General features: G+C 48.7%; 3 protein-coding genes across 14 annotated transcripts in view; 1 reads left to right on the top strand and 2 right to left on the bottom strand.

The window, feature by feature from the left end:
• The window catches only part of NOVA2 (NOVA alternative splicing regulator 2), a 28,180-nt gene extending 5,508 nt beyond the window's left edge, over window positions 1-22,672 (bottom strand). The window contains exons 1-3 of the mRNA XM_072774167.1: window positions 22,417-22,672; window positions 13,461-13,604; window positions 8,130-8,296 (exon numbers count right to left, since the gene is read on the bottom strand). Of these exons, the coding sequence (XP_072630268.1) occupies window positions 8,130-8,296; window positions 13,461-13,604; window positions 22,417-22,501 (396 nt within the window). The 5' untranslated portion in view covers window positions 22,502-22,672. The remainder of the gene's footprint in view (window positions 1-8,129; window positions 8,297-13,460; window positions 13,605-22,416) is intronic.
• Window positions 22,673-37,669: 14,997 nt separating this feature from the next.
• Window positions 37,670-69,747, top strand: CCDC61 (coiled-coil domain containing 61). Of its 12 annotated transcripts, none has more exons than XR_012006575.1 (15): window positions 38,123-38,292; window positions 44,751-44,909; window positions 45,162-45,244; window positions 48,867-49,024; window positions 50,417-50,578; window positions 58,729-58,939; window positions 59,031-59,113; window positions 59,995-60,164; window positions 60,289-60,364; window positions 60,685-60,827; window positions 60,910-60,988; window positions 61,165-61,219; window positions 61,723-61,798; window positions 61,889-62,113; window positions 64,247-69,747. XR_012006575.1 is itself a non-coding variant. In XM_072774108.1 (14 exons), the coding sequence occupies exons 2-14, from the start codon at window positions 44,762-44,764 to the stop codon at window positions 61,984-61,986; spliced, it is 1,542 nt and encodes a 513-aa protein (XP_072630209.1). In that variant the 5' UTR covers window positions 37,670-37,827; window positions 44,751-44,761; the 3' UTR covers window positions 61,987-62,208. The 12 variants fall into 12 exon arrangements, 8 of the variants coding, with proteins under 8 accessions (XP_072630209.1, XP_072630213.1, XP_072630229.1 ...); XR_012006576.1 differs by having other exon boundaries at window positions 64,241-69,747; XR_012006571.1 differs by having other exon boundaries at window positions 62,483-69,747.
• Window positions 62,730-66,591, bottom strand: PGLYRP1 (peptidoglycan recognition protein 1). Its single transcript, XM_072774151.1, has 3 exons — window positions 66,244-66,591; window positions 63,569-63,690; window positions 62,730-62,984 (listed from the first exon to the last, which is right to left on the bottom strand). The coding sequence occupies exons 1-3, from the start codon at window positions 66,531-66,533 to the stop codon at window positions 62,806-62,808; spliced, it is 591 nt and encodes a 196-aa protein (XP_072630252.1). The 5' UTR covers window positions 66,534-66,591; the 3' UTR covers window positions 62,730-62,805.
• Window positions 69,748-69,960: the final 213 nt, after the last annotated feature.

Here is a 69,960-nt window from a genome sequence, read left to right as displayed (position 1 = left end):
TTATTTATTTATTCATGAGAGAGAGAGAGAGAGGCAGAGACACAGGCAGAGGGAGAAGCAGGCCCCTCCCCCACTGTGGGGAGCCCCATGTGAACTCTTAATCCCAGGACTCTGGGATCATGCTCTGAGCCAAAGGCAGATGCTCAACCGCTGAGCCAACTAGGTGTTCCCAGAGGCTGAAGTCCTAACCCCTCAGTACCTCTGGATATGTCTGTATTTGGAGAGAGGGTCTTTAGAGAGGCAATTAAAGTTAAGTGAGGTTATTGGGGTGGGCCCCGATCCAATATGACTGGTGTTCTCATAAGAAGAAAAGATTAGGACATAGGCACACACAGAGGAAAGACGGTGTGAGAACAGAGAGGACGACCATCTCCAAGCCCAGGAGAGAAGTCTCGGAAGAAACCAACACTGTCCCAGATCTCAGACTTCTAGCCTCAGGAACTGTGAGAAAATGAATTTCTGTTACTTAAGCCACCCCGTCTGCGTTACTTTGTTATGGCTGCCCTAGCAATCTAAATACAGTTGTCCTATCTGTAAAATGAAGATAAAGAAACCTTATATCTAGGGCAGCAGGGAGACAATTGGGCACTTAAATACAGTGGTCCCCTTCTTGCGCGGGACAGAAAGGCCCATCCTTTGCTGCTGCAAATCCCATCAATCTTAATTCTGGGTGCGGGGGATGGGGGGTGGTTAGATTTCAAAACCAAAAGTCTTCTTTCACATATCTAAGAGCACTTATACACATAAATTCCTCCTTCTATGTCCTCTCAGACCTGTGGGTTCCACCCCCTGAGGCTCTCACCACTGCCTCTCCTTTTTGCCTCTGAGCCAGGCCCCAGGGGTGTTTGGGAAATCTGAGGGAGCAGTTTGGGTTGTCAAGATGATGACTAGTGGCAGATATGGGCATGCGGTGGGCAGGGCCTTAGATGTTGGGCAGGGCCTTAGATGTTTGCACCTCACAAGGTGGGAGTCAGTTCTTCACAACCATGAAGCAACAAACCATCCAGGTACCGTTTGACTTTTAAATGACTCCCTGAACATTTATGTTGGTGAAAAGTCTATTTATAAATCTCAGAGCCCAGGAAGGGGCACCTGGGTGGCTCAGTGGTTGAGTGTCTGCCTTCGCTCAGGGCATGATCCCCAGGTCCTGTGATTGAGTCCCGCATTGGGTTCCCCGCAGGGAGCCTGGTTCTCCTCTGCCTGTGTCTCTGCCTCTCTCTCTCTTTGTGTCTCTCATGAATAAATAAATATTTTTTAATAGTATAAATTATTATTTTTAAGATTTTATCCATTTTAATGTTCATTATTTAAAAAACCATGACAACAGTAGTAATGCCACGTGTCTTATTTACGTCTCTGATATGACACCCTGGATCACTGTGTTTGTCACTGTCTCTCCTACTCAGGCTATGCTAGGTGTAATGAAATAGCAGCTGACTATTTCACTACTTCTACTGTACAATTGGCTGAACATTTACATATTAAAATTCATCTTGTCTTATAACAAATCACCTTTCTTTCATTTCTCCTTTATGTAAAAAAGTCTTATGGGATAAAGAAAATGTACATGCGTACAAGCGGAATATTCCTTGGCAATCAATTTAAATGAACAAAGTACTGATCCAGGCTACAACATAGATGAACCTAGAAAACACGCTGTGTGAATGAAGCCAGACACAAAAGACCACATATTGTATGATTCCATTTATATGGATGTTCAGAACAGGGAAATCTATAGAGACAGAAATTAGATTAGTGGTGGCTTAGGGCTGGGGGTGGTGCTGAGCTGTGGGGATTGAGGAGTGATAGCTAAGGGGATCAAGATTTCTTTCTGAGGAAATGAAACGTTCTAAAATTGATTGTGGGGATGGATGCACAATTCTGAATATTATAGAAACTTTGAACTGCATGCTTTCAATGGGTGAATTGTATGTATGTGAATTAATATCTCAATAAAACTGTTAAAAATCTTATAGATTTAGATAGGTTAGATATCTACATTAAATGCATTTTCTATGAACTGAAATAAGTATGCATGTGTGTGTATAATTTCAGAGTTGAGCAGACAGGGAAAAGATTTGTAGGGGAAAGAGGACATCAAGTTTGACAAGGCTGAGAACCACTGATCTGCTTGCTCTGTTTTTTCTTGATCTGACTTCAGTTCTTTCCTCTCCCCCTCCTTCTTGCTGACTCTGTGGCAGGCATAGTAGACTCCCTGCTGTTCCTCCAAGTTGCAAGCTTGATCCAGACTCAGGGCCTTTGCACCTGCTATTCCCTTGTTTAGAATCCTCCGTCCCAGAAAAGGAGGCTCACCTCTCTCATCATTCAGGTCTTTGCACAAATGCACCTCCTCAGAGGCCTTACCACCTCAATGATCAAAGCTTGTGTATTTGCTTATTTTATATCCCCAGCGCAGACACCTCCACACTTGCATCCAAGCTCTAACCTCACATCTCTAAAATGATGTAGAATGGACACTTCAAACTTAAAATCCAAAGTGGAACTCATCTGCTCAAATGTGTTTCTACCACGGTCTTCCTCATTTCAGTATGTGGAATATGCATCTTTTCACTTCTCAGGCTCAAGACTTAGGAGTCCTCTCTTTCCCTTCCACTAAACATCCAATCAGAAATTCTGTTGCCTCTACCTTCAAAATATATAGTTGGGATCCCTGGGTGGCTCAGCCGTTTAGTGCCTGCCTTCGGCCCAGGGCGTGATCCTGGAGTCCCAGGATCCAGTCTCGCATCAGGCTCCCTGCATGGAGCCTGCTTCTCCCTCTGCCTGTGTCTCTGCTTCTGTGTGTGTGTGTGTGTGTCTCTAAGGAATAAATAAATAAAATCTTTTTAAAAATTTATATATATAGTAGATGGGGTGCCTGGCTGGCTCAATCAGCAGGGTGTGTGATTTGATCTCAGGGTTGTAAGTACAAGCCCCATATTGGGTGTAGAGATTACTTTAAGAAAATAAAATCTTGGGGTGCCTGGGTGGCTCAGTGGTCGAGCACCTGCCTTTGGCTCAGCTAGTGATCCCGGAGTCCTGGGATCGAATCCCATATCAGGCTCCTGGTGGGGAGCCTGCCTCTCCCTCTGCCTATGTCTCTGCCTCTCTCTCAGTGTCTCTCTCATGAATAAAGAAATAAAATCTTAAAAAGAGAAAATAAAATCTTAAAAAATATACATAGTAGACTATTCTAGATTAAAAGAGACTAATGAGGTATAACAACCCAATGCAATGCATGAATATTGACTGAATCTTGGATAAAGAAATACTTTCTAGATATAAGAGATACTTTGGGACAATGTGAATATGAACTTTTTATTAACTAATAGCATGGAACTGGTGTTAATTTTTGTAGGTGTGATAACAGTAGCATAACAACATAGGACACGTCCTTAGTCTTGGGAGATGCATGCTGCAGAACTTAGGGTGAAAAGTCATGAGATTTATACTTATTTTCAAATGGATCAGCAAAAACAAAGAAACAGACAACCCAACAAACAAACAAACGAATAAAGCCAACCAGCGCATGAGTGTAAAGATACAGCAAATGTTAATGATTGGTGAATCTAAGTGTGGTGTATAAGGAGTTCATTGTATTATTCTTAAACATTTTCAAAATAAAAAGTTAGGAGAAAAAAATGTCCCAGGACTCTTTTTCTGTCTTTTCCTGCTTTATTTTTCTTCATAGCACTTTTCACTCTCTGACATTTACTTATTCACTTGCTTGTTTTCGGTCTCCCCAGGAAAGAATGTAAGATCCACAGGACAGAGATTTTTGTCTGTATTGTTTACAACTAGGTTCTTGGTGCCTAGGGGAATGCCTGGTATGCATTCAGCAAAGAGTATGTGAATGAATGGATGGATGAAAGAAGGAAGAGTGGGATATGCCTACAGGACCAAGCAGGAATGAGACTGGATGGAGATGACCAGGTGTTTCTCACCTGGTTTTGTTGGTGGTGGTGTGTATATGTATGTGTAGGCAGGGAGGTAGGGTGCTGTGCATTTGGGTACACAAACAGCCTAATCTGAGTTTTGTAGATTAATTGGACTTTCTGACTTGTAAAATGGGAAGCACCCTAGTTTTTAAATATTGGCTACCTTTTCAAAAGGTCTATGAACTACTGTGTAGTAGCCAGACCAATGGTTTGCACATATTTTGTGCACACATGTGCAGTTTGTGCACATATATCCCCGAAAAACCGCCTTGGACTCTGGAAGCACTTGTTCAGGTTTGAAATCCTGGCTCCACCACTAATGCTGGACAAGGGACCTAACCTTTTTGAGCGTCTGTCTTTTATCATCTATAAAATGGGGACATTTATTTGTCCTCCACAGAATTATTATGAAGCCTAACTGAGATCATTCACGAAATGATGAGCTTGATTCAAGGGCTACTGACCCTTAGTTATATTTCTGCTTAGCCCTTATGGGCATATCATCATCCATTTATTCAAACAAGCAACATTTGCTGAGTACCTACTATGTGCTAAGCATAGGGTGCCATGTGAGTGTGCAGGTAATATGTGCTCATAGTAGATAGTAGATACTTAAGAAATGGTTGTTGTCATTGTTACCCTTGTGGGAACACCTGGATTTAAATCTCACATCTGTGGTATGGTCGCTTTGCAAAATAGTCTGATAGTTCTTCAAGAAGTTAGACGTATTATCTGACCCAATTCCATCCATAGGTATATACTCCAAAGAACTCAAAACCATACACACACATGTTTATAGCAGCATTCTTCATAATAGCTAAAAAGTAGAAACAATCCAAATGACTATCAGCTGAGAGACAAAATGTGATATATCCATACAGTGGAATATTATTTGGCCATAAAAAGGAATGACGTTTTGACATCTGTTACAATAATTAATCTTGAAAACAATATGCTAAGGGAAAGAAGCCAGACACAAAAGGCCATGTATCATGTCATTTGATTTATATAAAACATCCAGAATAGGCAAATCCATAAACACCAAAAGTAGGTTAGTGGTTGGAAGGGACAGGGAGGGGAAGCTGGGAGAATTGACAGTGACTGCCAAAGGGTATGCGGCTTCTTTTTGGAGTGGTGAAAACGTTTTGGAATTACAGTAGGTGATCAACGCACAACTTTGTGAATATACTAAACACCCTAAATGGCATACTTTAAAATGGTGAACTGTAAAGTACATTAATTATATCTCGATTTATATTTTCAAAAAAATCACCAGAGAAAAGTCTGACAAGTCAAGAGGATAGAACAGAATGCACAAAACCAGACCTAAGAGTCCAGAGGTATTTAGTATGATACAGCATTTCAGAGGGAAAAAGGATGAAGTAACCATTCACCAAGGAATGGTAAGAGCAAATGCCTTCACCTTTCTGTGCCTCGTTTCCTCTCCTCCAACACGATGTAACCACAGCTACTCCATACAGCTATTGGGAATACTCAATGTGCCTGGCACAGGGGAAGCCCTCAGAAAATGGTTAACTGTCTTCGTGACAGGCCCAGGTGGTAGAACCACAGTATCTTAGAGAGATCGCAGGTGGAGTTTCATTGAATCCTGGAGTGCCAGGATATCAGAACAGTACAGTGTTAGAATAATGTACATTGAGAATCTTGAAATCACAGAGCCATAGAACTGTATGAGTTTTAGGGCCAGAAAGGCCTCAGAGAACATCTGTCCCCATGATAAGGAAGTCTGAAGAGACATTCAAATAGTGCTAGTATAATAATAATTATACAGCTAACAGTGCTTCCATTTGCCAGACACTTTTGTAAATGCTTTCAAATAGTCACTTACTTAATCTCTACAAGAACCCTACAAGAATAGCCAGGCGCTATTATTATCACATTTTATGGCTTGGAAAACAAAGGCAAGAGAGGTTGAGTAACTTGCTCAAGGTCATACAGATATTAAGTAATAAAGCCAGGATCTGATCGCAGTCCAGAATCTGTGTTCAGATTCCCAAGATTTCACCCCAGAAATTCTGATTCAGTGGCTCTGGGCTGGGATTCAGGAATCTGCATTCTAAGCTACCTAGATGATTCAGATACCATTCAGGGCTGAGAACCACTGGTTTAGCCCAGAAGTGGCAAACTGGTGGTCCTCAGGCCACAGGCAGCCCACAGTCAGCCCATAGGCAGCCCACAGCCACATAGTGTTTTTAAGACTGAGCCAACCTTTAAAAAAAATCAGCTGATTTCAAATATTTCTGGCTTCTTCTGAAAAATTTGTAAGATGTGGCAACACTTTGTCCACATTCCCAAAGGGCAAGAATTGAGTCGAGTTGAGTAGCAGCTGCCCCCTTTAGGGATGGCATTATATCTCTCTGATGAGGCCAGAGTCCTCAATTCTTTATGTTCCCTTGCTGAATCTCGGAGGCATTTCAACTTATAATCCCTGATTTGGCCCAGCTTCCACACTGTAAAGAAAGGAAACTGAGGCTTACAGGAGAGAAAGGAACCCAGAGTAACACAGCAAGTCCAATGTAGAAGAAGACACCTGTCCCCTGACTTAAAAATCCCAGAATAATATCAGCCGCTAACATTTTTTTTGAGAACTTTCTATGTACTAGGCATACATGCTAAGTGCTTTTCAAACATCAGTGAACGTTGATCACTGCCCTTCGCTAGGTACCATAATGAATCTCATTCTGTAGATGAGAATAATGAGGCATGGAGAAATCAAGTCACTTGTCCAAGGTCGCACAGGTAAGAAGTTATCAGAATAAAATTCAACTCAACATCTGACTCCAGAGCCTGAGCCTTCAGCCATTATCTCTTTCATTCTTTAGAGCCCCCTAGGTAATAAATAAGGAGAGATAAAATCCTGGTTCTAAAATGTTTCAATTCCACTATCTCAGAGTTCCTGTGGATTAGGGGGTGGGGTGGAAGTATGAGGCGCAGATGGTGCTGACCCCATTTTCCCTGCAACATGTGCAAACTCTTCATGAACTCTGAGCCCTTTGTAGCCGCGACCAAGGCGGAGGGAAGAGGCAATATCCTGGCCACCCTGTGAAGTGTGTAAACTGTGGCCTGCTGGTGGGAAGGGATTCGGGAGAGACCTGGCACAGCCGCTTCAGCACCAAGGACAGCAGCCGTGCTCCAAGCTCCAAGCCCGAAGTCTTTTTGGGAATGATGGATCCGCTTGGCAGCATTCTTCCAGGGCTTTCCGCCCACCTTTCCCCAGGAACCTGGAGGAACTCTGGCCCGTGGTTTCTCCCATCTCAGGGTAGTAAGAATCCCCAAGAATTCCAGATTCCTTTTACCAAGGGTCTCTCTCTCTCTCTAGTCTTTGCTCCCAGACAGACGTTAAGGAAGCCTCACTGGTGGCCTGTCCTCCTGCCAGGGGCTCTGGTCCCTCTTATCGTGTGTGCAAGTACATGGGAGTGGGGTAGGGGAGAGAAAACAGGGAGTGTGCGCAGTTCCTCTGCCCTCCACCTCCTACCCATTCCGGCCACGCTGCCAGGGGCTTTGCAGCAAGCCCACCTGCCCGGTGAGCACCGTGGTCATGGCAACCAGAGAGGCCGGGGTTCTGATTGGTCCGCTCCCTGCCACGCCCCTACGCCACCGCTTCCCTGTAACTGAGGCAACCAAGAGGCGCTGCCTTCCCCTCCTCCTTCCATCCCTCCTAGAGAGGGCTGTGTAGGAGAGGGACCAGCCCCCTCTCTCGCTAGCAAAACATCATTTCTCCAAAATAGCGGCTACTCCCTATAATAATTAATGGAGAGAGGGAGTCTGAGGCCATTTCTCAACTCTTCTGGAATTGGATGGGCTGTCACTGAAGTCACTTCCGGTGAGAACAGGAAGTGGGAGGCAGGTTGTTCTGGGAGACAATGGGATGAGGTGGAAGGAAGGAGAGGGTCTAGAGAACCCCAGGAAGGAGGAACTGGGGGTGGGGGAGGTCAGGTCCGGGACAAAATCTCCCAGACTTTCACTCTCTCTCTGAATCAAGCCCACTCCAAGAGGTTTGGGTCCCTAGGGTGACTCCCTAATAATTCGGCTGACTACTACCATGTATTTGATTGACAAACGTCCTATCAGCGTTATCTTATTCAACTCCCACAGTAATCTAGTGATATGGGAGAAGTGTCTTCTCCTGAACCTCACCGGTTTTACAGAAACCCAGTCTTTGCCCCAGCTGACCTGCTTGGCTCTGTCAGGGTTCATCGTGGTTTGGGGTTGAAGGATGTTGACCACCTCAGGCTTGGTCATTGCTTGTGGGATTTCTCGGACCTTCTCAGCAATAAAGCTGTGCACAGCATTCAAGGCCTCTGCTGTGCCCTGTACCAGGCATACTCGTTCTGTGGTTCCTGTTGAGCAAGGGAGAGAGAGGGCACCCTCATCAAACAGGAATGGGAAGATTCCTGGGAGACAGACCCCATTTAATGAAAAGAGAAAACCTAGTTCCAGACCAGAAAGTGGACCTGACTGGCCCAGGTCACATGGTAAGCCCAGGGAAACTGGCATGGGCTTCCAGGCCATGATGGGTAGCTGGGAAAGTGAGTGGAATGCCTGTTTTATAATCTGCACTTCATGTCCCTCCCTCAAAACAACCCCAGGGGATGGAAGAATGATGCTTAAGTGCTTTGCGATGCCCACAGCAGCTCTGGGCAGGGGAGACAGGGCTCAGCTGCCTCTTCCCAGTCCATGCCGGCTCCCGGTTGCTCTGGCAACCATTCACTCACTCCCCCCCAACCCTAGAAGCCGAGAGCTCAGGCCTGCAACCGTTGCCACAGTAACTGGAACCCCCTTATCGGTCTGGCTGGCCGGGTCCTCAGCCCACCCCCAGGGGGACGAGGGACGAAGCCTCGTTGCCGTGGCAACCCCTGAAAGCCTGCAGCGAAGGCCTCTGGGCTTTTGGAGAGGATGGGGAAGGGCTGGGGGATGGGGGAGACAGAAGAGAGGCCAGAGTGCCCGCCTGGACCCACCAGATGGAGGGGGGAAGGGGAGGGGAGGGGAGGGCAAGGGTGTGGACAGGAGAGAGCAGAGGCAACTCTACTGTGGGTAGGAAGGGTAGGGACTCAGGGATGGGGAAAGGAGGGTGGGGTGGATGCCTTTGCTGGAGATTGTCTAGATTTTGGCTGCGGTTCTAACCTAGGCATCCTTACTGTGTGTGTGTGTTTGTGTGTGTGTGTGTATACTTGAGGTAGGGAGGCAGAAGAGAAGCCAACTCTGGATGGTGTTGGGATATATGTGTGTGGGACAGGGACTCTGGGCAACACTCTGACCAGTACGAATGTATCTGTGAGACTGTTTGGGTGAGTGGTGTGTGTGTGTGTGTGTGCGCGCGCGCATGCATGTGCGTACATGCATGTGTATACCTGGGCAGGACTAGCTAAATTATTCTTATTTGTGTATGTGTATAAGAGAAAGAGTGGGAGAGCTTAAGATATCAACAGTGTGACATAGTGAATCCAGCGCACTCTTGCGTATGGGAAAGACTTTGGGTGTCACTGTGATGTCCAAGGTTATGGATACTATTTGCCAGACTGAGCTGCTTGTACAGGAGAGTTTAAGAGAAAGAAACAAAGAATCTCATGAAGCAGCACTGAGGCTGTATGATGAATGTATATCACTTTGAGACTGGATGTCAGTGTGAGTGTTGGCAGGAAAGAGACAACCAGACAACCAGACACCTTTAGGTGTTCAAAAGACTCTTTGGAATGACTGGTGTGTGGTACATGTGTATATGTGCATGAACCTGTGTATAGGAGACAGATGGACAAGACTGTATGACTGGTATGTGTCAATGTGAGAAAGACAGAGAGATCAACAGGCAGACTCAAGTGTCAGCATGTAAGACCGGATGACTGGTGTGTGTATGTATGTGTGTGCCTGTGTGTGTGTGTCTGGGTGTGTGCATTTTAGCTGTACAAAGACGGCTCTATTGTGACCAGCAGGTGTGACAGTGTGCATTCCTGGGTGAGCTGGGCATGTTTGGTGTGTGGAGTGAGTGTCTGTCTCTCTCTGGGTGGGACTCTGCCTACAGGACCACTTAGCTCCCTGGCTCTTGAGTGTGTGCCAGGCTCCATGTGCCTGAGTGTCTGGGACATTTGGGGGTGAAGGTCCAGTCTCCTGTGGGTGTTCTAGTACAGCATGATGTTGCTACAAGTCTAACCTCTCACTTGCCATCTCTCAGCCTGGCATGCCAGTCTCACCATGTGCCTGGGTGTCACTGTCTTGGGTCACTGGTGTAAGTTGACATTCCCCATCTCCTCTGGGCTGCTGTTCCTCACTTATTCCCCCCAACCCCAGAACAATGGACTGGTCTGAGCCAAGGGTGAGTCAGCGTGCAGGCTGCCTCCGTCTGGGTGTAAATAGGAAAGGGTGTGGGTCAGGGTGGGAACTCGGGGTGGGGGGGGCAGGGAGGCCCTAGGGAGAGCCTGGCTGAAGTGGCTCTGCACTCCCATTTCTGCGAGGCTCCCTTCCAGCTCAGGGAGTCTGTGACTTCCCACCCTTTGTAGTTCCTAAGTGGGCTCCCCAAGGGCTTTCAGGGGCTCAGTTAACCCTCAAAAGAATGTCCAATAATGATAGCTGGTGCTTACAAAATACCAAGTGTTAGGCAATATTCTAAGCACTTTGTATATATTTGTGCACTTAATGTATGAGGTAGGCAATATTACTATTCTTGATTTACTGCTAAAGACACTGAGGCACAGAGAAGGTTTGGGATTTGCCCAAGTTCACTCAGCCAATAGTGAAAGTTCAGGGTTTCGAACGCAGGTGTCTGGCTTCAGAGTTTGGACTTTTAAACACAGAGCTCACCCTGGGCTAAATTTGGGGTGGCTGGAGTGTGTGTGTGTTTGTGTGTATGTTGGGAGGAAGGCATAAGACAACTCCATTTTTTGCTACTGTATTTTTGATAGTAAAAAAGAATATACATGGATTTATTAAGTAATCACTTAAGGTTTTGTACTTTACGGCAATATCGTTATAAATCAATACATTGAAAAAAAAAGTATGTGTACCTGTGTTTTTCTTCTGGGGACAGCTTCAGGCAAATGCTCAAAATCAGAAGGCGTTTTAGAATCACTAAGGTGTCTGGGTGGATGTACGGAAGTCTGTGTGACTTTGGGCAGATACCTGCTTCTTTCTGGGTCTCAGTTTCTCCATGTATGATCTGGAAGGATAGAGTCTGGGGCTTGGAGTTTCCTGTACCAAGAAGGGGAAACCCTTTGTGCTTTGCCCCTCCTTTGGGGTTAAGGGTCAGGTAGGTTTTTGTTTCATGTAGTAGACACAAATGCAGTGTGTGTGGGTGCGTGTGTGTCCATCTGTCTGTGTGTTTCGCCATTGTCATTTCTCATCTGTTCTGTATGTTTCAGTCACAATGAACAAACTACCCCACCAGCCTTTGAACACGCTACTTCATCTTCCTAGAGTACGCTTCCCTGCTTTTATCTAGTTCACTCTTACTTATTGTTCTGGGCCCCTCCTCCAGGAAGCCCTCCCTGACCTTTCTAGGCTGGGTCAGGTGCCCCATCTGGGCTGCCACCATCCTCTGGGCTTCCCGTCCTAGCCCTGACCACACTAGGTTATTGCTGGTGTTCAGTCTGTCTTCCCTACTGGGCTGTGAGATCTGGGAAGGAAAAGGGGGGGATAGTTCAGTCACTGCTATGTCCTCATCTCTGTCCATAGAAGAGGTGCTCAGAGAATGTAGCTTGAATAAATGAATGAAAGGGTGTTAGCCAGGAGCAGAGGGAAATACACTCTTTGTTTCAAGCATTTCTTGAAACATTTCTTCATTTCTTATGTTCCTGTGGGTCCTAGGAAGTCCTAGGGGGCAGGACTAGGACACAGGGGGCTGTGTCCTGCATCTTTGAGTCAGGAGCCGGCACAAGCCATATGATCTGGAAATTCCATGTCAGCAGTTGGGGGTGGAGGTGGATGCATGTCCTGGTGTTGGGGAGAGATGCTGGATCACGTTGCTTGTTTGAATAGTATTTGGCCCAAGAAAGCCAATGACTGTCCCATTCTCTGGGGTTCTCAGCTGCCTGGCCTTTGGGGTGTGTCACTGAGTTGGGAGGAGATGATGTGTCTCATGTCACAGAATGTGATCCAGGGATAAGGAACCAAGTATCTTCAGATAAATGCCCCCAAGCAGAGGTCTTATCCATATCTGTGGCTGAAGGGGGCATGTGGGTGAAACTGGGCCAGGGTGGAAGAGAAAAGGGGGGTAGGGTGGGGTGCCTGGTTCCCTGGACAGTTCTCTAAACCTCTTGCCAAAGCTGCTTAGTGAGATGGGAGGCAGGGCGGGTGAAGGGAGGAGGGAGAGAGAGAGAGAGAGAGAGAATATGAATGTGTTCTGACCCTGGACTCTAGCTCTGGTATTTGACCTAAAAAATCCTAGGGGATTAAGGATGAACTAGAATCAGCTCTGGACCAAAGATGCAATTCTGGGGGCCCTCCCTGGAGGACATCTCTAGATGTTGAAGCTCAGGCATTGGTCTTGGGAGGGAGTAGTGGAGGGGTGACAGATATGCAAGGGGCAATAGAGGGAATGGAGGGGCCTTGGAGATGTTATGGTTGTGGGGAGAGAAAGTGAGAGCTGGAGGGGAGGCAGAAGAGGGGCTGGGTTTGGAGAAAGGAAAGAAAAGGCTCGTGGGGCCTGAGACTGGGAAGGAAGCATGAAGGGAGGGATGGGTGAGTCAAGGCAGGAAGAAATAAGGGGTGATCCAGCAGATGGTTGAGGGGGTGTCACTCAATATTGGTTGACTGACCAGAGAAAGAAAAGCATGGGATTATGAGAGGTGAGGAGTAAGGAAAATATGGGGCGAGGCGTGGGAAGACAAGAAGCAGGGGGCGGGGAGGAGAGGGAGGGAGAGAGGTGGAAAAGTAGAGATGGACAAGACAGATCTATGGGAGCGAGAGGTGGGGGGTATATCCAAACAGAATCAGAGAGACAGAAGCAAAAAGAACAGGAGGAGCCAGAGAGAGGCGGATGGGAATGGAGACTCAGGGAGCAAGAGCTGGGAAAGTCAGAAACAGAATGAGAGAGACATAGGAAGAACAACATAGAGAAAACCAGGGAGCCTCAAACTGGGCAAGATGGGGTAACAGAAATCCAAAGGGAAAGAGCTAGGGGGGAAGAAGTGCGTGTGTGTGTGGGGGGAGTGTGCAGCCAGTCCAAGTCTGGCTGTCCCCCCAACCCCAAGGGAAGCCCTGACACCTGCCTCCCTGCCCACCCCCCTCCAGCAACTCCAACTGACCCAAAGGGGCAGGTGTGTGGGAAGGGGCACATCTGCCAGCACATCATGCAAATGAGCTCATGAATATGCAGCAGGCCTATTGTCTGGCCCTGCCCCCACCCCCATCTGCTCAAGCCCGGCCTCTGGGGCTGAGGGCAGCTCTGTCCCCTTAGGAGGAGGGGAGGCCCCCCCATCACCACGACTGCCCAAAGGGCAGCCCTTCCCCCTTATCCACGGCCCAGGTGGGAGGGACAGGAGGCCAAGGGCAGAGTCCTGGGCCAGGGCTCACCCGGATAGAAGTCTTTGGACTTAGAGAGCTTGATGGTGGCTCCTGTCTCCTTCTGCAGCTGCACGATGGTCTGCCCGCCCTTGCCAATGATGGAGCCTGCCGCGTAGCTGGGGATCAGCACCTTCAGGAAGTATTCGCCTTCCTCTGCAGGGGCACAGGGGGAGGGGGGAGGGCAGTCAGGGGGCGGGTCTCCACCTTCAGCCTGGTGTGGGCCTAGGAAACCAGTGGCGTCACAGGAACATATAGGAGCAATGACCATGAGAATAGCAGTAGGGAAGATAATACAACTAATGATCTTCATTCATTCACTCGTTCATTCATTCATTCATTAATTCATTCCACGAATAGTTGCTGAGCACCTGCTGCCACACGCTTGGCACTGTTTTAGTGAAACAGCCATGAGGAAAACAGACAAACTCCCTGATTTTGCAGGCAAATGAGGCAAATAAGGCCAAGATAGTTTCAGTGATTCAGCCAAGAGCTCACACAGCTACATTCTTCTAGAGGGGGGAGACAGACAGTATGTTTTATGTTGGATGGTGGTTAAGCTCCACAAAAACAAAAAGGGACAGGAGAAGGGACGGGGGCTTGTAGAGGCGGCAGTGTCAGATCCGGTGGCCAGGAAAGCCCTCCCCAAGAATGTGGTATTCTTTGTTTAACAAACACTTCTACAGAACCTAGTATACACTAGACTCTGTTTCAAGTACTATACAAATATCAGTTCTTTTACTTTTCACACTGATGCTATGAAAGAAGTACTTTGTAACCTGGCTTTAGATTCCTGGCTCTGGACCCTCATGACTGATTGTTGTCCAGGCTGTGGAGGGGGGAATGGAACCATGAGGCTCTGTGGAAGAGCAAGTGCAAAGGCCCTGGGGTGGGACTGGGCCAGAGTTGTCCGAGAAAAAGTGAGGTAGCCAGTGTAGCTAGGGCTGAAGATGACAGGTGGAGAGTGGAAGGGGATGAGGGCTGAGAGAGGTGGTGGCAGTGGTTGAGTGTTGAGGTTTGTGGGCCATGGTGAGGTCTTGGGTTTTACTCTGAGTGAAATGGGAACCATGGGAGGGCCCTGAGCAGTGGAGAGATGGGATCTGACTTAGGTTTCCAGAAGATCCCACTGATGCCCACAAGGTAGGAGGTGGTGGCAGTCTAACTGGTGGAGCCATCGAGGGGTGGGTGGGGGAGGAGGGATCAGGAGGAGAATATCCAGAGATGTTCTCAACACTCAGTATGGACCCTGTACTGTGCTGAGTGCTTTGCAAGCTTGACCTCAACCATTCCCTACCCACCAATGAGGTGGGTATAACAAGGCCCATTTTTACGTGGGAGGAAACTGAGGCACAGAGCCCGTGAAGGCACCAGCCCAAGGTCAGTTGCTCAAGGGCACCAAGAAAGTCCCTGGCATGAGATCCCAATCCAGTTCTGCTTCATTCTTGGCCCTCACTTGCTTAGCACCTTCCGATGTTGGTGGCTGAAGACCAATGTAGTCAAGGACAGTCCCCAAGACCCGGGGGTGGTGAGGTGGTGCCAGTGGTCACTTTTGGGACTGTGGCCATTCTCTGTTAGGGACTAATTTTCTTGGTCATGTGTAAAATGCTTTGTCAATGTACTCAAGGCACATGCCTAACCTTCTAACCCAACTGTTGTCCCTAACTGCTCAGAGGGTAGAAATTGTGGAATCTTCTCCGTATAAGAGCCTCTATGATTTGGCCCTGCAGTTCTTTCCAGCTTCAGGTCCTCATCTTCTTCTATAAGCATCAGGCATACTTCCTCTTTGTTAAGTGTTCCCTCCTCCCATCCACCTCAGGGCCTTTGCACATTCTTTTTACTTAGAACTGTCCTCCCCCAGTGAATTCCTCTTGTCCTTCAGGTCCCCACTCGAATGTTGCTTCTTCTTGGAAGCTTTCCTTGAACTCTGAGGAGGAGATGGATCCCCTCCCGTTCATTTCATGCCTTCAGAGCAACGTATCACAAACGTCCCCTGGAGCTCATTTTTGTGTCCCAGGGACTCATGCCATGTCCCAGCACATAGTGGGCATGCAATAAAAACACTGGGGAAAAGAAGGGAGGAGCCAGGCCATTCTGCTACCAAAGCTTAAGGTCTTAAACCATCCCCCAGTGGTTTTAAATTTTTTTTTTCTTTTAAGCAAAGGAAACCTATTTTCAATGTCTCACATGAAACTCCACCACATAGAGCAGATAAAAGAGAAACTGTTCTGGTGAAAGTGGGGGCAGGGCGGGGGGGGGGGCAGGAGCCCTGCCCATCTCTTCCTGATCCCTTACGATTGAAGGTTCTGGACTCCCTGGTGTGTTAAGGTGGGGGTATGGGGGCGAGGGGCTGGACGGGGCTTCGCTGGCATGGGGAGGGGGGTCCAGAATGAAGGCGATGCCCTGAGCTCAAGGCAATCCTCTTAAACTTGCCTCATCAGACCATTAAACCTATTAGGTAATTAGCCCCCCAGAGTGCCTTCCCATCAATCATTCTGAGCCCCCTGAATTCACTTTCTTCCCTGGGCTCACAGAGGCAGCCTCTTGCCTGCTCCCACCCCTAAACCTGTCACAGAGATGGAGGACCAGTCCTCTATCCCTGAAAGGCTCAGAAAGAGGAGGAGGGTGTTCTCACAAGGACTCCATCCTCTTTTTCCTTCTTTGACTTCATTCCCTATCTTCTCTCCAGCCAAGGTCTCTTCCCCAACTTCCTCCTTGAATGTAGAAGGTATTCACCTACTCTGAAGAAAACTGGGTATGCCCCTCTACCCCATTTCCTGTGCTCTCCGTCTTAGCCTTCCCCAGGAATCCCCATATGAAACAGCAGAAACACCCATAGACTGAGTGTGAATTTTGCCAGGATGGGCCGCCTGGTCTTGGGCAAACCACCTCACCTCGTTGGGTCTCAGTATTCTCATCTGTAAAACGGAGACGTGCTCCGTAATTAATTAAATGATAAACCGTAAAGTACTCAGGATGGTCTCAGGCACATGGAGGCACTTGAGGAACACTAGATGTCATTACCTCCACCATCAGCGTGATTATCACTGATGTCAGGAACACAAGCAAAGTTCTTGTCACAGCGTCTGGCCCAGGGTATGTGCTCTACAAGTGGGGAGACGAGCCTCTAAGGTCTGAGGTTTTTGTTGGGCGATGAGAGAAGAAAGGGAGACCCCCACTTCCTTCATCACATGCCCCCTAGGGATGTCCCAGGCCTTTCTCTGCTTCTTGGAAGAGGAATGAGCTCTCACTGATGGAAGCGAGACCCTGCTCCCCCTTCTCTGGACGCCCAGCATCTCTCCGACTCCCTTCCTTCTCATGCCACCTCTTGCCTTTACCCTTGATGTATGCCCTCGGTACAGTTTCCTTCCTTCTCTCCCCCTTCCCTCCCATCCTCCAGCAAACCCTTCCTGAGCACCCACTCTCTGCCAGGCTTTGTTTTAGGTGCTGATGACAGCAGGGAGCGAGACAGTCCATTCCTTCAAGTCCACTCGCTTTTAAAATTTAAATGCATCCAAAAAATAAAATAAAATAGAATTTAAACGAATCTATTTAGAGAGGACACTTAAAAACCACTGCTAATAATCAGAGTTTGAAGGCTCGTTATGTTTTCCCCTCCAGGACATATGATATAAACATACCATGGTTTAAAAAAAAAAGTTTGTCCAGGGACTGCTTAAGCCACCTATGGGTGCTCGAAGATCCCTGTATCAGACTAGTGTAAATCAGGAGCCTCTACCTGAGGCCAGCCTTCCACAGAGAATGACTAGGTGGGACCTCCCACCTGCACAAGCTCAGAACTCAGGGCACAAGTCCCCCCCAACTGTGGCCAACAAACTGCTCTGACCCTCTTTAGAATCCTCTTCACGTCTTTCCCATTTGGGAAGCACTCCCCTCTGCCTGCTTTTAACCCTCACTCACCCATCCCTGTGTGAGTCCCACCTCCCCCAGGAAAAAGCCAGGCCTCTCTTTTCCCAGCCTGCGTGGCAGCAAGGGGAGACACATACCCTGAGCTGAACCCAGAGCCCCCCCAGACCTCACACACTCCCAGCCAGTTTGAGCAACCAAGGCTCTGCCTGTGAAAAAGTTCTTCCTTCTACTGAAGTAGAATCTAAATGCCAGAACTCTGCACCCACCTACCTCCACCCCCCGCCTAGCTTTTCCCTCTGGGTTTAGGAAGCTCCCTTTACCCACGACCATGACAGAGAACTAGAGATGCCCACTTCTGCTTTCCAGATGGTTTTCATCCTGCTACAATGTCAAACACTCCTTCTTCTAGTCTTATCCTCCCTTTTGTGCCTACCTTCTTCAGCAATGCTTCTGGAGTTTCCAAAAAGCATCCAATACCCCTGTCCCCTGAAATAATGTGGACTTACCCAAGAGATTTGGGGTGCCGTGGTAAGAGTGGCACTTTTGATCAGAGTTGACACTAAAAGGCGGCTTTAAGTGGGGGTGGCATCTGGGTAGCTCAGTGGTTGTGCATCTGCCTTTGACTCAGCTCATGATCCCGGGGTCCTGGGATGGAGTCCCCCATCAAGTTCCCCGCAGGGAGCCTGCTTCTCCCTCTGCCTATGTCTTTGCCTCTCTGTGTGTCTCTCATGAATGAATAAATAAAAAAACATTAAAAAAATAAAGGTGGGGGGAGGTCATTCATGACAAAGGTAGAGCAGAAGGGGTGTGGTATGTGTTGTAGAGGTGACTTCGGTGTCAGGAGGTCTAGGGGAACCAAAGTTGGGGTGTCATGTTCGTGGGACCCGCTCTGATTTGCAGGTTGGGACCAGAAGTGTCGGTGCGTTCCACAGAGGTGTGAGGCAGCTGGGGTGTGATGTTGACATTGTCGCGGGAGTGTATGGGGATGTTGTCGGTGGAAGACAAGACCTGGTGGAGTGTGGTGGGAGCAGTACCGCTCAAGAGGGTGGGGACAGCAGGTGTGCAAAGCGGTCTGGTGTGAGAAATGCAGTACAACGTGCTTCCAGGGGACGGCATGTCGAAGGTGTGACACCGTCTTTGAGCTGTGACACTGTCTCTGAGTGAGAGAAAGGTGGCTGGGTAGGATTTCCTCGGGGGGAAGAGCTGCTGGATGGTGTGACAGGCCCCTGGTGGCATTCTCCATGGGATGGATAACAATGTAATGACAACTCTTGTGTACTGATACGCACATGTGTGACAGTGTGACAGCCTCACATATAAAGTCTCATTTAACCCTACACAGCAGTCTGGCGTTGTAAGTAGCAGATCTCACGGCTCCCATTTTGCAGATGAGGAGACTGAGGCTTGGAGCAGTGAAATAAGGTGCCCCAGGGTCCCACACCATGAGCACGGCAGGGAGGAGATAAACCCTAGAAGATCTCACTCTCAGACTCTTAACCCCTGCGACACTGTCTTTATGTTAAGCAGCGAGGATGGTGGGAGCGAGGATTGGCAGCTGGTAGCTAGTTAGGGTATGACTGGTGTGTGCGTGGGGAGGGAAGTTGTGGTTTCTGTACACATGGGGGTGACAGAGGTGGGAATACAGTCAAGAGTATGCCATACTAGTGGCACCTTAAGAGTTTCACTTGTATTCAAGGGAGGTGGGGGGACATCCTTTGTTACTGTCCTACAGCCAGACTAGTTGTCTCTCTGATAAGTTCCTAACCTGAGTTTCCATTCAACCTCTTTTACCCAAATCCTCCTGTGCTTTGGTGCCTTGTCTCCCTCCCAATGGTGTCTGTTGGCCACAGTGCCTGGACATCAGTTGGAATGACCCCTATCTCCTCTATCAGCCCCTCAAGAATGGCCAGGAGTGGCAGGCTGGTGCTGCAGGCAAGAGCTCAATCTGCCCTGTCTGCCACGACCTGCTGTGACACCCTAGAAGACTCCCTCCACCCCCAGAGCCTCAGCTTTCTCACCCCAAAATGGGGTTCACCACAGCGTCTACCCACATCACGAGCCAGCCTCCCGGGGTTCAAATTCCAGCTCTGCCTCTTATTTGCTGACCCACCTGGGGCAAGTTACTTAACCTCTCTGTGCGTCAGTCTGTCATCTGTTAAGAAGGGTAACATAAAAGAATTGTACAGATTCAATGATTGGTCTGTGCCAAGCATTTTCCATAATACTTCCTGGCGCGCCACAGGCCAGAGATATTAGCCAGCATTATAATTTATTATTGTTGATTATTACATCATAGAGTGTTGGGAGAATTACATGAAATACTGCTTATAAAGCAGTGAGCAATGATATCGGTAGTGGTTATTACTACTATCGTTGTGGTTATTGAGATTTCCCCACCTGACAGATGGTGACTCTTGAGGCTCAGGAAGGGGGTGAGGTTGACCCAGCATCCCCCAGTCACTACAGTGTTATTGCAAAGAGCCCTCAATTTTGAGATGAGAGTCCTGGATCCTTGCCCAACGCTGCCTCTTGAGCGTTTCTGTAAATGGAGGACCATCCCTTTGCCTCTGCAGGCCTCAGTTTCTCCACAGGTCACCCAGAGGAGAGGTGGAAGAGCTTTCAGGAGAGGGTCCCTGGGGGCTCATCTTACTTTCCCCGCTGCCGAGGGAGGCAGGAAGCACAGTGGATAAGCACACGAGCTCTGGAACCAGGGTTGAACAGATCCCCGTTCCACCAACTTATGAGCTGTGTGACTTTGGGCAAGTGGCTTTATTTCCCTGAGCCTGGTTTCCTCTTGTGAAAAAGCAGCTCAAATCATCTCCCCCAGAGGACCGTATTAGGAAATAACCCATATCTCAGAGCCTCACTTGGAGTAGGTGCCGAGGACTCGGGCCTGACCGTCCTTGGCAGCATCGCTATTGTTAGGTTGTGCTGCTCAGAGCAGTCAGATTTGGGGCACCTCAGCCCCTTAAAAAGAAGGATGAGACACCTCCCTCCCCCCAAGCAGGGGCAGGGCTGGGCTGTCAGGTCAGGCTCAAAGGCCGCCTGGGTCCCCGACTCTCTCCAGGACTGGGAATGGCAGTGGGGCAGGAAGAAGGAAGGAAGTGGCTGGGACATATTCATGTGTGTGCTGGGGGTTGGGGGTTGGGGGGGGCAGGAAGAAGGACAGGAAACTCCCTCCCACCCCTCCCCCAACTTCCTTTTCCTTCAATTTCTGCTGGACACCCCCTCTCAGGCAGCCAGGGGGTCCCCGATTCCGGTCCCACCTGGACAGGAGTGTGGGGGGCTGCTGGCGTGGAGGAAAGAGACTTGGCTTGTGTTCCATCGAGGGGAGGAGGTGAGAGGTCCCCACCCCACCCACTACAGGGCCTGGTGGAGACCGGAGCGTGCACTCTGGCCCAGGCCATCCTTCTCCCATCCGGAGGAAAAGGCCAGAGGAAGCAGATTTTGGCCAAGGTGACCGCAGGGAGGGGCTTGTCTGCTATGGGGTCTCCCTCCATCCAGGGAGTTAATAGGCTGGGTTTTGAGTCTCCGAGAATCCCTACCTCCTTCCTGAGTCCCTGGCCCAAGAGACACCCACTAGAGTTCCCAGCTCGTCTTTTATTCTTGGGTACACATACCTCCTCGGGTCACACACACAGTGAGGGGCCCTCCTGTCTCCTACGCGCACACCTTCTGTGTTGTCAAACACTCAGACCTCACACACATGCACACACACACAGAATCAGTCCCTTGTCTCTCTCACACACACAGAATCACTCCCACATCTCTAGTGTTACATACTCAACCATTTCACTCACACACCCTCCCCTTGTTATAGATATATATACACACATGCACACACACCCCTTCCCTTTTCATACCCCTTGGGTGTCATATACACACATTCTCTCTTCCCTGTCACACGGGCACCATCCTTCCTTCTCCTTGTTACACACCCTCGTGCAGTTCACCCACGGAGCCCTAACCTCTCCCCGTCATACACTCACCTTCCCTTGTCGTACACACCCCCTCTGATGTCACTGTTGCACACCTCCATGTGTCACACCCAGCCACAGCCTCTTTGGAGTCACACCCACACCCTTTCCTTGTCACATACCCTCACCAGCTTCTTCTGGTTCCACCCCACCCCAAACACGCCTGTGTCACACACACTGAACTGCCTTCCTTGATCCACACAGCCTCTCATGGCTCACACCCAGAGCCGGCCCATTCAGCTTCCCCCACACACCCCCTTGCATGTCACACACACCCTCTCACTCATGTGTCACACCACCACAGCCCCCTCTAGGGTGACATGCACACACTTTCCCTTGCCACACATACCCCTTTGAGGGTCTCAAACACAGAGCCCAGCCTCTCATCTCACCCTGTCTCTTACACACACACACACACACACACGCACACGCACACACACACACACACACACACCTTCTTTCCTGTCATATCCGTGATCCCTAATGTCACACATCCAGGCCTTACAGGGCCCACGCGCGCAAATACACACAAACACACACACACACCTGTCCCAGCCACACATTCTTCCACCTGGCTTTACACACCCACCCATTCCTCCATCTCACCCAACACACCCACCCAGCTTGTCCCCACGCACAATTCTCGCCCATGGCCCACTCGTGCCACCCTCTGGGACAACCCTTGCTCAGGACATCCCCAGGGAGGGAGGCTGGGAAGCTCCGGGTCCACAGGCCTCCTCTACTCCTTCCCCTCCCCCCCGCCAGGACACGCCAGCTCGGGAACACCCCTGCCCCGAAAGGGTCACATCACACACCCCTCAAGGACACAGAGACGCCCGCCCAGAGGGACCCACGCCCCCCATCCTTTTGCGCCCCCCAAGGACACTTAACCACCCCCTCCCCCCCACCCCCTCTCATCGCAGACAAAGCTCCCAGCCCCGGGCAGCGGCGAGAGGGGGAGGGGGTCCGGCCCCCTCCCCAACGCCCCTCTCAGCTCCCCGGTCTAGGGAGGGGCGCCCTTCCCCGCCCCAGAGCCCTTGCACCTGCCACGGCGGGGGGAGGAGGATGGAGAAAGGCGAGGCCCCCTGCCCGCTCCCCTACACCGAGCCGCAACCCTTTCTCACCTCCCGTGTTGCTGCGCTTGGTGCAGACCACCTCGGGGGGCGTTTCGAGGGGCCTCTTGCGGGAATCCGGGGCCTCGGGCTCCATGGGGGGGGCCTGGGGCGGCGGCTGCTGCTGCTGCGGCGGCTGCGGCGGCGGCGGCGGCGGCTGCTGTGGCGGCGGCGACGGCTGCTGGGGAGGCTGGGGTTGCGGCGGCGGCGGCGGCGGGGGCGGCGGCGGCTGCGGGGCCGCGGAGGCCGTGAAGAGGCCGTGCACCGCGCCGGCGGCCATCATCCTCATGGTCGGGGGGGGGCGGGGGACGGGGGTGGGGGAGGGGGAGGGAAGGGGATGTGGGAGGGGGAGGGGGCGGCGGCGGCGGGATGGGGGAGGGGGAACCCCGGCGAGGGAAGGAGGGAGGGAGCTGGTTCTGGGGGGCTGACAGAGCCTGGAGAACGGATGTGAGCAGGACGGGAGGGCAAAGGGGGTCCCCGATAGGGCCCGGAGAGAACTGAGGGGTGGGGTCTCTCTCAAGATCACCGAGGCCAGGGACTGGCCGCGCCACTGGGGGGGTCGGGACCCCCTTCTTTGCTCCCCCGGTGGAGGGCCGAGCCCCCCAGACCCTGCTCGGGGCGGGGGGCCGGAGGAGCGGGACCGGAGGTGGGAGGCGGAGGCAGCCGCTAGTGGGGACCCGGGGGGCGGCGAGTGCGGGCGGCAGCGGCGGCAGGGCTGGCGGTGGCTGCTGGCCCGAGCATCTTCTTCCCGGAGGCTCCCACAGCGGCCTGGCCCCTCCCACCCGATCAAAGCCACGCCCATGCCGGTCAGGGCCGCGCCCTTCGGCGCCCCCATTGGTCTGTCCTTGAAGCCTGGACCACGCCCTCTGAGTTGACCACGCCCTTTCCCGCAGCTGGGAGATGGACCAGGCTCTCCCAGGCTCCAAGAAGGACCCAGAGCTCATTCACACCTTTCTCCCCTCCTCACCTGTAACGTACGTTTATTGAGCACTTACTGTGTGCCAGGTCCAGGTCTAAATGAGCGCCTCACTAACCTTATTACGTTTAACTCCCAAAGCAACCGACTGCGTCAGGTACTCTTACTCTCCTTTCCCATTTTATGGAGAAAGAAACTAAACCTCAGAGACTTGTTGTCACTTGGTCGAGATAAGAAATCTCACTTCACATGTCTCCCACCTCTGACAGCTGAGACGTTCCCCCCACAAATCTTTCATCCTTCCCTTGAAGAATCAACACAGGATTACTGCAAGGGCTCTGGGGATTGAGTTCAATGAATACCTCTATTAAGCGTGTAGAGCAGAGTTTAACAATCCAAATCCAGTTGGTGCTCGGGTCAATCAAGAGCACTTACAAATCACCTACTAAGTGTCAGGCACTACCCCAAACGCTGGGATACAACAGGGAACAAAACAGTCTCAGCCCTTGAAGACTAAGAATTACTACTCCTGTCATTAAGAAAACCTGATTTTCAGACAACAAAGCGGACACCCAGGAACCTGGAGTGTGGTTCGTCCAAGGGCACACAGGGAGACAGACAGAAGGGAGACTGGGATTTGAACACAGGACAAGCTTAATTCCAGAACCTGAAGTAGGGGCCCCTTCCTTGGAGTGGATCATTGCTAATATTCAGTGCTCTCGGATACATGAATTTTCTGCTCCCTGAATTCCTTGTCTTCAAGGGTTTTCCCTAGGTCAGTCAGACGCAAGATTAGGCTCAGAGGGGCCTGGGTGGGGGTAACTGTGGCAGCTGGGGGGCCCCTCCCTCTCCTCCATCCCACTCCTACCCCTCCCTTGCCATGCTCTCAGGTCCCCGGGATGGGGAGGGTAGCAGATGGCCTGGGGAGGATGAAGTGGCCTCCCATCTGTCCCCTCCCCCCCCATTGTCCCCGGAGCCAAGGGGGATTCGAGGGGGTTGTGGTCCACTGCAGTCTGGATCCTCCCCCTCCATCTTCCTGGAGGGAGCTGAGGAGCTAGTTGCTATGGAGACAAGGAAGAGGCAAGAGAGATGCAGGGAGGCACTGGGGTCAGATCCACACCTTAGACTCTTTGATTCACATATACTCACACCACACAGGTACATATCCCAACATCCATGGAGTCTGGCATGAAGCTCCACATCCCCAGCACACACGTAGTCATGCCAGCCCTCCTGCAGACACACAGGTGTATACTCAACAGTTTCACATGGGCACATTCTGATATATGAAGAATTCTCATGGGGATAGGTACACACACACACACACACACACACACACACACACACACACACTTACCCATAATGCATAATGCACATTCAGTCATGTGGACCATATATGTCACAGGCTCTCATGCAAAAATAGATAGACACACATCTGATATCCGAGTATGTCCCAGGTGCACATATCCAAAGCCAAAATAACTCCACACTTGGTCACACACATCCTGAGAAGTTACATGATCAAAGCCGTAAGACATAAACAGCCTATGTTACATAAGGCATACATGTTAGTGACATGTGATATATATACTGACAAACAGACCCAATCCTGCCTTCCACACAAATGGGATAATCACACACATTTAGATACATGGTTCTCATAGTCTAATGCACAAAATGCACAGGACCTCACAGGCCACTCAGAGACATGCAGGACATACACGGAATCCCAAGTATTGGTCAGCCCTCACCCCCAAGTCATGCCTGCAGCCCCAGCTCACCCCCCCCCACAAACCCTCCCATTTGGACACACACGGCAGCACGGTTGGTCACGCACTCACACTCACACACAAACACAAACCTCCTCCTAGATATTTTTAAACCCAGGCTAGTTCTGCTGCTATGGCAACCGCCCCAAACCCATTGCCATAGCAACCTAACGTCAGCTTTCCAAGCACCAAATCCTGGGGGATTGCAGGGCCCCAATCAGAGGCCAGAGGAGGGGGTTGCTGCACCCTCTGCCATCATCCGTGCCACCCCACTACCTCCACCCCAGGGCCTTCAAGAAAGCAGCCACCTTAGGGTGGGTAGAGGCTGGAGCCAAGGATACAAGACCCTCCAGACCAAGCTGAAGCAAGAACACCCCTCAACTTGCTTTTTCTTCCTGCTCCATCAGAGCTTTATGGAGGGGCTCATGGGGCAAAGGTCAGCCTGCTCCTGGACACACACAAGACTTTGAGGGTTTGAATCTTGGCTCTGACATGCACATGCTGTGTGACTTGGGCCTGTCCTTACCCTCTCTGAGTCTCATGTTTCTTAATTTGGAAAATGTTCCTGCTGTTGCTGTCAATACTAATACCCCAAGGGCTACTGTGACTCAGTGGCTAAAAGGCCAGCCCGATCTGCATCCAAATTCTCACTCTCCCATTTTCTAGCTGGATGAACTCAGGCAAGGGCCTCTGCAACAATGTTGGGGCACACATAGTAATTTAATTACATAGGGCTGTTGGGATGATTCTCAACAAATGGGTGTGGTTGCTGATCTAAGAACTCTGCATGTATTCCAACTTATTTCAGTCTTAAGCATGGCCTTATGGGTAAGTACTATTATTATTCCCATTTTGCAGAAGAGGAAACTGAGGCCCAGAGATGCTGTCTGAGATCACACAGTTTTGAAGCATGAGATTTGAACCCAGGCCATCAAAGATGTGGCCTTAGCCATTTCTCTCTCTCCTACTACTTAAAGGCATTTGGAGAAGGGTGATAGAATGGTGGATCTCTGGAAATGCTTGCTAGCTTCTGTTTTCCAGCCTGCAAAATGGGAATTCAAATGGTACAACCGGCTGAGGTGTCAGAGGATCTGTGAGGCCCCTTGCACCTGGGGGGCTGAGGATGGGCTGGCAAACTTGAGCGCTCTGTGTAGATGGGGAGCAGATTGAGAGGGGCAGGGCAAGCCAGCAAGTGGGTAGTCTGGGGAGGCAGGTTGGCTCTTCTTCCCAGCCCTGTGACCTCAGTCATGGGCTTTCTCCAATCTGAGCCTCATCTCATCATCTGTCAACTGGGAATCATAACAGTGCTTAAGGGAGTGTGGCAAGGAGTCCAAGAACCAAAGCAGGTGAAACCACTTGGCCTGGGTCCCAGCCAGCGAGGGGAGAAATCTGAGCTGATATTAATACTATCCATCCAGTCTGTGGATGAGATTTAGGAGACAGGACTATGGACGTGCAGGATTTTGTGAACTGTTTTGACCCACCGTAAGAGATATTATATCATGATCTAATGCATACAACACTAAAACAAGTTTCATGAAATCATACTTCACCTATATCTTTGTCTATACTATGTCTACATTACATGCACAGACTCCGATCTGTTCTTTCCTACTGAAAAATGTTGGTTGGTTTCACAGTCTCCTAACCAGTTGTGACCAACAGTATGAAAAAACCCCAGTGTGGGGGCGCCTGGGTGGTTCAGTGGTCTAGCGTCTGTCGTTGGCTCAGGTCATGATCCTGGGGTCTTGGGAGCGGTCCTGCATCGGGCTCCCCACAGGGAGCCTGCTTCTCTCTCTCTGCCTCTCTCTGGGTCTCTCGTGAATAAATAAATAAAAATCTTAAAAAGAAAAAAAAAAGAAAAGAAAAGAAAGAAAAACATGGCTCTTACAAGGTACATGGAGTCGTTGTAGAGTTTTACACAGGGGAGTGACATAGGTATCAAACAGGTGATGGAGGGGAAGGGGCCAGTCTAGGGGCTGGGACGGAGCCAGATCAGACTCCAGGGAGGAGGGGCTCTTTGCCCAGACCCTAGCAGGGGCAGGAGAGATAGAGAGATGTGATCAGAAGCCAACACATGAAGAGTCAACACAGTGTTTTGAACACAATGTATGGTGGTTACAAACAACAGCCTTGAAGACAGATCCTTACCCATCCATTCGACAAAAATATTTATCAAGCAAGTGCTGTATGTTGGGCATTGTTCTAGGCACTAGAGATATAGCAGTGGACAAAATAGAAGCAAATTCCTGACCTCATGAGCTCACATTCTAGGGAAATAGACAATAAACATGCCAAAGAAGTAAAACATATATATAGTATATTAGATGATAAGCACTGTGGAGAAAAATACTTCAGGGAAGGCGGATGAGATATCAGAGTCCAAAGGGGTGAGAATAAGGCTTTGGGTTTAAATATAATGGACAGGGGAGGCCTCATAGAGGAGGTGGCATTTGAGCAGAGACCTGAAGGAGGAGGAGGTGAGGGAGTGGGCCATATGGGTCTCTGGGGGAAGAACAGTCCAGGCAGAGAGAAGAGCAGGTGCAAAGGCCCTGAGGCAGGAATGCACCTGGCATGTTGGAGGAAGAAAAAGAAGCCCATGGAAGCTAGAGCAGAGTGGGGGAGGGGAGAGCATGAGGAATGAGGCCAGTTAGGCAGGGAGCAGACCGCGTGGGGCCTCGAGGGCCACTGTAAAAGGCTTAGCTTTGACTCAGAGTGAAATGACAACTGTGGGAGAGTTTTGAGCAGAGGAACGACCTGAGTTGACATAGGCTTTATCGCAGATCCTCTGTCATGTATGAAAAACATGGTGTGGGGGGTTGGGGGTAGAAGTAAGAAGCCCAGGGAGAAGGTGATTGTGACCATCCAGGTGAGGAGAGCTGATGGCTGGTTAGACCAGGGTGATAGGTAGCAGTGCAGGTGGGGAAACATCACTGGAGTCCTGGTGCTCCTATGTGGCTTTGGGCAAATCATCCCACCTCTTCAGAGCCTCAGTTTCCCTATTTACAAGTGGGGCTGATAATAAAGTACCCACCTCTCAGGGCTTCTGTCTGGTCTCAGTGTGATAGAGCATGGACGGCCCTTGGCACAGAATGTGTGCTCCACAAACATTGCCTGTCATTGTCACTGATACTATGCCCCTCCTTCCTGGGCCAGAGAAATTCTGTGTCCTGTACAATGAGGCTTCGAGGAGGAGGATTAAAAAGAAGAGGTTCGTCCTTGAATAATGATTGTGTATTTATCTGATTCTGAGACTATTTGAGTCAGAGTAGCTTGGACCAAAAATACTTGCCCTGAGGGGGCCTTTTGGGGTCTTTTATTCCTACCAGGCTCTTTGTAGGATGGAGAAATGGAGGTCCAGAGAACAGTTTTATCCTGCCCAGGAGCCCACAGTGAGTTGGGGGCTGAGCCAGGGCTAGAATCCATCCTCGTGGCCTGTCTCCCAGGCCTGTGTTCCCGGTCCTGGCTGCCTCCTTGGTGATTATGGCATCTGACCCAGTCCCCTCCCCCCTCCCAGCCTCAACATCTTCCTATGACTTCCGACTGCCTCCGGGATAAATTCCAAACTCTCCCTGTGGCTTAGGCCAAAAACCTTGCATTCGCCCTTGACACCCCCTCTTTCTCTCACACCTACATCCAATCCATCAGCAAACCTTTTCCGCTGCACCCTTAGATTCTATAGTCTGACCCCCTCTCCCCTGCCACATCTGTCCACGCCACCCCCGGTGGCTCCCCACTGGACTCTCTTCTCTCCCAGGAGCCTCCCCTTGGGCTCCCTGCTTCCACTCTTGCCCCTTTTCCACAGCAGCCAGAGCCAGCCTTTTAAAAGGCAAGTCAGATCATACGCTGTGCTGCATCCAAGAGAAAGAAAAATGGGATTTCCGTAAGAATATCGAGGAGCAATATAGATTTCTTGCTTTAGGTTTGTGGGGGAAGAAGGGGCTTTTTATGTATCTCTCTCGAGGGTGTGGCTTTACAAATATTAGGGAGGGTGGATGCCTGGCTGCCTCAGTAGCTAGAACATGTGACTCTTAATCTGGGGGTCGTGAGTTCAAACCCCAAGTTGGGCATAAAAAAAAAGAGAAAGTACAGGAAACAAGGCACAGGGAAGTCAAGTCTTTTGGGGTTAAGTTGAGATTTGAACCCTGGCAGCCTGGTTGCAGGATTACCCTCTTAACAACTTCACCGTACTGCCTTTCTTTCTCATTGGCCTCTCTTTGACCAAATTTCTCCAGGGTACATGCCCCCCCGCCCCTCATCTCCTCCTTCCCCAGTGGTCTCGATGCTTCCCTACCTTGGAACCACAGTGCATGGTATGATCCACTTGAGTTGATTCAATGCAATCATCTTTGGTTGAATTTAATTTTAGAAAATTCCCCCTTTCATCTGCTCCCCCCATAGGCATCCACTCTAGCGTGCTTAATTTTTGGCCTCCATCCTTCTTCTGTTCTTTTATTAAGATTTATGTGTATCCTTACAGTTAGTTTCTTTGTGTGTGCTTTAAATTTGCAACAATGTCATTGGGCCACAAACCTCATTATCTTCCTTTCATTGTGCTTTTTGAGAGCTCTCTGTGTGGCTGTGCTTATTTCTAGCTTATGAGGAGCGAGTCTTTTTTTTTTTTTTTTAAGATTTTATTTATTTATTTGAGAGAGAGAGAGAGAGAAAGAGAGAGCACAAGTAAGAGGAACAGCAGAGGCAGAGGGAGAAGCAGACTCCCCACTTGAGCAGGGAGCCTGACGTGGGGCTCAACCCCAGGACCCTGGGATCATGACCCAAGCTGAAAGCAGATGCTTAACCCACTGAGTCACCCAGGTGCCCCTGATGAGTGAGTCTCAAGACTATTTTAAGAGGCTACTCACCAGCTGAATGCCTTCAGGCAAGTCTCTTAACCTCTCTGGTCTTTATTTTTCTGTGTAGAATGGGAGGTTGTCAAATAATGGCATTTTTGGGGCACCTGGGCAGTTCAGTCAGTTAGGCATCCAATTCTTGATTTTAGCTCAGATCGTGATCTCAGGGTTGTGAGATCCAGCCCCACATTGGACTCATGCAGTGGGTGTGGAGCCTGCTTAATATTCTCTCTCTTCCTCTCCTTCCATCTAAAAAAGTTAATAAATAAAATAAAAATGGCACTTTTCTCATAGGATCATTGCCAGCTGGCATCTTAAAGCATTTAGCACTAGACATTTACTAAGCACTGCACTGACGTTTGCTTCTCTGTCTTCTATATGTCTGTGGGGTATCCCACCATATAGTCCACATTATGCTTCTCAAGCCCTAATAATGGACATCAAATTCCCTCCAATTCTTTGCTTCTAAACTGCACTCAATTTGCATCCTTATACGTACCCCATGTACAGGCCTGTTGGTGAGTGGAGAAATTGGGTTGTCCGGCATCTTCATATTTAATTTCTCAAAGTATTCCAGATTGCTCTCCAGCAAGGATGCACCTATTTATACTCCTGCCATCGATGCCAGATGACCTGTTCTTTCATGTACTTCTCCAGAACTTGGTGTTCTTAGACCACCTAATTTTGGCCAATCTAGTAGATGTGAAAATATTGCTTTATGTGTTTATGGAGATCAGTTTAGCTTCTCTGGGCTTCTTTATATCTTCATTCCCACCCAGAATTACTACAAACACATGCAGCTGTGTGTGTGTGTGTGTGTGTGTGTGTGTGTAAGGCTTTGAATACTAACACTTTAATACTTTAGTTCCTGTCACAGTAAAAAAGGGATCATAATAGTACCTTTCTCCTAGAGGTACTCCTCTTAACAAAGAGGATGCAGTGATAAGATAATGGCCATGGATATTTTGTGTTTCCTCCTATGGCAGGTGCTGCGATAGGTGCTTTACATGTATTAACCTATTCATTCCTCATAAAAACACTATGAGGCATATCTGCTGTTTTCATCCCCATTTTACAGGTCAGAAAACTAAGGCATGGAGAAGTAGACTATAGGAAGCAGAGCTGGGATTCAAACCCAGGCAGACAGGTTCATTAACCACCTCATTGCCTCTTACTGGGACATACAAGAAACCACCTATGGCTTAACGACTGCTCTATATTCATCAGCTGTAATAACCAGACAGGACAAACTAGGGGGACTTGGGGTGTGTTTGCTGATGGCCTCAGCAAATCTGATAATGGGTTTATCTATTGGGACATTTTATAAGCATAATGACTATAGCACTTCATATTTTTAAAAAATCATATTAAGGTGTGGGAGACCTGGAAGGGACTCTGGGCCTGGGCCTCTGTTTTCCCATCTGTAAATGGGTAGGATTGGACAAGACCCTGGTCCCTATCCTTTTCTTAGGTCCTCTATTTTCCAAATCAAAGTGCTTCTAGCCAAAGGAGTTGTCCTCCTTTCTAGCACTCACTGGGCACCGGGTCCTGTTTCCAGCTTTTATGTGAATGAGACTGGTGGGCAATTCTCATTGATCTCTCCGCCTACCTTGTGCCTTGTCCAGACAGAGATGGCTGGACAAAGCACACGCTACAGTGATCACTTCCTGAGGACCTCCTGGAAGACTTCCTCATGTCCATTTACTCTCCCACACTCCTGGAACACTATACACCTTCTCCTCCTCCTTGAACCTCTAGCCCTGCCCCACTCCTTGTTCTCACCCTTGGCCCTGCACCAATCTCTCAGAGAGAAGAGAATCCATCGGAAGGTTCCCAGAGCATCTACTTCCTACCTGCACCTGGGACCCTATTCTCTGCCTTTCCTCCTGTTAACTATAGAAACACTCCTAGCGTGCACTAGATCTCATCCTCTCTCATCTATTAGGGACCTAAATCAAGCAATTCTCCCCCTCTCTCTCCTGCTCCATCCACTGTCCTCTCTTCTGGATCATTCTAATGGGCATAAAACATGCTTTAATGTAAATATGGTGTATTAACATCATCTAGCTACAGCTCCATGTTCTGCTGCTCTTTACAGTTTTATGGGAAAACCCTTTAAAAAAGATATCTGTACTAATGTCTCCTGTTCCTTTCTTCAGTCTTTCTTGAATCACCCCAACCAGGGTTTGGCTTCACCACTTGGCCAAATCAACTCTTAAGGTTACTGGTGATCTCCACGTGGCTCAATCCAACAGTCCAGTGACCTGCCTTCATGCCACTTGAGCCCTCTCACCGATAGTCACACCTTCTTCCTAGGTTTATTTTCTTCCTTTGGCTCCCAAGACTCACCACACTCATGATTTCCCTCTAATCTCAGTGGCTGCTTCTTCTCTGTCATTTCTTAGAGGTGGGGGGAGAGGAAGAGGGAGAGAGGAGAGAGGGAGAATGCTAAGCAGGCTCCACACCCACTGTAGAGCCCCATGTGGGGCTCGATCTCACGACTCTGAGGTCATGACCTGAGCCAAAATCAAGAGGTAGAGGCTTAACCTACTGAGCCACCCAGGCGACCTGTCTTTAAACACTGGGGTTGGGAAGCCTGGGTGGCTTAGGGGTTGAGTGTCTGCCTTTGGCCCAGGGTGTAATCGTGGAGTTCCAGGATCGAGTCCCACATTGGGCTCCCTGCATGGAGCCTGCTTCTCCCTCTGCCTGTGTCTCTGAGTCTCTCTCTCTCTCTCTCTCATAAAAAACAAAACAAAACAAAACAAAACAAAACAAACAAAAACACCGGGGCTCGGCACTTGGTCTTCTCTTTTCCTTGTTCATTCAGACTCATATATTCACTCAGCCTCTCAACAAGCCTACCAAGGTTTGGAAGTCTGTTAGGTATCCCATCATGTCCAAAACCAAACTCCTGATCCCTACTTCTCCCTGCCCCCACCTGCTATTCATATAATCTCAATAAATGGAAACTTCATCTTAGCAGCTCCTCAGATCAAAAAGCCTTGCAATCATTTTGACTCGTTTCTTTATCTCCCTCCCGACACCCAATCCATCAGCGAATACTGTCAACCCGACCTTCAGAACATGTGCAGATCCTAACCACGTCTCACCACCTCCACTGCTACCACCCTCATAAAAGCCACCATCATCTCTCATTTGAATTACTTTCTGAATCTTTTGCTTAAACTATTAACCATTTTAAAGGGTATGAGCCAGAGGCATCTAGCATTCGCAGTGTTGTGAAAGCATTATCTCCATTTAGTTCCAAAATACTTTCATCATCCCCAAAGGAGACCTCACACCCATTAACCAGTGACTCCCCCATTCCCACCCCTACCCCCACCCCGAGTCCCTGGCACCACTAATCTGCTTTTATTTCTCTACAGATTTGCCTACTCTGGAATTTCATGTGAATAGACTCATGCAATGTGTGACCTTTGCGTTTGGCTTTTTTCATTCAGCATATTTTCCAGGTTGGTCCACGTTGTAGCATGGACCAGCAGTCCATTCCTTTTTATGGCTGAATAATATTCTGTTGCATGGATATACCATACCTTGTTCATCTATACATAGACATTTGAGTTGTTCCCACCTTTTGGCTGTTGGCCACCATTACGAATGGTACTGCTGTGAATATTCATGAACAAATATTTGTTTGAGCATCAGTGTTTAATACTTCTATTTTTTTTAATTTTTTAAATTTTTAAAAATATTTTATTTATTTATTCATGAGAGACGGAGAGAGAGAGACAGACATAGGCAGAGGGAGAAGCAGGCTCCATGCAGGGAGCCTGACATGGGACTCTATCCTGGGTCTCCAGGATCAGGCCCTGGGCTGAAGGCCGCGCTAAACCGCTGAGCCACCCGGGCTGCCCAGTGTTCAATACTTTTAGGTAAATACCTAGGAGTGGAACTGCTGGGTGATATGGCAACTGTATGTTGAACTTTTTCAGGAACTGCCAATGTATTTTCCACAGGTTGCATCATTTTATTTCATTTGAATTATTTTAATAGCCTTCTCTCTTTTTTAAAAGAATATTTATTGATTTACTTGAGAGAGAGAGAGAGAGAGGAGGGGCAGAGGGGGAGAGAAACTGAAGCAGACTCCTAAGAGCAGAGCCAGACATGGGTTGAGGTGGAGTGACGTGGGGCTCAGTTTCACCGCCCATGAGATCACGACCTGAGCCAAAACCAAGAGTCGGATGCGCAACCGCCTATGCCACCCGGCATCCCTTAACAGCCTATTCTTAACACAACTGCCAGCATCACCACTTACGACATGAGTAAAATTGTATCTGGGTTGCCCTCCACTTCAGTGGGTCCCATCTCACTTTAGAGCAAAACCCAGAGACCTCACAATGGCTTACAATACCTTACATGACTTGGCTTCTTGTTTCCCTTCAGGTGTCTTCTTCCATACTCCCACTCACTCAGTATTGGCCTCCTCTTTGATTTTTGTTTTTTAAGTAAATGCTAACCCCAACATGGGGCTCGAACTCATGACCCCGAGATCAAGAGCCATATGCTCCTCCTTACTGTTCTTTAAATGCATCAGGGAGGACACCTGGGTGGCTCAGTGGTTGAGCATCTGCCTTTGGCTCAGGGCATGATCCTGGGGTCCTGGGATTGAGTTCTGCATTGGGCTCCCTGCGGGAAGCTTGCTTCTCCCTCTACCTCTTTCTGTGTGTCTCTCATGGATAAATAAATAAAATCTTTAAAAAAATAAATGCATCAGGCAGGGGTGCCTGGGTGACTCAGTTTGTTAAGTGTCAGGCTTCAGCTCCAGTCATGATCTCAGGGTCCTAGGACCAAGCCCCAGTTGGGCTCCCTGCTCAGCAGGGAGCTTGCTTCTTCCTCTCCCTGCTTGTGCTCTCTCAAATAAACAAGAAAAAATCTTTAAGAATAAATAAATAAATGCATCAGGCAGGCTCCCACCTCTGGGCTTTTGCACTCATTGTTTGCTTTTCCTGGAATGTTCTACCTCTGTATCCGGAAAGCTGGTTTCTTCATTTTCTTCAGGTCTCTTTCCTAAGTCACCTCCTCTGAGGCACCTCTGACCACTCTGTTCTCTTTACTCTGCTTTGTTTTCTCCATGGCATTTACCACAAATCTGACAACATACATTTGTTTATTTATATTTAAATCTTTGTCTCCCTTCTACTAGGTATGGGTTTTTTCTCTTTATTCACTGATGTACCTACCCCCAGCACCCAGAAAAGTGCCTAGAGCATAGCAAGTGCTCAGTAAGTGCTTGATGAATGAAGGAATGAATTGAACTCCATTTATGGATGGAGAAAGCAAAGTTCAAGGAAGGGGCATGACTTATGGGAGTTTCCACGCTGGTGAGAGGATGCTTTGGGATTCCTTCCCCTAACTTCCTCATATGTCTTAGATTCTAATCCTGACCTCTTGGACTGCAAAGCCCGAGTTCCTAACTGGCCTGTTTTGTGAACTTTATATCTGGGCCTAAATGTTAGTCTTTTTAGCAACACTCAATTTAGAAGTGAGAAAACTCGTATCTAGAGAGGCCAGGGGACCCCACAACCAGTTGGTGACAATGGCAGGACTGGCCCTTAAGCTTCAGGGCAGGATTCTTGGCATTAGCCTCTGGCATACAGTGGACACTCAAGAGCATGATGTTCAGGATGGGTTTATAATCAAGCTCATGCCAGCTTCAGGGCTCTGATTTTCAAAGATCCTTCAATGTGTTCCTAAGCTCTGCCATTTTCATAACATTGGCCAAAGGAAGATATTTAAATGCAATTGGTTAAGACTACTGTCTTTTTCCAATTCTACTTTCCCCTGTTACACTTCTCTTTACTGTGGGTGGTGCTGCAGTAGCTTCGGGCATTTGAGGGATCTAGCTGGAGAGAAAGGTGAGTTGAGGATACATTTAGGTTGGGTTTCGTGGGATATGGTGATGTGGTTTAGAGCCTCTTTCAGATATACTTAAATTACCTAACTAGCAGTCCTGGTTTCAGAACATCTTCCAAGAATGTTCCTATTGTCGGAGGTGCTAACTCACTAGCTAAAAGGCCCACAGTCTATTGTGGCATGACTATATGCTTTAGTGGCCTGTGCAATGGAGGTGAGTCAGTAAGTAAAAGGACTGAGCCAGGAGCACCTGGGTGGCTCAGTGGTTAAGTGTCTGCCTTTGGCTCAGGTTATGATCCTGGGGTCCTGGGATCTAGTCCTGCATTGGGTTCCCTATAGGGAGCCTACTTCTCCCTCTGCCTATGTCTCTGCCTCTCTCTCTCCGTCTCTCATGAATTAAACAACACCAACAAAAACAAAGCAAACATAAAAAACACTTAAAAGGACTGAGCCAGAAGTTACTCCATGAAAATATTTTCCAAAACATACCTAATGTGACTTAAACTTTGTGAAAGTTTTCACAGATATCCATAAGGATTTTGATGACATCACCAACACCGATTTGTGAAGCTGAAACTTTTCTAAATGATAACGACAAAAAAAAAAAAAAAAGTTCCATCAAGCATACTGGAGGAAAGACAATTCACTTTTCTCCCTGCAGATTAGTATATGATGAAATAAACATATGCAGCCAAAAAAGTAGGCGACTACCACAGAGGTGTGTCAGGCAGTAAATTAATGAAAACATTACGTTATCTTTTGGGATTTTGCAAATGTTCGTGGTATTTGTCAGCTCTTTTAAAAATATGTAATTTGAAAAAAATATGTAATTTGTTATTATTTCATATTCCAAATGTTCACGTTCATACCCAATTTTGTGTTAGTGCTTTCGTATTTTTTTTTTTTTTTACGATTTCATTTATTCATGAGAGACAGAGAGAGAGAGAGGCAGAGATACAGGCAGAGGGAGAAGCAGGCTCCATGCAGGGAGCCCAATGTGGGACTCGATTCCCCAGGATCACGCTCTCTGCCAAAGGCAGGCGCTAAACCGCTGAGCCACCCAGGGATCCCCCTGTATTTCTCTTCTTTTCTTTTCTTTTTCTTTTCTTTTTTTCTTTCTTTTCTTTTCTTTCTTTTTTTCTTTTCTTTTCTTTCTTTTCGTTTTTCTTTTTTTTTTCTTTTCTTTTCTTTTTTCTTTCTTTTCTTTTCTTTTCTTTCTTTTCTTTTTTTCTTTTCTTTTTTTTTTTTCTTTTTTTTTCTGTATTTCTTTTCTTAAGGAACGCTCCCCCCTTCCTTACTCCTCCACCAAATTCTATAAGCTCTATCAACCCTGTTGATGATTCATTGGCTCAAAATAGGAATACGTTTCCAGGCTGTGCGATCCCCGGGCAGTGGCTGTACCTCTCTGAGATTGTTTTCTTAATAGTCAAGTGGCGATCATAGCAGCCCCTACACCGCAGGGTTGTTGTTAAGTTAAAATAAGTCAGGGCCTGCAAAGGCGCTTCAGCACCTTCAGGAACGCACCCAGCAACGATAAATCTCAGCCCATCTTTACGCTGAGAACTTCCCTGCAGCTTCCGGACCCGCGGTGGCCGAGACCTTCCTGTGCGCATGCGCTCCGGACTCTCCTCCAGCCCGCTCCTCCGCGTGGGCGGGTCCTAGGCCTCTGCAGGGGGTGATGGGCGGGGTCAAGGGGCTACTTCCAGGATTTCCTCCCCCTCCGAGGGACAACCCCCTTTGTATGACTGGCAGCGGTCATTAGCCAGTAATAACTGGAGAAAGGACCGACGACCGGGCCCATGTAGGAATCTCTGGTCCGAGTGGGCCAATTGCAAGTCTTGGGGGGCGGGTCCTCCTCTGAGGCGGGACACGGAGTGACGGGCGTCCGTCTTGGCTAATCAGAAGTAGGCTGCGAGCCAGCCAGGGCCAGTCAGAAGCGAGAAGGCCGGATCCTGGGGCGGGGCTGGAGCTACGGCAGTTGAACCGCTCGCGAGGAAGGGTGCCTGTGGAGACGGTGAGAGGCGGCGGGAGTGGCGGGTGCGCGGGCTGGGGTGGCTGTCCTGGGGGGGGAGGGGGTGCCCTGGGGGAGGGTGGGCTGCGGCGGACAGCTGACCCGGCAGTGTAAGGAATCAGGAGAGGGTGACCTTTAACACGGATAGGCGCTCTGAGGAGGGCTTGTGAGTAGGAGGGCAGTATCTGAGTCGGCGAGGGGGAGATGTTTTGTATTTCCCAGGAGGGTCTTTAATGGGGAAAGCATGTAAAGCAGGAGACAGCAGGCGGTAAAATACAGAAATTCCCCAGTAAGTAGAGCCCTGTGATTTAATGGGAGGTTTTAAGGCGAAGGGTAGTATAGCGCGGCGTGGAGGAGCGGAGGTCCGTGAGAGGAGTTGCAAACTGGTTTGGGTGGAGGGCAGGTTAGGGACAGCACCGACGGGGAGGATGAGCGAGGACTTCGCGAATGAAGGGGTGCCTGAGCGAGGTATGAAGGCATATGACACTCATAGCGTTTATGCATGGCGTACTATGTGCCAGGTTTTGTAGGAATTATTCTTAAACTTCCCAACAGCCGTCCGGGTGGTTAAGACTTTGGGCTCTGGAGTTGGGTTCCCTGAGTTGAAGCGCTGGCCCTGCCACTGAACGTCATGGTAGCTTTGGGCAAATTCTTTGGCTCTCTGTGCCTCAGCTTTATCATCCTTAGAACGAACTCATCTTTTCTCTCTCTGTGCTGCTCACCCGCTGTCCTCGTGCAGTCTCTTGGCTTGCATGCTCTTTATATGACAATGCCTGTCTGCAGCCTGGATCTCTCCCCAGAACTCCAGACTCATGTGTCCAGTGGCTGACTCTTCTCTACTTGGAAATCCAACTGATATCCATGCTTTAAAAACTTGTCCCAAATCAAACTTGTAGTTTCCCCCTTTCAGCCTCCCAAAGCTGCTGATGACAGTTGCATTCTTCCAGGTACTCGGGACTAAAGCCTTCGAGTTGTCCTTGACTCTTCCTTTCCCTTGCCCATGTGCCATCTGCCAATCAGCAAATCTCATGGATCTATCTTTATTTCTTTTAAAAAAGATTTTATTTATTTATTCATGGGAGGCAGAGACATGGGCATAGGGATTATGACCTGAGCCGAAGGCAGATGCTCAACCACTGAGCCACCCAGGTGCCCCTCATGGGTCTATCTTTAAAACAATTCCAGAATCCAGCCCAATTTCACCAACTCCCTTGCTACTCCTTTGATTCATGCTACCACTTGCTTTTACCTCTAGTCTCTTGCAGTGGCCTCCTCCCTGGGCTCCTTGCCTCTGCCCTGAATCCCACAGTTGGGGGTTCCTATTAAAGGAGAAGTCGGATCATGTTGCTCCCTGGTCCAGGCACTCCCGTGGCTCCCACCTCACATAGTACAAGTCCTTGCCAAACCCACAGTGACCTACCCGATCCAGCTTTCCCTCCACTTTGCCCTCAACTCGCACCATTCTTTCTTGTTTGCACTGCTTCAGCCACTCTGGCCTTCTCATTCCTCAGACATAGCAAATCCATTCCTGCCTGGGGAAAGTCCTTGCTGCCCTCTGGATCACATTCCCTCCAGATGTCTACATGGCTTCTCCCTCACCTCCCTTACATCTCTGTTCAAATGTCAAATCCACAGACAGACCCTCACAGACCACCCAAGCTAAAATAACTCCTGTTTCTCCCTAGCCCCCTCATCACCTGGTTTTGTTTTTCTTCGGTAACACTTAGCACCATATTAGTGTTTGTTTATACCTACTGGCTTCTTAGACTCCCACCCCCCACTAGAGTGTTGGTTCTATAAGAATATAGAATTCAGAGCCTAGAAGTGCCCATAGAGGCTTAAAAAGTGGTACTTGTATTAAACCACCATCACCACCATTTCTGGGGTGTGGGAGGAGCACTCCTGGCGGTATAGGGCAGTGTTGTTGAACTGAGATAGTCTTGGAGTGGTGGGGTCAAGATGGAGTAATAAACTGGGCAGGTTGTGGTATCCAAGGGCAGAAGCTCTCAGATCTCAGTGCTCCGGGAGCTTGTAGGAAATGCAGATTCCTGGGCCCACCCACAGGGGTTCTGCTTCTGTAGATCTGGGATCATGCCAAAGATCCTCCATTTTTATCAAGCACCAGTATTCATGCTGAAGGTCTGCACTCCTCACTTGAAGAAACAGACCAGCTCAGAGCTTGTACTGGAGCTCTCATCATTAAATTCCCCTTCTGTGGCTGGCCCTCTGCCAGGCAGTGCTGAGGACACTGGTGATTGAGACAGCTCCTCACCTAGCCCGGGAGTCAGGGAGGGCTTCCTGCAGGAATGGACATTGGAGCTGGGACCTGTTGACAAAGGAGTGAGCTAAAGGAAGAGGGCCTTAGCTATATCTCCTGTGCCTAGAACCCCGTTTCCTGGCATCTAGCATAAACTCACAAGTGGTCCCCGATCTGTGCCAGAATGCTGAAGATACAAGAATGATCAAAATGGCTCTGCCCTCTTGGGCTTCTGGTCTGTCGACTAGCTGTCAGCTAGTTGCACAGATGGTAAACAGCTGACCGAGTGCCAGGCACTGTTTGAAGCTCCTTACATGTATTAATTTAATCCTCACAATCATCCTATGTGAGATGGGAGCTTTTATTATCCTCACTTTACTGAAGGGAAAAGGCCCAGAGAGGGTAAGTGCCTTGCCCCGGGTCACATTGTTGGTAAGTGGTGGAGCGGGAACTAAACCCAGGAGTCCCTGTCCTGCAGTGTGTGTCATGTTTAAAGTATGAGGCCACACCTAAGGATTGATGCATGGAGGGAAAGGAGCAGAAAGTTATGGGAGAAAACAGAAGATGATTGGGGAAGGGTAGCTGGGTAATGGGTAGGGGGACCAATGTGACAGCTCCTCACTGTAGGATTTTAGGCAAACCTGTTTCATCCTCTAAAATCGGGGATGGTTACGGCATCTACCAGGGAACAGAATTAAGGACAAGTCACTGGTTGATATGTGTACATAGTCCTTATTTATCTAAGTAAAAAAGTGTTTGAGGGAGAATAGGGGCTGAGATTTGGATACCCCAGAGGGTGGTGGTGGGCTGCAGTGTGCACTATGGAGGGGTGGATTGTGGAGAGTCCTAAAGGGCTTTTGTGGTTACGTGTTTCAGGGGAACAGTGTGGAAGGCTTTGGTCTATATTCTGGGGGGGAGGTGCAAGGTGAAGGGAGGGGAGTTCACTCACATGGCAGGAAGGTGAGCTTAGAATGGGGGCAAGGAGTCACTCAGGCCACGCCAGTGTGTGTATGTCGGGTTGGGGGTACACTGCATAGGAGAATGCAGCTAGGTCTTGGCCAGGCTGGAATATGTGGTGGTGGCACCTGGGCAGCGTGCTGCAAACAATGTGAAATAGCCATCAGGGTTGGGGGTTGACAGCGGTGGTGATTTACCCATATCTCGTATGAGAGTTGGTGATGTGGATTTGTTTTGGGGGAAGCCCAGCATGGAGGATTCTCGGCTCCCACCCCAGGGCGAGGGCTTTGAAATCCAAAATATCCAAGGAGCGCTCTTGGGAGGAGGAAGAGCCAGGGACCCAGATGGAAACGGAGAGGGGACTCACCGTATTGAAAGATGAGACGGAAAAGGGCTGGAGTCTGAAAGCTGTGTGTGCTTGGGCGTATGTGCAATGTGCGTGCGTGTACGTGCGTGTGTGCTGAAGCCATGATGTCACAAGGCAGAGAAATGGGGTCAGGTGTGTGGGCCAGAGTGGGGTGCTGGGGTGTGCACGCGGAGCGCACGCAAGGTTGAAGTGCTGACGTCACGGGTTGGCGAGGGCGGGGCCTTGAATGCAGGGTCAGGAAGCTGAGACGAAGAGGAGCTAGGAGAATCTGGGGACTGGAACGAGACCAGCAACCAGGATGGGCCACTGGTCACAGAGCAAGGATGGAGGATGCAGGTAGAAGGACGGAGGGTGAGGGGTGAAGGAGGGAAGGGCTTGGGACCTGGGGAATCTCAGAATTGGGGGGGAGTAAAGGGGATGTTCTGGAAAGCCTCTGCAGGGAAGAGAGGTGGAAAATGTAGGGAAGGGGTTTACATGGAATCTGGGAGGGAACAGACTCCAGGTGAAATATGGGGATAATGTGAGACAGGCTGAAAATGAGGTAGATCCCCATTTGGGCAAATATGCAGGCAGAATCCGGGAGGAATAATAGGAGGGAGCAAAATTCAGGTAAAATATGGAGGAAAGCCCAGGGGAACATGGGGGCTAGTGTACGGAGAAGGGGAATGTAGTCCCCTGCCCCCCGATCTGGGAGAGATGAATGGCAGTAAGGGACTTGGGAAAGGGAGTAGAGAGGGCTGGTGTCGGGAATGTGGTAGAAGGGGTGAGGCTGGAATATGGAGGGAGGGAGGTTCTGCAGTGGGGAGGCGAGGAGAGTCCAGAATCTCTAGGCCCTCTGGGGAATGAGTGATGGGCTGTGGGATTTATTCAGTCAGCAGTCGTTGAACACTCACGACAGAAGGCGAGAAGAGGGGATGAGGGGAAGGGAGCGGGCGAAGTGTGTGGAGGTGTGGGAGGCAGGTGTGTAAGGGGACAATGGAATTCGGGGAGAATATTCAGGGGCTTAGTATCTGGGGACTGAGGTGGAGGCTAGTGACGTCAGGGCGGTTGGATACAGAAAGGCCCTGTGATATGGTGAAGGGCTGCTATTCTCAGGATGCCAGTGGGGAGCTAATGTGGGGGAGTGGGGAAGGAGAAGAGCAGGGCTGGGTTGGTGCTGGAGATGGGGTGGGACGGGCCCCTTTATTCCTCTGTCTCCTCCCCGGAGTTAGGTACCACGAGTGGGGTGGTGAACTGGGCAGTGAAGCTCCTCGGGCGGTCTGCGGGTACCTCCGACGCCGTGGTAACCAGAACGGCGCGACTGTTGATTGGCTCGCGAGTCGGAGGGCGGGGTCTAGGACGCCTGGTGGGGCGGGGCCCGCGCTGCCAGGCCCCCGCACTGAGGACCAGGGGATGCGGGATATGTTGAGCCGCATAGCTGTTTGCACATAGATCAGGGATTATTAACCTCACCCCTGAACCTCCAGAGAATGTGAGAGTGCCTAATTGTGAGAGTGTGGATTTTCAAGGGAAAAAGGTGTCTCAATTTCAAACAGGCTTCCAAACATGAGAGACCCCTCCCCCAAATAAACTTAAGAGCTTGGGTTGAGAGACAGAGGAACCTGCCAGGATGTCTGGGGCTTTGGGAGTTGTCCTTCAGCCTTGGAGAAAGGGGATGTATGGATGGGCCTCAGGGTGGTATTCTGGGAGCCCCTGAAATTACTTGCAGAGGGTTATGGGCTTATTCATTTATCTGGGGAGGGGACCTAGAGTTTCAGGGCTCATCATTTTCTGGCTTTACAATATTATATTTTCTGATATCAGCCTTTACGAGGATTTCTTGGGGAAAGTGTGAGGAATAAAACATGTAGCGGAGAGGAGACCAGGCTTTGGAAGGGTCCCTATGATATGGGTTAGGGCAGCCCTGGGTAACTCTGTCTTTGGGGCAGCATAGGACTCTGCTGAGTCTCAGTTTCTCCATCTGTACACTGGGGAGAAAATGGGCTTGCCTTGTTTCTGTTGTCTTTCAAGACACAACAACAAAGTAATAATAATAATGCCAGTATGTATATGAGTGCTTGCTGTGTGTCAGGCATTGCTCAATTTGTCCAAGGATTTTAATGTGATTAACTCATTTAATCTTTACACCAAGGAGATGAGCACTGTTATCCTCCTGTGGGCTTGTGAAAGCCTGCATGAGCATCCTCTGACCCGGTATATCTCATCTCTGTCCCTCCCTCATGTTCCCCTTACTGTTCTTAGAACAAACCAGGAATGTCCCACCTTAGAGCTCTTGCCTGGCTGTTCCCTTTCCCTCGACACTCTTCCGCCAGATATTCACCCTTCTTACCCCCCTCCAGGCTGCTGCTCAAAGAGGCCTTCCCTCGCTACCTTAGCTAAAAGAGCAACACCTACCCACAATGTCTCCTTTTACTACTACTTTGCTTTTTTTTTTTTTTTTTTTTGACATTTTTATACCTCTGACTATTGCTGCCCTCTTGAGGGTAGGGGCATGATTTGGCTTATCATATCCCCAGCACCCAGGATGGCATGTGCTTTAAAGATAAGGAATCTTGCTCCAAGAGAGGTTAAATATATGCCCATATATATGCACATAGCTGGAACCCGATATGAACTCAAGCAGCCTGGGGCTCTCATTCTGAGCCACCCCCTAAATTCCAGGCTGAAGGCAGAGATCTGACCCTTTCTTCCACTTCATAGAGCTAACAGCGTGTGGTAGCCCTATTGGCTAAGAGAAGGTACTTAGACTAATTAATAAAATTGGTTATTAGTTCACTGGACATGATTTAAGTGTATCATTGATAATATATAGTGCCGCTGTTCTCTAAACTTGGACCACTTTCCCTAGATAGCCATATGACTTGCTCCCTGACTTCCTTCAGTTCTCTGCCCATAGGTTACCTCCTCAGAGAGACCTGCCCTGATCCCCTATTTAAAATTTGCCCTGCCTGACCTCAGTACTCTGTCCCCCTTTGTAGCTTGATTTTCCTCCACAAATGTTTGAATAATTAATATATAATGAGCATAGGATTAATAATAATCAGTATTAATCATGATTCTCTTGTCAGAAATCATATATTCTACTAGCCAGCGTGTGTTGGGCATGGACACAGTTCTAAATGCTTTTATGTGTATTGTCCAATTTAATCCTCATGACAACTCTATGAGGTGGATGCCATTATTATACCCATTCTGCAGATGAGGAAATTGAGGCGCAGAGAGGGAGTCTCTTTTCTAAAGTGCCAAAGCTGGTAAATGGTGGAGGAAGCATATAAACTCTGGCCTTCCAGCTTTCGAGCCTGGCCTCTCAGCCCCTCTGGGTCTCTGTCTCATCCCTCTCTCCAGCAACACTGGCCATGGACCAGCCAGCTGGCCTGCAGGTGGACTACGTCTTCCGGGGTGTGGAGCATGCCGTGCGGGTGGTGGTGTCTGGGCAGGTGCTAGAGCTGGAGGTGGAAGACCGGATGACAGCTGATCAGTGGCGGGGCGAATTCGATGCCAGCTGTGAGTGTGCCAGCCTTGGGTGGGTTCACCTGTCCTTCCCCAGGATCACCTTCTTCCTGAAGATGAGTCCAACCAGGAACCTGCCCATCTGCCTCTTCTACCTAACCAGAGACTCTAAGGTGGGGAGGGCGGGGTGGAGGGCTCATCCCTCAGGCCAGAGGCACTGGAATTGGGGAAAGTTGAAAAGCTTGGATGGCAGCTCTTGGGCTGGCAAACGGTGAGACTTTAGGAAGGATTTTTCTTTCTACCCAGTCATCGAAGATCTAACTCACAAGACAGGGAACTTCAAACAGTTCAACATCTTCTGTAACATGCTGGAGTCAGCTCTTACCCAGGTAGGGGCCAGGGCTGGGGGCCAGGGGAGGTTTTCTGGATCCCTGGGGGGGTTAGATGCCTACCTGATGTATGCAAGACCTTCCACCTTCTCTTTCCTTAAAGGGACAGGGCTATCTTTTTCTTTCCCAAATGTAAGTGGTTTATTCTGATCCTAAGGAGTTATTCCTGTATAAAAAATTCATGTCGTAGAGAAATGTAAAGAAGAAAGTAAAAATCACTCTACTTCTAATACTCATGCCTGGTAATATTTTATTAATATTTTGGTAAAAATCACTCTAGCCTTTTCTCTACTTCTGTTTACTTGTAAAAGTGTATGTGTATGTGTATTTGCAGATGTATAATTTTATATAGCTGACGTATTTCCCCAAGTATTTTTTAAAGATTTTTTCATTTATTTATTCATGAGAGATACAAAGAAAGAGAGGGAGAAGCAGGCTCCATGCAGGAAGCCCAATGTGGGACTCGATCCCAGGGCTTTGGGATCACACTCTGAGCCAAAGGCAGACAGACACTCAACCCCTGAGCCACCCAGGCATCCCTTCCCCAAGTATTCTTTAACCTACTTTTAAAGGATTCAACAATATTTCACTAACATTTAGTCACATCAGTGAATATAGGTATTCATTTGTGTAATTTTTACTGAGCATCTATACTGGTAGTAGACATTAGGATACAGCAGTGAGCAAAAGAGACAAAGTTCTGATCCTTATGAAGCTGAATTCTAGTGGGAGAAACAGAAAATTAGAAAAATATATAATGTCAAGTAGTTAAAAGTATTAATAGGAAAAAAAGGCTGGAAGTTAGAATGGCAGGAATGCTATTTAGACATCATTTTAAAACTTTGAACTACATTATTTCTTTAATTGTAGATAAAATTTGCACTCATAATGACAGTGTTTCAGTGCATGATTTAGAAAGTGACAGTCTCTTATAATCCCCTTTCTATCCCATACTTCAGACTGTTAATGTTTTGGTATGTGTAAGTAGTATAGCATGAACTCTGAAGTCAGATTCATCACTGCCACTTACTAGCCGGGAACACTGGGCCAGTTACTTCCCTTCCATGCTTTAGTTTTCTTTTTTCCCCTCTTTCTTTCCTTTTCTTTTTCTTTCTTTTCTTTTTCTTTTTTTTCTCTTTTAGAGAGAGAGAGAGAGTGCATAAATGGGTGGAGGGGCACAGAGGGAGAGAAAGAATCTTAAGCAGGTTATACACTCAGCATAGTCTAACTCAGAGCTTAGTCTCGAAACCCTGAGATCATAACTGGGGCCAAAATCAAGAGTCGGATGCTTAACTGACTGAGCCATCCAGGTGCATCATGCCTTAGTTTTCTTAACTGTAATGTGGGGATAATAATAGTCCCTATTTCAGTGTGGTGAAGATTAAGGTTCTGTGTAAAAAGCTTAGAATAGCACCTGACTCATAAGTGCTTTACAGATATTGTCTGTTTTTATTATTGTCATCAACTTGTGAGTTTGTCATCCTTATTAGTGGCTGCATAGTATTCCATTATAGCCTTGTGGCATGATTTGTTTAACCCAGTGGTTCTCAAGTTTTTTGGTGTCACAACCTCTTTATGCTCTTAAAAATTATTGAGAACGTCAAAGAGCTTTTGTTTATGCAGGTTTTATTTAACAATATTTGTTTGCCCTGTTATATATTAACTAGGTGTTTTATAAATTAAAACTGAGAATGAAAAAAAAACTGAGAATGATGTAAACATATTTACAAATTAATAATAATAAATCAGTTATATGTTAAATTACATTTTTATGAAAAATACATTTTCTTTTTTTTTTTTAAGATTTTATTTATTTATTCATGAGAGACACAGAGAGAGAGGGGCAGAGACACAGGCAGAGGGAGAGGCAGGCTCTGCAGGGAGCCCGATGTGGGACTTGATCCCGGGTCCCCAGGATCACACCCTGGGCTGAAGGCGGCGCTAAACCACTGAGCCAACTGGGCTGCCTTAAAAATACATTTTCTAAAACAAAATAAATTAGTAGGAAATATAGCATTGTTTTACATTTTTGCAAATCTCTTTAATGTCTTGCTTAATAAGAAACCGCTAGATTCTTAGATGTGGTTCTGCATTCAGTCTGTTGTGCTATGTTTTGGTTGAAGTGTATGTAGAAAAATCTCCCTCAGGGCATGTGGGTAGCTCATTCCGTTAAGTGTCTGCCTTTGGCTCAGGACATAATCCCTAGGGTCCTGGGATTGAGCCCTGCATTGGGCTCCCTGTTCAGCAGGGAGTCTGCTTCTCTCTCTGCCTGCTGCTCCCTCTGCTTGTGCTCTGTCTCTCTCTGTCAAATAAATAATAAAAATTTAAAACAAAACAAAACAAAAAAAGAAAAATCTCCTTCACATAGATATGTAGTTGGAAAAGGGAGTCCTTTAATCCTTCTTTGCTAACATACTAAAAGTGGACAGGTGGTAATTTCTTAAAGGTTTGTTGTAGTGTGGAGTCCAAAAGCTATCAATGAACTTTTTGTCTTATGTTACATTAAAATCCTTTGATGTATCTTGAGCTTTCCTTGGATCTTTTACCCACTTTATGATATCATGCATTGGTCATGTGGGAAATACGGTTCAGTGAGTTACACAGATCTTCTGAATGTTGATACATTTCATTATACAATATCAGGAAGTCACATTTGTTAATATCCTCCCTGATCTCACCAGGAAGTCTTTCAACATCCAGCAGCTTCTGAACCACACAGTGGCAGATCCAAGTTTTCCAAAATTCTAATTTTTGCTGTGAAGTTTGAATTTTGTCATTGGCAACAAATACCGTTAGCTGTTTTTCTTGAAGTGACAGTCTGACTTTGTTCATTTTTGAGAAAATGCCTGCCAGACACCCAAGTCTGAATAACCAGAGTTTTGTCTGTCAGTCGTTCTTTCAAGTAAAAATAGCATTCCATGAAAGAGCGGCTAATTTAGCCCCAAACTCAATTACACAAGTTTCTTCCTGAGACAACTGTCGTACTTTGGTATGCCACAAAATGTGTGCTTCCCATCTTGTCACAGAGTAGTAAAAAGCCATGTACTCAAGAATGGAGATTGAATAAAATTAATAATTTCTACTGCTTCATTAAGGATGCTCTAGGTTGGATTTCCTGTGTTAGATTTGTTTCTTCTTCCTTCCTGGCCCCCCACTGAGACTGCATGGCAACAGAGAATACAGTGACTGCTAGTACATTTGACATCACTGGCTTGATTTGCGCTAATGGACACCATCAGTTTTACCCACCATTATTTTTCACCATCGATGTAAATACCAGCACAGCCACAAAGGGCACATGGCATTTTAGTATTATTATGAAAATTGTTTGGACCTCGTGGACTCCCTGAATGGGTCTCGGGGACCCCCAGGGGTCTTTGAACAACACTTAGAGAGAGATACAACACTAAGCTGTCCCTCATGGTGGAGCATTTAAGTTCTTTCCAGTTTCTTCCTCTGGTGTCCTTGTGCCAGCCCCTGGGGCAGGGCCGTCTTGATCATCAGCCTCAGGAGCCCAGCTAGCCCAAAGAATGGATGGGGCATGGCCTGGGCATCTGGGTTTTGTGCTCTGGGTATGGCCGTGTTGGGTCTGGTGGCATTTCCTTCCATCCTCCTCCAACAGAGCAGTGAGTCAGTCACCCTTGACCTGCTGACCTACACAGATCTGGAGTCCCTGCGAAATCGCAAGATGGGGGGCCGCCCAGGCCCCTTGGCCTCAAGATCAGCCCAGCTTAACTCCAAGCGCTACCTGATTCTCATCTACTCCGTGGAGTTTGACAGGTGGGGATAAGGGACTGGCTCCAGGCTTTGGCTGGTGGGCAGGTGGGAGGGGATGTGATTAGAACTCAGGAACCCCTGAGGGCAAGTGAGGGTATTTCCTTTGGAATCTTCAGTGTTGAGATTATATCATTTACTATGTGTTGGGCTATAAGTAGCAGAATAACTATTGCTAGTGCTTTAAACAAACAATAGTTTATCACACAATAAGATGTCTAGGTAGGTGGCTACTACCCAGCAGTTTCTTTAGGGACTCAGGCTCCTTCTGTTTTGTTTTGTTTCCTTTTGTCATTGGTAATGTGTTGGCTTTTTGACCTCCATCCTTATCCCTTCCTGGTCACAAAATGACTGCTGCCCCCCAGGCACTGCTTCTGTATCAAAGCAAGAGGAAGAGAACAGGGCCTTACTAGCTAATTGCAACTACCGTTTTCTTTTCTTTCTTTTTTAAAATTTTTAAATTTTTAAAATTTATTTTTTATTTTTATTCTTTTAAAATATTTTATCTATTTATTCATGAGAGACACACACACACACACACACACACACAGAGGCACAGACACAGGCAGAGGGAGAAGCAGGCTCCATGCAGGGAGCCTGATGTGGGACTCAATTCCGGAACTCCAGGATCACACCCTGAGCCAAAGGGAGATACTCAACTGCTGAGCCACCCGGGCATCCCAACATCTACCATTTTCATCAGGAAAACAAAAGTGTTCTAGAAGATGGCCAACAGATTTCCGATAATATTTGGCCAGAAATGGTCTTGTGGCCTTGCTCTAATATTTGGCCACAAGTGGTCACATGCAGAGGATACTAGGATAATGAATAAGCTGGCTCTTTAGGCTGTATAGTGGGTGATGGCAAGTCAGAAGGGAGTTGGGAATGGCTTTTAGGTAGCCAAGGGATGGTGTCTGCCCCATTTGATAATAGCTCCTGGATTTTCTAGTGGGATGTTGTCTGTTCCCTATGCATAGCATCTGGTGGGGGAGTTAATCAAGGTACCCTACCTCTCCTCAGCCAAGAGGTGAGGCGGGTCAGGCCATTTAGAACCTACCCCTACAGAGTCTGAGTTAGGACTGTGCTTGGTGGCAAGCAACATGATCCCAGTGTTCACTCCACCAGCAGGATATGACAAGGAAGTTCGCCCAGACTGCACCAGGCCTGTCAATCCCAGCAGTTCCAAGATTGCTACATAATGGAGTCTGAGGGGTGGCAGGCTGCTGTGAGGGGTAGGGGAGCAGGGAAGGGGCTCGAAGGTGCATTCAGAACTTAAGACTCTGGTAATGTGAGGTTTTTGGAACTGGGTTTTTTCATACTTGAAGGCTCTCAGGGTCTGGTAGTTACCCTCGGGTGGCTTCTTGGCCTCTGAGCTGCCATGGTTCTGATCCTCCTCAGGATTCACTACCCGCTGCCCCTCCCGTACCAGGGCAAGCCAGACCCTGTGGTCCTGCAGAGGATCATCCGTTCACTGAAGGAAGAGCTGGGCCGCCTTCGAGGGCTGGATGGTCAGGATGTGCGGGACACCCGAGAGAGCGAGATCTGGCACCTGAGGGAGCAGTGAGTCTTGGGAAGGGAATGCGGCTGTGGCTGTGTGGGGGAGGCATCCAGGCAGGCATGCCATGGCCCCCTGCTCAGTGCTCCTGGGAGGCTGGTGGTCCCTCATGCACCAGGTATTTATTCTGTGCCTGCCTTGTGCTGGGCAGTGCTGGGGACACAGTGATGACTGAGACAGTCCTGGCCCTGCTCTCCTGGGACTCCCAGTCCAGTGGGGGAGATAGCTTTGTCTGAAGACAGTGATGATTCACAGAAGATGAGGCTTGGGAAGCCCAGAGGGGAGACTGGAGCCTGCCTGGTAGCCTGGAGGGGTGTTCTAGGCAAAGGGAGCACATGTGCAAAGACAGGGTGGGAGGTAGAGTTATATCCAGGGCCTCCTTTGTACTGACCCCCTCCCTGCCTTTTACATCGTAGCCAGCCCAGGGGGCAGACAGATGTTGACCTGAGTCACCTGACGTAACCTCCTGAGCTACCCAGGCACTCCCCCCCATAATATTTTTAATAACAACAATAATAATTGTTACAGCAGCTTACATTTATTGAGCATTTCACTGTACGCCAGGGATTCTGTTCAGTGCTTTATGACTTCATTCCTTTAATCCTTGCAAGGTGGGGCATTGCTGCTATCCCCATTGTGCAGACGAGGAAAACAGGCCAAGAGAGGTTAGAGAACTTGCCCCAGGTCACACAGTGAGTAATATGGCCAGGCTCAACCTTGAATCCAGGCAGCCAGCACCAAGCCCCCTTTGTTTCCTTTTGTTGGTGTTTTGTTGGTGGCCGCTAGACCAGGACTGAGTGTTGGGGCTGACAGGGAGGAGTGGGAGCTCATGGAGCAGGAGAGCCTTGTAGGTCTTTCTGGAAGAGCCTGGCTGTGCATTGCTGGGAAGCAGGATAAGCTTTAGCCTCAGTTTATCCTCAGGATCTACCCCCTGGTCTCTCTAGTGTGTGGATGTATGCGTTTCCCAGACTGGCCACAGCGTGGCACCCTTTGCCCTTCAGAACCAACCAGAACCAGAGAGAGTGGCTTGAGATCCTATAGCTGGTCAGGCGCTTCTTCTCTTCCTCTTCCCAACTTCCTCTTCCTAACTGGTGAGGAGTTTGGGCAGACTCCAAATTCATTCATTCATCCATCCATCATTTTTCTGGTTCATACTGTGTGCCAGGCACACTGCCCCGCCCTAGTTAATGCTTCTTGAGCTCTTACTCAGTGCCAGACACGGTCCAAGCACTCTTCATAGATTCTTACAACCTCACAGATAGGGATTATTATCATTATTGTCCCACTTTGCAGAGATGTGAAGGTCACCCAGCTTATGATAAGTGGAGTGGAGTCAGATACAATCAGTCTGCTCAGGTCCATCACAGTGACCAGACAGCTGGAGTGAGGATCCAGACAGAAAACAGATAATCACACTGATATGTGCCAGCTGTAGGAAGGAAATGTACAGAGAGTCAAGAGAGCAGAGAGAGAGGGACATGGCCTAGCCTGGCTGGGGGTAGGGGATGTGACACTTGAAGGGTGAGAGAGAGCATTCCAGGAGGAGGGACTTGGCATCTGCAAAGAGATGCTTGGCTGGAGCAGCACCAGAGAGGAAGGTGGGAAGAGAGGAGGGCAAGGGGGATGTCAACCGACGGAGCCAAATGGGAAGCTCCTTGGAGAATATAGAGGAGCCACAGATTTTAAGAAGCTTTTTATTAGGCAAAGTTCCAAGAACATATAAAAATAGACAATAGGGATCCCTGGGTGGCACAGCGGTTTGGCGCCTGCCTTTGGCCCAGGGCGCGATCCTGGAGACCCGGGATCAAATCCCATGTCGGGCTCCCAGTGCATGGAGCCTGCTTCTCCCTCTGCCTGTGTCTCTGCCTCTCTCTCTCTGTGTGTGACTATCATAAATAAATAAAAATTAAAAAAAAATAGACAATAGTATAATGCACATGTACTTGTGCCCCCAATTCAATGGGTATCTACATTTTACCCATCTTGTTTGATCTACACAGTCCTCTCTTCCTGAGAAGCAAATCCCAGACATCATATCTCCTCTGTAAATACTTCATTTTCTATCCATGCTTAATGTAGTCCCCTTTCCCCTGTATTTCCTGTGAAGTAGCCTATAGGCTCATCAGATTTAGGATTCTGGCAAGACAGAATCCCTGGTGGTGCTGTGTGCTTGCCTGCTGTCAAGTGGTGTTGGGGCTGATGGGTTCAGATGTTGAGACCTGGATCCTTCTTACTAAGTTCACATCAGCCCAGCATCTATTGGGACTCTTTCTTCTTTCTTTCTTTCTTTCTTTCTTTCTTTCTTTCTTTCTTTCTTTCTTTCTTTCTTTCTTTCTTTCTTTCTTCCTTCCTTCCTTCCTTCCTTCCTTCCTTCCTTCCTTCCTTCCTTCCTTCCTTTCTTTCTTTCTTTCTTTCTTTCTTGATTTATTTATTCATGATAGAGAGAGAGAGAGAGAGGCAGAGACACAGGCAGAGGAAGAAGCTGGGTTCCCATGCTGGGAACCCGAAACGGGACTTGATCCAGGATTGTGCCCTGGGCCAAAGGCAGGCGCTAAACCGCTGAGCCACCCAGGGATCCCCTCTCTTGGTACTTTTCATTTGCATTTCCTTAATTACCAATGAGGTCGAGCAGTTTTTCATATATTTAGTAGCCATTTAGGTTTCCTCTTTTGTGAGCTGCCTATTCACCTGTCATGTCTATTTTTCTTCTGTCTTCTGTGTTTGTTTGTTTTTTTTAAGATTTTATTTATTTGTTCACAAGAGACACAGAGGCAGAGACATAGACAGAGGGAGGAGAAGCAGGCTCCATGCCAGGTGCCCAATGTGGAACTTGATCCTGGGACTCCAGGTTCATGCCCTGAGCTGAAGGCAGATGCTGAACCACTGAGCCACCAAGCATCTGTGTCTTCTGTTTCTTATTGATTTCCAGGAACTCTTTATATAGCCAGGATATGAGCCCTTTGTTAATTTTATGTATTTCAGAAACCTTGCCCTCTATAGCTGGCCTTTTCACTCTCTTAGTAGTGCCTTTTGATAATCATGTTCTTAATTTTATGTAGACTAAATTTTTCTCTAAAGTTAGTAATTTTTATGTTTTCTCCTAGAATCCTTTTTTCCCAGTATCTTGAAGATTTTGTCCTATATCATATTCTATCATTCTTTCTCTTTTGATTTTCACATTTATATCTGCAGTCTACCTGAAATTGATTTGAGGGGAGGTAGGCTCCTTTCATGGTTTTTTTTCACATGATCAGTCAGTCAACCCAATGACAGATATTAAAAAGAGTATCCTTTCCCTACAGCTTAACCATTGTCACCTTTATCACAAATAATGTTTATATATCATCACAAATCAGGTGAGTTTCTGTGCTCTGTAGTACATTGGTTTGTCTATCCCTGTGCCAGCACCACACTGTTAAAATTATTGTAGCTTTATAATTTGGCTGATAGTGGGTAGAGCAAGTCTTCTGACTTTTGTTTTTCCATTTTAAGAATTTTTTGGTTGTTTTTAGAAATTTGCATTTCTTTATAAATTTTAGAATCAGGTTTTTCAATACAAAAACAAAACTTGGAATTTTTTTTAATAGCCTTGAGAGGGATGCCTGGGTGGCTCAGTGGTTGAGACTCTGCTTTTGGCTCAGGGCGTGATCCTAGGGTCCCAGGATTGAGTCCTGCATTGGGTTCCCTGCAAGGAGCCTGCTTCTCCCTCTGCCTATGTCTCTTCCTCTCTCTCTGAGTCTCTCATGAATAAATAAATCAAATCTTTTTTTTTTTTTTTTTTTTTTAATGGGGATGTGGGATGCCTGGAGGCTCAGTGGTTGAGTGTCTGCCTTCGGCCCAGGGCATGATCCTGGAGTCCTGGAATCAAGTCCCACATTGGGCTCCCTGCATGGAGCCTGATTCTCTTTCTGCCTGTGTCTCTGCCTCTTTCTCTGTGTATGTCTCTCATGAATAAATAAATAAAATCTTAAGAAAAAATAGGCTTGAGATTTTATTGTTTTTAAGTAATCTCTACACCTAACATGGAGCTTGAACTCACAACCCTGAGACCAGGAGTTGGATGCTCCACTGACTGAGCCAGCCAGGTGCCCCAAAACTTGTTGGGATTTTTATTGATATTGCATTGAATCTATAGAATAGCTTAGGGGAAGCTGAAATCTGTATAAATAGTGAATGTTCCAGTATATAAACAGTATACCTCTGCATTTATTTAGGTCTTATTTAATGTCTCAGTGATGTTATTCCATCATACTTTTGTTAGATTTTTTCCATCTTTGGACGATTTTGCTAATGGTTTCTTTAAATATAAATCTTATTGATGTTTATATAATTGTATTTATTTAATTTTTAAAAAATATTTTATTATTTATTTGAGGGAGAGAGAGCAGGAGTGGGGAAAAGCAGCAGAGAGAGAGGGAGAAGCAGGTTTCTTGCTGAGCAGGGAGCCTAACATGGATCTGGATCCCAGGACCCTGAGATCTTGACCTGAGCTGAAGGCACTTAACCAACTGAGCCACTCAGGTGCCCCTACAGTTGTATTTATGTGTTGATTTTATATCCAATAACTTCAGTCAGTTTTCTTATTTCTTATAATTTGTAGATTTCCTTTGATTTTCAATATTTATAATCATTTCATCTGCAAATGACTACTATTTTGTTAATTCTTTCTTAACCTTTATCTTTCATCTTTTTAGGTATTTTTTTTTTTTTTATTTTATTTATGATAGTCACAGAGAGAGAGAGAGAGGCAGAGACACAGGCAGAGGGAGAAGCAGGCTCCATGCACCGGGAGCCCGACGTGGGATTCGATCCCGGGTCTCCAGGATCGCGCCCTGGGCCAAAGGCAGGCGCCAAACCGCTGCGCCACCCAGGGATCCCTATCTTTCATCTTTATCTTGCCTTACTGCATTGGCTAGGATCGCCAGTACAGTGTTGAGAAGTAGTAATAGGTGTTGTCCTTGAGCCCTTGTTTTAGATTGCCAAAGGTAATTTCAGTATTTTGCCAAAAATGTAGGCATGTATATGTTTTTCAGATCCCTAATTGACTTAAACTTGCAAGCACGATGACAACAGCTGAGTTAATATATAGTTGTAGTAGTTACTGATGTGTAGCTAGATAGACTTTTCATCGGGGTGGGTAAAGGGTCATGATCTAATTCTATATTTCTTTTTGCTTTTGTTAGCTGAAAGTTTTCAATAAAGAAAAGCATTCTCTCATCAACTATTTGGTTTCCCTGAGATACATTTCCTATGGGAAAGGCATGATTAATCTTGATTTTTTTCCTTTTATTTAACTTTTGTCAGAATAATGAGCTGGTTCCCTCAAATCCTCCATGGAGATCAATGAGTTTTGTTTTGTTTTTACTATCATTATGAAGTAATAAATTTAAACTTAATGATGTTATGTTGGTTTCCTATGGTGCTGTGATAAATTACCACAAATTTGGTGGTTTAAAAAAACAGATATTTATTTGCTTACAGTTCTGGAAGCCAGAAATCTGAAATCACTTTCACTGGGCTGAGATTAAGGTGTTGGCTAGGCAGTGCTTACCCTGAGATACTCAAGCAGAGAATCTGTTTCTTGTCTCTTTCAACTTCTGGTAGATATCATCATTCCACATCATTCTATTCTCTGCCTCTGTGGTCACATTGTTTTCTCCTTTTCTGTGTCTAATCTTCCTCAACCTTTATTTATAAGGATATTTTGATTATATTTAGGGTCTACTCTGATAATCCAAGATACTCTCCTCATCTCAAGGTCCTTAATTTAATCAGATCTATAAAGTCTTTTCTGGGGCTATATAAGTCAAAAATTCACAGGTTTGAGGGATGTATTGGATATATAGATATATTTTGGAAAACCTGGATATATTTTGGGTGACTATGATTCAGTTTACCACCAATGTGTCTTAGTGTATTATTCATTGCAGATATTCTCTTTGATGCTCATATTACCTTCAGTCAGTCTGAACACCTGCATGTTGGCCTTCTGAAATGACCCCAGTAATCTTTGATGGCTTCCTTGTTTTTTGACATGCCAAGATGTCTCAGACTCTCTTGTGTCTTTCCAGGCTCAGGTTTAGTACGAATAATTCTTCTAAGGAACCCTGGTTTCTTCTAGTGGGAAATTGTATTTAGAGACCACAATCTGGTCATTAGGGGTGCTCATCGCCATTGAGTTAACTTGCTTTTAGGCTTTTTTAAAAGTGAAAGAGCCTTTCTAAAGAGCCTTTCTAAAGAGAAAGTAGATATACTTTTGGAAAGAGAAGAATGATGTCTCTGCTATCTGACTTCTTTGATTTATGTCTTTCTCACTTTGAAAATCTTAGTTTCTAGTAATAGTAACATAATTACTTACTTTATCCAAATAAGAGTACTGAATGAAGTTTAAGGTTCCTTTTGTCCCTAAGCTATTACCTACTTACTAAAAGTGGTGTGTGTTTTTTTTTTTGCCACTTAACCTAATTCTCCAATATGACCACCAACTTTGATATACAGTTAGATCGCTTTGAGCCAGTTTCTTTTAAGTGTTGTAGGGGTTGATTTGTTCAAATTTATTTATGTAAAATACTTTCATAGTCCCAAAGTTAAAACTAAAAAAGAAGGTACATTTTGGAGGGGTCCAACTTGTATTCCTGTTGCCACCTGTTTCTCCTTCATAGGTAAACTATTTTTTATTTTTTTTATTTTTTATTTTTTTTATTTATTTATTTTTTTATTTATTTTTTTTTTTGGTAAACTATTTTTTAAAGTTGTGACTTATCCTTATATATTTTTGAAAATATGAACATAATATAATTTATAGTTCCTTTTTTTTTTTTTTTAACACAGAGACACACTAAACATTGTTCTGCACTGTTTTTAAACTTATATCCTGGCCATCACTTGGTGACAGAGTATAGAGCTCTTTCTCATTCCTTTTTTTTATTTTTATTTTTAAATTTTTTTTTTAATTTTTTAAAAATTTTTATTTATTTATGATAGTCACACAGAGAGAGAGAGAGAGAGGCAGAGACACAGGCAGAGGGAGAAGCAGGCTCCATGCACTGGGAGCCCAACGTGGGATTCGATCCCGGGTCTCCAGGATCGCGCCCCGGGCCAAAGGCAGGCGCTAAACCGATGCGCCACCCAGGGTTCCCTCTCATTCCTTTTTATAGTTATGTGGTACTTAGGTGAGTGGATGCACCATAGAAATTCAACTTATTTTCTGGTTATGTCTGGTTATTTCCACTCTTTTGCTATTACAAACAGTGCTGCAGTGAATAGCCTTGTGTATGTATCTTTTTCCTCTAGTAAGTTTTTGAGCACAGTAGTGACTGATTGGATTTGTATTTTATTTAAATGTTTAAATTTTTTTTTAATTTATTTATGATAGTCACCAGAGAGAGAGAGAGAGAGAGAGACACAGGCAGAGGGAGAAGCAGGCTCCATGCACGGAGAGCCCGACGTGGGAGTCGATCCAGGGTCTCCAGGATCACGCCCCGGGCCAAAGGGAGGCGCCAAACCGCTGCGCCACCCGGGGATCCCTATTTAAATGTTTAGAAGACTTTATTTATGTTAGAGAAAACATGAGAGAGTGCAAGCAGGGGAGGGAGAGGGACATACAGACTCTGTGCTGAGCATGGAGCCCCATGGGGGGCTCCATCTTGGGTTCAGTCTCAGGACCCTGAGATCATGACCTAAACCGAAATCAAGAGTCTAAAGCCCAACTGACTGAACCAGCCTGGTGCCCCGTTGGATTTGCATTTTAGAAAGAGTCTTCTGGTGAATTAGAGGTAGTGACACCTGGCTGGGAGGCCTGGGGGTGGTGGTGGTGGTGGTGGTGGTGGTGTCTAAGGCCAGGACCTTAGGGCTAGGCTTTCAGGGTACAGAGAAGGACAGATTAATGATTTATTTTGGAATTGGAATTCATAAGGCTCTTGTCCTTGGCGTGGGATGGATGGGAGTGATGTAGCCGTGTTCCTCCTCACGTGGGGCAGGTGGAGGAGAGATGATGGGACCCAGGGGGTCAGCTGGAGTGGTGGGGCTGCATTCCTCGTTCCTGCAGCAGGTGAAATGGTTCGTGCCCACCTCCATGGAGAAGTAAGGATGAAAGGATCCTGCGATCCCTCCCCCCCAACTCTGTTGTCTTCTTCCCTCTACCTTCTTCCCCCAGGGTTTCACGCCTGGCATCTGAGAAGCGAGAGCTGGAGGCCCAGCTGGGCCGAACGCGAGAGGAGGCTCTGGCCGGCAGGGCGGCGCGCCAGGAGGCCGAGGCGCTGCGTGGGCTTGTCCGGGGCCTGGAGCTGGAGCTGCGGCAAGAGCGGGGCCTGGGACACCGCGGGGTCGGCCGCCGCAGCCAGGACTGCCGGCGCCTGGCCAAGGAGGTGAGGGGGCGGGGAGGCTGGCGGCGGTGAGCGGTGGGTCACGGACTCTGGCTGCGGTGTGGTCCTCAACGCCCCTGTTCGTTCCTGGCAGCTTGAGGAGGTGAAGGCTTCGGAGCGGAGCCTGCGCGCCCGGCTCAGGACCGTGAACAACGAGCTGGCCGTGTACAAGAGAGGGTGAGAGACGCGGCCTGGGGCGGGCGGGGTCTCGGAGCTGTGACCGGCCTGCTGCGGGGCGTGGGACCTGGTGGGAGGGGCTTGGGGCTGGGTGGGCGGGGCTGGGAGGAGGTGCAGAGTCTGGGGGGGCGGGGGGGCCCTGGCCTGTGGGCCGTGGAGAGTGGGCGGGGATGGACGGGTGGAAGGAATCGGATGGACTGAAGGGGGAGGAAAGTTGGGCAGAGCAGGCGGAGTCTGGAGAGATGAACTGGGCTTGAAGCATCAGTCGGGAGGCTGGGCCTGGAGATAAGGACCGCGGGGCGGTGGGGGGTGGGAGGAGAGGTGGGACCTGAGGATCTTGTGCGAAAGGGCGTGGCCCAGCTGGTGGGGATCTGGTTGATGGCCGCTGTTATTTATTGGGGTGGGTGACGGAATATTGGGAAGGATTTCTAGGGAGCTGTGGGAGACCTCAGGAAGAAGGGTCTGGGGGATCCCTGGGTGGCGCAGCGGTTTAGCGCCTGCCTTTGGCCCAGGGCGCGATCCTAGAGACTCGGGATCGAATCCCACATCGGGCTCCCGGTGCATGGAGCCTGCTTCTCCCTCTGCCTGTGTCTCTGCCTCTCTCTCTCTCTGTGTGACTATCATAAATAAATAAAAATTTAAAAAAATATATTAAAAAAAAAAAGGAAGAAGGGTCTGGTAAAGGGAGTTAGGATGTAAGGAAGTGACAGGTGCCTTTGGGGGCGTTCCGAGAGGGGCGGAGCCCGGGGCAAGGTATCTGTGAAGGTCGTGGGCAAGGGCCGTGAATGTCAGAGACCGAGTGATCGGAGAAGAGGCTTGAGATAGAAGTTGCGATCGGAGCTGGCCGGCGGGAAACTGACAGTGGGGTCCTGTACTCCCAGGAGAAGGACTTCGCCGGTGGTGCCGCCAGCGGCCCGGGAGGATCGGGCTTTGTCGTCGCGGGAGCGCTCCACATCGCGCGGTCGCGGTGCCGCCCGCTCTTCTTCCCGGGAGAGCGGCCGGGGGGGCCGGGGTCGAGGCCGTCCTGCCCGCCCCTCGCCCTCGCCCACAGGTCTGTGCCGGCCCAGCTCTGCCCTGCCCTGTCCGTGGAGGGGGGTGGGGAATGGACTGGAGCCGTGGAGGTCAGATCCTGGGATCCCAGCGTCTTCTCTCCATACTCTCCCACCCCATCCTAGGTAGTCGCCTGCCACGTTTCGACCCCACAGCCTTTGTGAAAGCCAAGGAGAAGAAGCAGAAAGAGATCAAGATGAAGTTAGCGCCCATTTCCTCCTTACCTGACCATATCCCTGTCCCTTTACCCGGACCCCTAACCTGTGCTGTCATCCATCCCCGTGTCCTGTCTCCATCACCTGTCGCTTGCTCTGCCTCTCACCTTCCTTTGCCTGCTTTTCACCTGACCTCCGCTTACTCTCCTGACCCGCCACCCCCACCCCCGTTCTGTGTCTGCATGTGTCCTTACCTAGACTGTGACCTCAGCTGGGTTACTGCCCCTGGCTGTGACCATAGGGGCGCAGCGACGCCGTTCCTAGCATTAGTTGGGCGCACAGGTGGGCGTCTCCTCCGCTCCCCAGGCAGCAGCAGCAGCGGAACCGACTGGGCAGCGGAGGAAGCGGGGATGGGCCGTCCATCTCCTGGTCTCGCCAGACTCGGCCGCCCGCTGCCGTGACCCGCCGAGGAGACGCGGCTAACCGCTCCCGAAACCGCAGCTCCTCGGGTAACAGGGCTGTAGCATCGGGTCCGCGGGCTGGGCGCCACCGGCGAGGGCGGGAGACTCACACTCTCCTCCCCCCCTCTAGTGGACAGTTTCCGCAGTCGCTGCTCGTCCGCCAGCTCCTGCAGCGAGTTGGAGGATTTCTCTGAATCCCTTCCTAGAGGGTAAAACTTGGGCCCTGGGAAAGGACTGGTTCAAGATGGGTGTCTAGGGAGGCCGGAAACAGTCTTTTGCAGGGAAACTGGGTGATGGAGGCTGGAGCCTTGAAATCGCCGGGGAGGGCGGGGTGGGAGATGCCCAAGGCTCCAACCGCTGGACGTTGAATACTCTTTCCTATCAGCGGGCAACGTCGTGGGAAGCCCCCCAGCCCCACAACCTGGAGTGGGTCCAACACGGTGAGAGTCTTTTCCCCAGACCTTGGAGGAGGTAGGGGCAGCACGAAACCACCAGAAGCCCATGGTTTTCCATTCTGGGGGCATCAGGTTGCAGAAGTGTCTGAAATGCGTCTGGAGGCAGAATGTTTTGAGACCACTGGATTGGAGGAGAGTGCAGGGTGGCATGGGGGCAGGCAGTGATACTGGCTGGCTAAGTGTCCCAGCCCTGACCTCAGATTGCTGGGTCTTAAAACCTGGTCCTGCCTTCCTATCACCTGTGTGACTCGAGGTATCTCAACCTCAGTTTCTTAATCAGCTAAATGGGGATGGTAAAAGTATTCATCCCAGAGGGTTCCGGTGGAGATCCCACGAGGTGATTGTGCATCTAGTAAGTGCCCAGTGGGTGTCAGCCATTGTTCTTTGAGGTCCTCAGGTTCATAATCTCCAGTGATATTTTGGGGACAGGAATAGAGGGAGGGACCTAATGCCACCACTACCCCTCGCCTTCATGCCTCCCCCTGCAGCAAAAGTCCACTCCTCTGGAACGTGGCCGCCATCAGAGACGCCTGGCCAATTCGGGGGGCTGGGTCCCTATCAAAGGTGAGCTGGGGACTCCTCCTCCCCTGCCCCACAGCCTGAGGGCAGTGCATTGGGCCCTCCCGGCCCCTACACCCACACCTGCTCTCACAGAGTACAGCTCCGACCACCAGGCGGCAGACATGGCTGAAATAGACGCCCGCCTGAAGGCCTTGCAGGAATACATGAACCGACTGGACACACGGTCTTGACCTCCGCCAGGGAGCCCCGCCCCTCCATCCCCTACCCAACACCGCTGGATTAGGAGTGGGGGGCGGTGCGGCGTGTCCTTCCAGCCCCGTGCAGGCTCCTCCCCTGCTGGTGCTCACCGGGTTTCAGGTGTGTGAAGCCCAGACCCCTCCCTCTGCCCCATGCATTGCATGCTAGGAGGGAGGGTATGTGCATTTTGTAAATAAACGTGTTTGCCCTTGGGATCCTTCAGCAGATGACTGAAGGGTGAGGCTGGCCTTGGGGAGAAATGAGGATTGGGTAGTGGGTGTAATTGGGACCTGGTGTATTTCTGGGCATGTCTGAGACTGGGAGGCATTTTGGGGTTCAGGGTCAGGCAAAGCTTCCATAGGATCTAAAGCAATGAAAGAGGGGCCATGAGGGGCAGTAGCAAGCAACTCTAAGCAGAGATGTTGCATGGGCTCTCTCTGGCTGAGTGGTAGAGAAGGGGTGTCTTGGAGCATGGCCTATGCCCCACAGGACCCCAGGAGCTGCTGTCAGTGACATCTGGGCTGACCTGGTGCTGATTCCTGCGCTCTGACCTGAGACCTCTGGGTTCTGAGCTGTGATGTTCCTTCCAAGCTGGGATCTCTGGGGTCTTGGTTCAGGGTCGGGGCCTCTGGGTTATGAGCACCAGCGAGGACAGAGTGCTGGGCCCAGGGTGGATGGGGAGAGCTGGGGTCTTGTGGGAAGTAGAGAGGGAGAGGAGGCACGTGGAACACAGGAACACAGTTTGAGCTGCACCTTTATTGGAGGGGTGGTGGTGGTGGGGGTTTCTGGGTGTGGAGGAGATAGGCAGGGTCTCAGTCGACGTAGTGTGGCCACGTCTGGATGATTTCATAGAGTCGGTCGCCTGGAGAGAGTGTCTGCTGCACATCCCGGTGTCCTCTGAGCTGGTATCTGGGGTTCAGTTTTCCCTGAGCCACACCACAAGCCAGCAGACTCTGGGCCGCCCTGAGGGCCCGGGGTGGGGGGGATCGCTCTGGGGAAGCAGAGGCAGGAGTTAGGCTGGAGCTTCCTTGAGGGGCAGAGGTAGTGTGGGGTAGTGGTTCCAATTATGCATCCTGACCCACTAGGACCCAGAACAGGGTCTGTCTCAGTCCCTTAGCAATGACTTAACCCTATCTGCTTCAGTTTCCCCATCTGTGAAAGGAGAGAATGATAGCACCTGCCCACTGGGCTGTGGGACAAGAAAATGAGTTATTCTATATAAAGCCCCCACAGAACAGTGCCTGGCGTAGGTTAAACCCTCAGCAAGTGTCAGGGTCAGAGCTTCTCCTCCTTCTGCCCCCACACCTCTGGGTCCTACCCATGGTGGTGGCTATTTATCAGGCACTTCTTAAATGCCATGGACTGGCCAAAGACGTTTTATGCAGATTGACTAATCTTGGCCCAAACCATGTGGGTGAAAAGAACTGGTCATTATCCAAAGGAGGTGAGGCTTGAAGAAGCCGACTCACTTGCCCAAGGTCACATAGCTTGTTGGTGGTGGAGCCTCCCAAGGACTACATACCATGGGATGCTGGACCCCAGGTCAGCCCTCCATCCCAACAGCTGGACACTTACCCATATAGTTACCCATGAAGGAGATGCCAATGGAGATGGGGTTCCAGTTGACACCTGTGTGGTCACCCTTGGTGTCCCAGCCCCGGCCCTCATACACGAGCCCATCTTCTCCAATCAGGAAGCTGCATAGGGGGGTGGGAGGGTGGGCTTGATGAGTAAATGAAGGCGATCCTGGGGGAGGACTCCCCCCTCCACTCACCCTGCCCCTTGCTACTCACACACAATTTCTCCCAACACCTCCCTCTTATCCTGTCATCCGATGCCTCTGGCCCCTGCCATGTGCCAAGCACAGCTCCACATACATCTTTTTTTCACGCTCATGCTCCCCTGTGAGTCAGTACTGCCTCTCCCCCGCATTCTGTAGGTGGAGAATCAGAGAGGTGGGGATATCTGCCCACAGTCACACAGCCAGACAGGGACAGAGCCCACATTTTCACCTGGGTCCCTGGCGACTCCCACCCACGTGATCCCGTTCCTTGCTTCCTCCAGCCTCCCAGGAGGATTTGTTGAGGTCTTGATTTGCTCAGTCCTCTCATGCAGTCCTCTGAGGCAGGTGCTGCCAAGCTCATGCCCCATAGACCCCTGCCTCTCAGAACTCTTTTCTCTAAGAAGCTCTTCTGCTCTGGGCCCAACCTGCTTCCTGCTTTCTCTTCCCTGCTGGGGTACATGGAGTGACAGGATCTGGGACTCAAGGATTGGCATCACAACCAGATACAGACCCTGGAGTTCCAGCATCTGCCCCGTGGAGCATCTGCTATCCTGGCATCAGATCCTTAAGGCTTATTTGACATGTCTTAATTGAGCAAGTCTGATTTGGAATGTTGGAATTAACTAGAAGATCTCTTCTTGCTCACGCAGTCAACCAGGATATAAAGAATGTTGGAGCTTAAGAATCTGGGTTCTGAATCTCCCATGCAGGAAGCCAGACTCAGAATCTGGCTCTGAAGAGACTAGAAATTCCACAGTGATGCTGTGGGTACACCCACTCCCTGGGTACTGGGCTGCTTATGGCCCTGCTACAGACCCAGCACCTGGCACGGGCAGTTGGGACTCCTTGTGTATTTGTGAAATGGAAGCATCTAATTTAAACCTCCAGCACCACCACCAGGTGGGTAGAGTGAGGAACCCTTTTTATAAGTAAAGACACGGAGACTCAGAATGTGATGTGACAAGGAAGGGAGATCCAGAACGCTGGGATCAGACTCTAAATCCTAAAATCTAAGAAACAGACTTTCAGTTGGCTTTTCCATAAGGCAGTTTAAGCCAGAAGCTGGGGAGCCAAGCTTTGTCTTCACTACCTCATGGAAACACTTAAAATCGGAGCACCTGAGTCTCAGAGACAAAACTGGGAAGTTCGAGCCTTTGAACCGCAAAAGCTCGAGCCAGAAGAGCTGGGGATTCCCTCCGAGGCCTCTATAGTTCCACTGAGGTCCTCCGATTCCCAGCCCTATTCGAAGCTGTCTGTAAGGGTGGAACCTGGGAACCTGGATTTCCAGCACGGTGACTGGTGCTTACCAAGGTCTGAGAACCTGTAGGTTCAGAGTTCACTCGCTGCGGAGGCCCTTGTGTGGGACCTGGGCCTGTTACCCAGGAAAGGGATATGGGGGGTAGGGCCCCCAGATGCAGATCTAAGCAGTCCTTTGTTTCTGCCACCATCCATTTACAGTCTGTTCTGTCCCTGGCAGCCAGAGGGAGCTGCTCCCACCCAGCAGGCTCACATCCCTCCCATGGCTCTCGTCTTCTGACCCCGTGACCGCTAAGGCCCTGTGCCATCTGGCTCTGTGGAGCTGGTCCTGTTCATCCAGCTCCCAGCTCCCTCCAGCCATCCTGGCCTCTGTCCTTGAGATGTGACCCTCTCACTTGGCCTCAGCGCCTTTACCCCTGTTGGACCTCCAACTTACCTCTCTTCCCGCAGCCCTCCATCCATCCCATCTGAATTCATCTGGTTGCTTTTGCTTGTTTCCCATCTGTTCCTCCCTGTTGGTCTTTAAATCCCATTGGGCCAGATTCCTACAGCTCATGTGTTTCCTCCCCATCCCAGCACTGGGGCAGGGCAGGGCCTGGCACACGGTAAGTGCCTGAAGGCAAGAGGCCATGAACTTGGGGTTTCCCATTGCATGCTAGTCCGTGTCCTAAGTGCTTTGCATGTGTTATTGGCTGATTTAGTGACCCAGTGGAGGGCCACAAGCTGACTCTGCAGAGGAGGGAAAGGAAACCAAAGTGAGGAGAGCAACAAGCAGAGCTGAGACTGGACCCTGCCCCGGACCACCTCCCCGCCACCTGTACCCTTCCCCTCACCTCCCCACCCTGCGCTTACCGCCCCCCCCCACCTGTACCCTTCCCCCCACCTCCCCACCCCGCATGTAACCAGCCTGCTTGTCTGCCTCCCAGCAGAGGCAGCAGACTTTATGAAGGGACTCCACTGTAGAGGACACTTTCTTTTGTGTTGGCAAAATCTGTACCTGCCTCTGGGGAGCAGAGCTTGGATTTAAGCCTTATCCCTTCCTGCTAGTACCAGTCTGCTGCCCGCACATACGCAGTGCTGTGTGCCCGCGGTTGGGGGCAGGGGGCTGTCAGCCAGGTGGCCCTAGGGCTGCCTGGGCTCCCTGGAGCTGCACACCTTTCCTTACACCTGCCACACCCCCCACCCCCGCCTCGGCTCCCTCAGCACTCACTTGTAGCCTACATCACACCAGTTGAGTGACTTCGTGTGGTAGCTGTGCACGTTCTGCACCTGCATCAGGCACAAGGCCGGGCTGTTGCAGTGGCTGCCAGCTGTGTGCGATACCACCACGTTGCGCACCGGCAGTTGTAGCTTCTCGGTGCATCTGGACACCGGGGCCCTCCACTCTCTCCGGGGCACGATGGGGCAGCAGGAGTTTAAGGGGGCTTCTCCAGGCACTCCGAGTCCGAGTCCGAGAAGAGCGAGGAGAGCCCAGGTGAGCAGCACACCGGGGGTGGACATGGCAGGTGAGGCACGCAGGGATGGATAGGAGTTCGTGGCTGGCTGGGCTGCCTTTATCCCCTGGGGCCTGGCATGGGAGGGGAGGGCCTTGCTTCACAGCCCAGCAGGACGGGCGGGTCACACTGAACTCCAGATTCCACTTCCTTCTCTAGCAAGACCGCAACAGGATGCGGTGTGGTGAAGTGAGGAAGTGGGGAGCCTGCGGCAAACCCAGGGGCCTCTCTTCTAGCTGAGAGTCAGGGTGGGGAGGGGTGCATGGGACCCGGCCACTAACCCTGCGGTTTCTGGAAGAGCAAGGGCCTGGCTCCCTGCCAGGCTTTGTCTCTCCTCTTAGTGGGGCTTTGGACAACTCACCAGGATCACTGCCTCCCCCCCCCCCCCCACTCCCACTCATCTCTCTTCCTCCTGGAGGCACCAGGGTAACAGGCTCTTCTCTCTCTTTTTTAAATTGAAGGATAATTAACATACAATTGTATTTAGTTTCAGGTGTATAACAGTGATTTGACAGCTTTGTACATTAGTGCTCACCTTGTTAAGTGTGACCCCCATCTGTCACCAAGCAATGCAATAGCAGTTCTGTTGACTACATTCCCCATGCTGTACTTCTCTGTGACTTGTTTTATAACTAGAAGTTTGTACCTCTTAATCCCCTTTATCTACTTCACCCACCTCTCCACCCCCACCACTTCGCCTCCTGCCAGTTTGGTCTCTGTATTTAAGAATCCAAAGCTCCCATTTTGAAAACACTTCTCCCAGGCCCAAGCCCACGGTCATGTAACCCCTGCAGCAAACTGCAGATGTTGAGTGGTGGGAAGCCCGTTTCACACTTGAGGACACTGGTGTGGGGAGAGGGGAAGTCTCCTTGGTGAGACAGGGGGACATAGGAGAGCCTGGTGGTCCACAGCCTGGATTCAGAGCCAGGCTGCCTGCATTTGAATTCTGGCCACATTCCAGTGTCTGATCTCCTGCAAGTGAGGTTTCGGTACCTCAGTTTTCCCTACCTACAAAACAGGGATAATAATGTAAAGTACCTGACTCATAAGGTTGATGTGAATTAAGGAATTATGTGGATTGATAAGGGTCAGGCCCTTACGAGATGTCTGGCCCATAATGCCACACAAGGGCCACTGGGACTCAAACTCAAATCTGTCCTTGGTAGCAAGTAACAGGTTTTGCATTGGGTGACACTGGCAGCTCCATTCTGCGCCTGAGGGACTCTCCGGTCCAGGGCCACTCAGTGGCTTGAGATCACCGGTTGGGGTAGAAGACTCTCCTGGGGCCTCTGCCCTGCCTAAGCCCTCTTTCCCATTCCTTCCTAGCAGCTGGTGAGTTGAGGGCAGACCCCTTCCTTTTCTCTAACTCCTTTCTTCCCACTTTAGTGAATTTTAAAAAAATTACAAAAGTAATACATGCTAGCTGTAACAAGTTGGACTGATAAAAAATGCAAATCCCCTGTGCCCCAGTCCCCTCCAGCTCAAGCTCACTAATAACAGCTTACTAAAAACAGTGTGGTATGTTTTCTTGTACTCTGTTGCCCGTGCTCTGGAGGTCATGCTCACATCTGTGATACAGAATAGCATACCAGGCATCACTGAGCACTTTTTTAAAAAAGATTTATTTATTTGAGAGAGAGAGAATGAGCTGGGCATGAACAGGGGGAGGAGTAGAGGGTGAAGCAGACTCTCTGTTGAGCAGGGAGTCTGATGCACGACTTGATCCCAGGACGCTGGGATCATGACCTGAACCAAAGGCTTAACCATCTGAGCCATCCAGGCTTCCATCGCTAAACATGTTTCATGAATTCTCTCAGCACATGCTTTCAACAGGTCTGAGAGATAGCTATTATTATTAACCCCTTTTATAGTCAAGAAAACTGAGGCCCAGAGAGATGATCACATATGGGGAGAAGATAGTGATGCTGGAGTTTAGCCACAGGCTTCCAGGACCCCAGAGATGGAGTTCCTAAACCATATTCCACTTCCTACAAACATATGTAAGACACTATATGTAGTTTTTAATTTTGTTAAGTTACTATTTTATTATCTTTTTAAAGATTTATTTATTTATATTTATTTTTTAAAAAGATTTTTATTTGACAGAGAGCACAAGGGGGGGGGGTGTGGAGCAGCAGGCAGAGGGAGAGGGAGAAGCAGACTCCTCACTGAGCAGGGAGCTGGATGCAGGGTTAAACCCCAGGACCGTGGGATCATGACCTGAGCTGAAGGCAGACGCTTAACCAACTGAGCCACTCAGGTACACCAAGATTTTATTTTTAAGTAATCTCTACAGCCAACGTGGGGCTCGAACTCACAACCCTGAGATCAAGAGTCGAATGTTCTGATTGAGCTAGCCAGGCACCCCTATATTTTTTAAATAACAAAATCAAATCATGTGCATTAGTCTGCCTTTTGTTACCTACTATCCCATGTGCCTCTCTCTGGGTGAACACAGCTAATTCTAATAGAATCTTCATAATAGTTGGATAGTATTTCATGGTATAGGCTTACCATTTTGACATAATCTTTACATTTCTTGAAGCTTTGCAGGTCTTTCTCCCACTCCCACGTTGCACAAAGTATTATCAGACATCCAGCCCTACGTACTAGAGCATTTATAACTGATAAATACAGACTTTAGGTCGAAGACTATACATATTTAATAGATATTACCAGATTATTTTTCCCCGAGGGCCGCTAACAATTCATATTTCTACCAGTAATGTATTGGAGCCTCTATGCACCCCAGAAATGGGTGTTATCACTTCTTAAATTTATGGGTATAAAGCGATATCTCTTTGTAACTTTTACTGGCATTTTTATGACCACCCAGGAGGTTTTTTTTCTATGTTTTCTGCCTGCATGGATTTGTCTTCTGTCAGTTGCCTGTCATCTCTTGTCCATTTTTGAAATAAATTGGGCTGGGAGTGGCTGGCTGGCTCAGTTGATGGAGCATGCACCTCTTGATCTCGGGTTTGTGAGTTCAAGCCCCAAGCTGGCTGTAGAGATTCCTTAAGGAAAAAAAAAAATCTTAAAAAAAAAGTAAATTGGGTTTTTTACTTTTTTGTTATCAATTTGCAAAATGAAGAAAAGAATCCCATAATGGATTGTTGAGTTGTTGGGTATGTATACTTCGTGTCTCTGTTCTTTCCATATGTATGGAAAATTGTACAAATGTACTTTTTAAATAGGGTTAATAGAATTAATAGAGTGAAGAACTGTGTTAATTTTCACTCCACGAATACATTGTGTATCTAGCACCCTGGTCAGGAAATAGAGCTACCTTAAAATTTTTAATAGATATTGCCAAATCCATCCTAAAAAGGTTTTAGTATTTCTTATCCCCAGTAAATGAGATCAGTTTTTAAATGCTCTCACAATCCAAGGAATGGTGTCTCATTATTGTTTTACTTGCATTTCTTCATCAGAGA

Source organism: Canis lupus, chromosome 1 (genome assembly GCF_048164855.1).
Source record: "Canis lupus baileyi chromosome 1, mCanLup2.hap1, whole genome shotgun sequence".
NCBI classification, from domain to species: Eukaryota; Metazoa; Chordata; class Mammalia; order Carnivora; family Canidae; genus Canis; species Canis lupus.
This window is presented reverse-complemented; position numbering and strand designations above follow the sequence as displayed.

Coding starts and splice junctions, on each gene's coding strand:
- PGLYRP1 (XM_072774151.1), bottom strand. CDS start 66,533: ATGTCCACCCCCGGTGTGCTGCTCACCTGGGCTCTCCTCGCTCTTCTC. Junction 63,691..66,243: donor TGGTGTGATGTAGGCTACAA/GTGAGTGCTGAG, acceptor CCCCCTATGCAG/CTTCCTGATTGGAGAAGATG. Junction 62,985..63,568: donor CTTCATGGGTAACTATATGG/GTAAGTGTCCAG, acceptor CTGCTTCCCCAG/AGCGATCCCCCCCACCCCGG.
- CCDC61 (XM_072774085.1), top strand. CDS start 38,136: ATGGGAGGTTTTAAGGCGAAGGGTAGTATAGCGCGGCGTGGAGGAGCG. Junction 49,025..50,416: donor TACTCCGTGGAGTTTGACAG/GTGGGGATAAGG, acceptor GATCCTCCTCAG/GATTCACTACCCGCTGCCCC. Junction 60,989..61,164: donor TCTGAATCCCTTCCTAGAGG/GTAAAACTTGGG, acceptor CTTTCCTATCAG/CGGGCAACGTCGTGGGAAGC.